The sequence below is a fragment of the Spinacia oleracea genome, chromosome 2 (genome assembly GCF_020520425.1).
Source record: "Spinacia oleracea cultivar Varoflay chromosome 2, BTI_SOV_V1, whole genome shotgun sequence".
Lineage (NCBI taxonomy): Eukaryota > Viridiplantae > Streptophyta > Magnoliopsida > Caryophyllales > Amaranthaceae > Spinacia > Spinacia oleracea.
In genome coordinates this window covers 27,787,995-27,860,083 of record NC_079488.1, presented here as the reverse complement: position 1 = coordinate 27,860,083, position 72,089 = coordinate 27,787,995, and the positions used below count along the sequence as shown (strand labels likewise).

The 72,089-nt window shown below is 38.5% G+C and overlaps 1 protein-coding gene and 1 long non-coding RNA gene across 7 annotated transcripts; one reads left to right on the top strand and one right to left on the bottom strand.

The window, feature by feature from the left end:
- Nucleotides 1-31,760: 31,760 nt before the first annotated feature.
- On the bottom strand, nt 31,761-35,869 carry LOC110779488 (uncharacterized). Of its 6 annotated transcripts, none has more exons than XR_008927631.1 (4): nt 35,660-35,869; nt 33,716-35,458; nt 33,563-33,629; nt 31,761-32,815 (listed from the first exon to the last, which is right to left on the bottom strand). It is a non-coding gene; the product is annotated as an uncharacterized lncRNA (long non-coding RNA). The 6 variants fall into 6 exon arrangements; XR_002531136.2 differs by having other exon boundaries at nt 33,716-35,050; nt 35,660-35,866; XR_008927633.1 differs by having other exon boundaries at nt 31,761-32,639; nt 32,712-32,815; nt 33,716-35,864.
- A 3,685-nt stretch (nt 35,870-39,554) lies between these two features.
- On the top strand, nt 39,555-41,901 carry LOC110779489 (uncharacterized). The gene is made up of 3 exons (XM_056835418.1): nt 39,555-40,407; nt 40,595-40,937; nt 41,037-41,901. Exons 1-3 carry the CDS (start codon nt 40,330-40,332, stop codon nt 41,357-41,359), a joined length of 744 nt encoding a protein of 247 aa, XP_056691396.1. The 5' UTR covers nt 39,555-40,329; the 3' UTR covers nt 41,360-41,901.
- Nucleotides 41,902-72,089: the final 30,188 nt, after the last annotated feature.

Sequence of the window (72,089 nt, the reverse complement as noted above, 5' to 3'; positions counted from 1 at the left end):
ATCACATGTCTGTTAACTTAATGGTCCTTCATTGCAAAATGCGTAGAACCACTAATGTAGCAAGAAAGACTAGATCACAAAATAAACATACTCAAAAGTTCTTATCATCATATCTCGAAGAACATTCGATGAAAAGGATGTTAAGATTGGCAAAGCGTGATAACTAAACCTATGCAACAAGTGAGAAGCAACACTCACATTGTAGCACTGGAAATCAAGCATAGCTTTGAAATTCCATGAACTGTTTTAGAAGATGGGTTTGAGGCCCATGGTTGTAAAACATTGGGGTTGAACATTTATCATATATGAAATGTATTTTCATATTCCATTTAATCTTGGTTTAGTATTAAATGATGAGTCCCTTCAAATTTGACGATATATTCAAGATAGACTGTCAGGACCAGTCCTGTGACTAAGAAATGTCTATCAAGTGAACTTGAATGTCAAAGGTTGAAAATGGTCCCTAGTCGGAGTTTTCTATAAAATTGGACGCATAGAAAACGTTAGACGATTAGAATGCAAGATGACTAGTAGTTCTGTTTCTTGAACTATGTGGACATGGCAATGTCATAATCATTTGCATAGATACTTACTTTGGGAAGACTAGTATCGGAAAAGACCTATGAAACTTTACTGTAAGAGATGAAAATCTGTCATAAGTAAATTTCATTAAAATTATTAGACACTAAATCCTCAATACCTGAGTGATTTGAGATTACTTGTTTGAGAACTGGTTGCTTTGACGTTGACCAACCGTCGCACCGTAAAAGGAGGCTATAAAGGCAACGCTCAGGTAATCACCTATCAAACGAAGTCTAATCTCAAGATCGCAAGATTGGGATTGTCCTCCCATAAATCGGGATGAGATGCTTAAAAGTTGTACAAGGCCACTCGGAGAGCTAGAAACTGTGAAATGCATGGCCGTGCTCGGATGAATCATAGGCTATGATTATCTGTTTATTTGATCAGTTGAACTCTGAAACCGAGAAACACCTCTGGACATAATAAGGATGACAACTCTTACCTTATGTTCAAGAGCAAGCATCGAGCGACAAAGGAATTAGGAAATGCACACTTGTCCCTAAGGACAAGTGGGAGACTGAAGGAAATAATGCCCTTGGTCCAAGTATGCATTCAATGTTAAGTCTAATAAATGCGGTTCAGTATTAATTAACAAGTTAATAATTCAGTGAGATCAAGTGAGCTGAATGCCTAGCTAGAGGCCGCTTCAGTTCAAGTGGAATTAATGATATTAATCCACAGCTTACTCTTGACTGAACCCGTAGGGTCACACAAATAGTACGTAAACGGATCAAGTATTTAATGGCATTAAATACTCCATCTATGGATATTCGGAATCGACGGATCTTGGTTTCAGTGGGGAGCTGAGATCGTCACAGGCAAGAAATGAATACTCCGGAAACGATGATATTGCCGGAAACGGAAATATGGATCGTATCGGAAATATAAATATTATCAAAGTCGTAGATGTTGCCGGAAACGGAAACATGGTACGTATCGGAAAATATTATCGGAAATGGAAATATTGCCGGAATCGGAAATATTGCCGGAAACGGAAATATTGTCAGAATCGGAAATATTATCGGAATCGAAAAATAATTCCGGAAACGGAAATATTTAATATTTGTTCGAAACGGAAATTGATTCCGGAATCGGAAATATTGAATATTGTTCGTATCGGAAATGAATTCCGGAATCGGGAAATTAATCGGAAGCGTATCGTACGAATTAGCATCGGACGAGGCCTGCCAGACGAAGGCCCAGCACGAAGCCGGGCCATCGCCCAGCAAGCCAGCGCGCCACAAACGCACCAGCCAAGGCTGCGCCAGGCCCACCGCAAGGCAGGCCCAGCGCGAGCCAAGGCTACGGCAGCGTGTGGGCTTGCGGCAGTGGGCTGCGAGCTCGCGGGCTGCGCGCGCGCGCATGGCGCCCCTCGTGGGCTGATGTGCGTGCGTGTGTGTTTGTGTGCTACTCGAATCCTAAAGCTACCGGGATTTGTCATATGATTAAATCTAATCCTAAAAGATTTAGTTTATTTAATTAGAGTCCTAGTAGGATTATAATTAAATAAATTAGTATCCTAATAGGATTCCAAATCCTTTTCCATAACTCTATAAATAGGTGCCTAGGGTCACATATTTACATCGAGCATTCAAGTATTCAAAGTGAGTTTTTGAGAGCAAAATCCAGTCATACAATTGCCTATAAAGTGCCGAAAATTCTAAGTACCTTAAGGGCGATTCTAGTTGGTCAATCTTAAGGCGGATCCGGACGTGCTGTGGACTATCTACGGAGGGACGACACTTGGAGTCCTAAAGACTTGTTCTTGTTCGGTTCGGGCGCAGCTAGGGAGGGCACGCAACAAAGAGTATGCATCTACACTATGCTAAATGATTATGTGTAAATAATATGTTTTCCTGGCTTTATGGTTTTTCCGCATGATTTATGAATTGTCATATGTATCATAACCTAACACTGCGTACTATCAAATAGTTGTAATTAGTTTATTTATAGCATATCCTATTTGAAGAAAATGACGCCTCCCATGGTGAAATTCAAGACGGAGTTTCCAATCCATTTTCAAGACGGAGTTTGAAGTTGAAGCTTCACGATGAAGTCGGACCATACTAGATCACATTTAAATTTTATGCATGCTTTAAGATATTTATTGCTTTAAATATGTCTTGATATTATGCACGAGATTGTGGCTTGATTATGTTGCATGATTAAGGATTTTGGTTCACTTAAAATCTAACCAGCATAGTAAGAGCCCTAAGTTCCAAACTTTAAAATTGAGTTAAGAGGTGTCATTCCAAAATAACGCTTACTTGGATAACCTTTACATCAATTTAGTAATAGTTTTCCGCCATAACGAGGTGTTACTTATTGATTCTAAAGGGGTAAGGTACACATTAGTTGTGAGTACATGTTAGTTTGGGTAAAACTCAATGATATAAGTAAGGAGTCCTTTTATGTCGTGGCGAATGGGATAAGTTTACCTAATAAGTTCTTAGAGGTACCTATCAACCAAGAGTAGTTTCTAGACTATTAGCAATTGATTTTCTTACCTAAAGTATTTTAGAATTGTGTCAAAATACATAATGTGCTTAATTCTTCAATGATTTTAAGGATCTTGGATTCATTTTATTCACACCAGTCGGGACACAAAAACTCGAATAAAATGCTTAATAAATTTTGAATTATGCATGTATGCTAGAATTTAAGTATATTAAGATTATGTATGTGTTAGGTTATGAATAATACAATAATATAATTCATGCGGAAAAACCATAAAGCTAGAATCCAAATTAATTGCCACATAGTCAATTAGCATAATTTAGGTTACATACAATGTGATATGTGTCTTCCCTAGCTACTCTCGAACCGAACAAGAACAAGTCTTTTGAGCTCCAAACGTTGCCCCTCGGTAGAAAGTCCGCAGCACGTTCGGATTCGCCTTATGTTTAACCAACTAGGATTTTACTTAAGGTTTTATGTATTCGGTTAGGCTTGTATTATGTTCTCCCTTGAACATAATGGGAATAAATAATATGATTTCAATTCAATTGATGTATTTAATTATGAGAGCCTAGTCTCATATTTATAGTGTAGGAAATAAGGAATTTGAGTCTTGCTAGGAATAGAATTACCAACCCTACTAGGATTTAAATTATCTTTCAATTAGAATTGCAACATTAATTAAACTCTTAATTATTTGAATTCTAGTAAGACTAGGAATACTTAATCCAAGGTTACTTGGGAATTAAGCAATCGGATATTTCTTGGAGCCAAAGACGAAACAACCCAACGCAGCCACAAGCTCGCTTGCCGGCTTGTCGCTCGTCGAGCTTCCGACTCGTTTTCCGATTCCGGAATTCATTTCCGTTTCGAACAAATATTTACGTTTCCGTTAATATTTTCGACTTCCGGAAATATTTCCGGTTCCGGAAATAATTTCCTTTTCCGACAATATTTCCGATTCCGGAAATAATTTCGTTTTCCGACAAAATTTCCGATTCCGGTAATATTTCCGTTTCCGATAATATTTTCCGATACGAGCCATGTTTCCGTTTTCGGCAACATCTACGACTTGGATAATATTTATATTTCCGTCATGAACCATATTTCCGTTTCCGGCAATATCATCATTTCCGGAGTATTCTTTATTTTTCCTTTTGACGATTTCACCTCCCACTGGAACCGAGATCCGTCGTTTCCGAATTTTCATAAATGGAGTACTTAATGAATAATACATTCACTTAAATACTTGATTCGTTCACGTACTATTTGTGTGACCCTACGGGTTCAGTCAAGAGTAAGTTGTGGATTAATATTATTAAATCCACTTGAATTTAAGCGGCCTCTATCTAGGCATTCAGTTCACTTGATCTCACTGAATTATTAACTTGTTAATTAATATTGAACCGCATTTATTAGTGTAGGGGATTTTTTTGTACTTTTCCTCTTTTGGATTTCCCCCTACGAGGCTTTGTATGTTTTTGGATTTCGAAGGAGTCGCCACCAAACAATTTTAAGGGTCCCGTTTGGAAAGACCAAAGTTCACTCTTTATTGGATAAGGCATTGAATCTTAGAAACGGATGGGTGAGATCCTGGCAAGGGAACGAGGTGTTTATTCCGCGAGCTTTAAAAATTGTATTCGAGCACATGATAAGAAGCATTTTCGAATAACCCTAGTCATGACACTGTGTGGGTTTGAACTTTGAATTTAGAACATATAATTTCTATTTGTATTGTGACCACTTCGCTTTAAAGTTAATTTGAAGGAACCTAAGGCCGGTTTGTCCAAGAAATTATCTTTGTTAAGCGTGATGTAACTTTGCATTTTGTTGGATTTAGCATGTGAGGTGATGAAAGTAATAAACAAGTAGAGCAACATCACAATGAATAAATGAATTATTGAAAGTGCGTACAAAACCACATCACCTTAAAAAAGGTGAGTAAAGAGTGCGGAATTGAAATAGCAATAGTAAAGGTACGACATTGAAATGCGATATTGAAATGCGTTATTGAAAGATGCGATATTGAAATGCGTTATTGAAAGATGTGATATTGAAATTGCGGCATTGAAAGGTGCAATATTGAAATTGCGGTATTGAAATAGAACTATTGTATTTGAGATCCAAACGCCAAACGACTACTTAATAATAAGTGCGCCCGACACGGATTCAAGTCTAAAAATCTCAACTTTAGGACAAGTTGCTCATCCAAAAGTGTCTTAGATTTTGGTTATTGAAATTGAACTTTGAATATTGAATCTTGAATATTGAATCTTGAATATTGAACTTGAATATTGAACTTAGGAGTCTTGAATCTCAAATATTAGACCTTTTAATGTTAAAAAGGTTTCACCTTTGATATGCTCCATAACATGAAATTGATTCTACGGATTTTTCATGAAATACCCCTGAATTTTCACGAAATTCACCAAATGCCCCTTGACTTTCAGAAATTCACCAAATGCCCCTCACTCTCACTAAAATACCCAAACTACCCTTACACTTAACGGACGTTAAGTCGCCGTTAGCTGCACTTTACTGTTTTGCCCTTATTCGTCTTTTGGGCGCCATTAGCCCTCTAACCCCACTTTCTTCTTCATTACAGTTCAAAAAAAACCCGATTCTCAAACTGCCTCTCTCTCTCTCTCCCATGTTCTTCAACATTCAACCACCATAACTGCATTAACAATCACTCAAAAAGCTTCAAAATTTTGCTGCGCGTTGTGTTGCTGAAGTTGTGTCCTGGGGTTTCAACCCCAATTGATTTCTCAGAAAGGGGTTTTTTGCTAATTGCACTAGGAAGTTGAAGAGGTGCAAGTCGAATTCAGAATTTCGTGTTCGTAGTTAACTCGCGCATCGTTTAAGGTATGTATTCACAGTCGCACTTCATTTATTTTCGATTTTTCAAAGTTCTGTTGCGCAAATTTTAGGGTTTAGGGTTTCTGAAATTTTGATGTTGGAGATGAGTTTTATGTTTGTGTTTTGATGAAAATAAGTAGGAATTAGTTGTGTGATGTTATGCATGTCAATTTTTTGATGAAAATTTATGTTTTTTTCTTGATGATTTTGTGTGTGGTAGGATGTTTGCTACCTGATTGTTGTTGCATTATAAATGGCATGACTTTGATGTGAGGGGTGGACACTGAAAAATGTCAATTGATTGACATATTTCTGGATATTTTTTAGGAGTCAAGTAAGCAAAACGTGTTTTTTCCTGAAAAGTTTAGGTTGTACACTGACTCACCCACTGGGAGGGTAGAATTGGTTGATGATAGTGTTATGATTAGAATGTGGGTGTGGAATATGGGCAAGGACACAGTAGAATTATGGATAGAGGATTCAGACACTCTAGGGGTAGCTTTTAGGTCTGTTGTAGCTCTGCTTGAGAGGCAAAGGAAGGAGGAGAAAAAAAAGTTAAGGGAGAGACAGGAAGAGCTCTTGAGGATGCAAAGAGAGGATGAAGAACAGAGGAGGCTAGAAGAGGAAAAGGAGAGGGTTAGGTTGGAACTTGAGGAACAGAAGAAGTATACAGTGGCTATGGAGGTCCCATTGGTGGATGTTGAGAATGATGGGGTTGAGTATGTAAGGATTATTACCTCAGATGATGCTGATGAAGTGTTTCATGGCCTATCTCAACCACAACCACAAACACAAGACTCCCCCCCTCCTAAGCAACCTACAAAGTCTAAACCTAGGAAGAAGTTGACTCCTAAAAAGAAGAAGACACCAAAAAATGCTCCCCCAAAACCAACTGAAACCACCACCACCCCAGAATCAACAACACAAACACCTCCACCCCCTCCCGAGTCAAGACAACACACACCTCCACCCCCTCCTGAGTCAAGACAACACACACCTCCACCCCCTCCTCAGTCAAGACAACACACACCTCCACCCTCTCCTCGGTCAACACAACAAACACCTCCACCCTCTCCTCAGTCAACACAACAAGAACCTACACAAACTGAAAATGCAACACCAACTGAGCCACAGGCAAACATACCTGAACCTGGTGTTCCATCCAAACCAAAAAAGACAGGGAGAGCTAGACCTAAGGGGTTTAGGGTGGGAAAACCAACGCTGGTGAAACTAGGAACATATGTTCCTAAAACCAATGCTAGTAAGGTTAAGAGAGGGGCTGGAAGGGCATGTAAAGGAAAGGGTGTTGTTGTGTTATCTGATATTGAGGATGATGAGGACAGTGAGGATGATGATTTTGAGGGGGCTGTGAGTGATGATGACAGTGAGGAAGAGGAGGACATAGGGGATTTCATTATTGATGAGGAAGGGTTAGAGGACCTGCATGATGATATCTCTGAGAAAAAATTTGAGGATTGTCTTGATGGTAGTTCTAGGATGGACAGGAATTACAAAAATGGCAAGGTTTATGTTGAGCAACCATATGGTTCTGTTAGGCTAGAGCCATGGCTAATATTTAAAGATAGGGAGTCCTTTATGAATGTCCTTGTGGACTACTGCTTTCAAGAGGGGTTTGGCTTGAGTGTGGAGAAGTCAGACAACTTGAGATACACTGATGTTTGTGCAATTGAGGGTTGTGATTGGAGGATTCATGCCTCAAAGATGGTAGATAACACTACAAGAAAATTTAGATACAGAGGCAACACCTTGAGGCAATTCAATTTTCATGGCCTCTAAAAGTGCCTTTTAGCATTAGTTAATTATGGTAGCCTCTAAAAGTTACTTTTAGGGTCGGTGAAATTTAGCCTGCCCCTAAAAGTACTTTTTAGCATTAATAAAATAATGGTTGCCCCTAAAAAGTTGGTGTGTGTTCCTTCCTTCCAGTTTGAGGTGAGCTGTTGTGTTGGTGTGCTGTTGTAATTATCCTATTTTTAGTAATAAAACTCCTTATTTTCCTTTTTTTTTTTTTGCATTGTTTCCTCGAAAACCCATTGATATATAGCTGAAGTAGGAGACTCCTCATGTTACAACATCTACATATAGTTGTATCACCTTCATCAACCATATTTATGCTCATTTACTTGATGTAGCTAGATAAAAGAGAGGGTTTAGATACTTCTCTAGCTATTCTACTCTTTTAGAACATATAGTTTTGTCCCTAAAAAGAAAAGAACACATAGTTTTGTTATGTCGGAATCCCCTTTTCTGTTAAAGTTTGTTAAGACCATCATATCGCTTCTTTATGATTTTTTTTTTATAAATTTAATTGTATAGGTTGAAACAAGTTGATGTAATACTCAAACAAGTTGATACCCTTTTCTATATGAATTTAATGCTAGATTTTCTTTTAGTGCCTACTTTGTATTTGCTTTTATATTTGTGTTTGGTATCAAATGGAAATTGCAAACAAATCAAGCTTACAAAGAAACTGGTTTTTCCTCTGATCACATGAGTACATATTAGGCCACAAATAATTAAAAAGTGTAACGCAAATCTTGTGGCATAGGCAACGAACTACAATAATTTGACGCTCAAAATTGGCGACAAAATAGAAGAAGTGTTGCACAAATTATTAACATAACGCCCAAAGTCAAAACTATGTGCGGTAAAAAAATAAAAGTGTCGACCATACTATGGGCGGCGGCTAGAGGGCGACACTTCTTGTGTCACTTTTTTAATTGCCGCCCTTAGTTTAGGCGATACTTTTTGATGTATGGGCGACGAACAGTTTTGTGGCCCAATGTTGTTTTTAGGCGACACATGTGGACTACCTACGGAGGGGCGATACTTGGAGCTTTAAAGAGTTGTTCTTGTTCAGTTCGGGAGCAGCTAGAGAAGGCACGCATCACATTGTATGAATCATAAATTATGCTAATTGACAATGTGACAATTAATTTAGATTCCTGGCTTTATGGTTTTTCCGCATGAATTATATTGTTTATATTGTTCATAACCTAACAATGGTATCACAAGTCTCTAATTAATTCCATAAATCAATTATAGTTAACATGGATTAAATTTTATAAATTTGCAATGAATTAAAGGGGTGATTAATTTTGTGATTGTAATTGATTGCAAATTCGTGCGATTATTTGATTATATGTTCGCAGGATTTTCAGCAGTTTTGTCAATAATGGTCGAAATCTTATGTTTTTATAGTGAATTTCGCATGTAAACGACGTTTGGAAATTTTGACAAAAATCAAAGATTTGATGCCGAACCCAAAATTCCCAAATTTGAAGCCTAACTATGACTTTTCGGAGGTTTTAGTTTTTCGAATGCAAAATTTGTAATTTTTTTAATGTTAAATTAAATATTTGCGAATCTTGTATGTAAATCTTGAATTTATGATTGTATATATGTTTAACGATTTTAAGGTCTAATTTTCTTAATTATACAACCTAATTCCTAATAATAATTAATTTGTTGAATTTCAAATAATTTAGAATTTGTTTTAATTTTCATAATTAATTGATAATTTAATTAGGATCCTATGATTAAAAACCACCATGAAATTTGTTAAAGTTGAAAATTTTTAAAATTTTATGACCTAGATTTTAATCCCTAAGAAAAAATGTAATCGGAAATTAATTTGATTAATGAACTTTGATTTTTCGCCTAAATTTAGTGAAATTAATATGGATTATTAATTTGTCGTTAAATTTAATTATAAAAGTTTTGATTTTTATGAATTGTTCACAATCTTGCACGCACGAAGCAATGAAAGCTAAGTGTTACCCTTAAGGGGTGTTGCATGGTGCGGGCATGCGACGCTCGTCCCCCATGCGGTACTAGGCAACGAGCAAGGCACGAGCATGCGCGCGCGAGCACAGGGCATGTGCTGTGCGTTCTGAAGGAAATAATGCCCTTGGTCCAACTATGCATTTAATATTAAGTCTAATAAATGCAGTTCAGTATTAATTGACAAGTTAATAAATTCAGTGAGATCAAGTGAGCTGAATGCCAAGCTAGAGGCCGCTTCAGTTCAAGTGGAATTAATGATATTAATCCACAGCTTACTCTTGACTGAACCCGTAGGGTCACGCAAATAGTACGTAAACGGATCAAGTATTTAATGGCATTAAATACTCCATCTATGAATATTCGGAATCGACGGATCTTGGTTTCAGTGGGAGCTGAGATCGTCAAAGGCAAGAAATGAATACTCCAGAAACGATCATATTGCCGGAAACGGAAATATGGATCGTATCGGAAATATAAATATTATCAAAGTCGTAGATGTTGCCGGAAACGGAAACATGGTACGTATCGGAAAATATTATCGGAAATGGAAATATTACCGGAATCGGAAATATTGCCGGAAACGGAAATATTGTCAGAATCGGAAATATTATCGGAATCGGAAAATCATTCTGGAAACGGAAATATTAAATATTTGTTAGAAACGGAAATTAATTCCGGAATCGGAAATGTTAAATATTGTTCGTATCGGAAATGAATTCCGGAATCGGGAATTTAATCGGAAAGCGTATCGTACGAATTAGCATCAGACGAGGCTTGCTAGACGAAGGCCTAGCACGAAGCCAGGCCAACACCCAGCAACCCACACGCATCCAACACGCCAAGTGCTCGACCAGGCCCAGCGCAAGGCCAGGCCCATCCAAGCCTTGGCGCGCGCGACAAGCTCAGCGATGGGCTGCGAGCATGGGCCTCAGTGCTGTGCGCTCAGCGTGGGCCGCAAGTCTTGCGTGCGGGCGTGCGGTGCTTGTGCGCTGCTCGTGTGTGCGTGACGAATCCTAATGCTACCGGAATTCGTGCATTTGATTAAATCCTAATCCTAAAAGATTAAATTTATGATTTAGAGATCTAATAGGATTCTAATTAATAAATTAGTATTCTAACAGGATTCAAATTCCGTTTCCATAGTCCTATAAATATATGCCTAGGGTCATAATTTTAGACACGAGTTTTTCAACAAGTATTCATACAATAAAACAGTGATTTTTGAGCAGAAAAATCTGTCACATTCTTGCCCATAATTAGCCGAAAATTATAGTACCTTAAGGGCGATTCTAGTTGGTCAATCTTAAGGCGGATCCGGACGTGCTGTGGACTATCTACGGAGGGACGACACTTGGAGTCCTAAAGACTTGTTCTTGTGCGGTTAGGGCGCAGCTAGGAAGGGCACGCTACAAAGTTTATGCATCTAAATTATGCTAAATGATTATGTGTAAATAATATGTTTCCTGGCATTAAGGTTTTCCGCATGATTTATGTTTTGTCATATGTATAATAACCTAACATGTTCTGTGCGAGTGATCGTGCATGGCGACGAGCATCAAGCGCAAGGCAAGAGGCAGGGAAAGCAACACGCTGAGAAAGGGAGCTTGCGTGCCACTGCGCCTAGCCCACTGCCCAAGAAGCAATGAAACATGGTTGTTTAAGTTAAAGAGTTCTTCACTGAACTTGGGTGGATCACATGTCTGCTAACTTGATGGTTCTTCATTGCAAAATGCGTAGAACCACTATCAAAGTAAGAAAGACTAGATCTCATAATAAACAAACTCAAAAGATCTTATCATCATATCTCGAAGAACATTCGATGAAAAGGATATTAAGATTGGCAAAACATGATAACTAAACCTATGCAACAAGTGAGAAACAACACTCACATTGTGGCACTGGAAATCAAAGCATAGTTTTGAATTCCACTAGTTGTTTTAAAGATGGGTTTGAGGCCCATGGTTGTAAAACAATGGGGTTGAACATTTATCATATATGAAAGGTATTTTCATATTCCATTTAATCTTGGTTTAGTATTAAATGATGAGTCCCTTCAATTTGACGATATATTCAAGATAGACTGTCAGGACCAATCGTGTGACTAAGAAATGTCTATCAAGTGAACTCGAATGTCAAAAGTTGAAAATGGTCCCTGGTCGGAGTTTTCTATAAAGATGGACGCATAGAAAACGTTAGACGACTAGAATGCAAGATGACTAGTAGTTCTGTTTCTTGAACTATGTGGACATGGCAATGTCGTAATCATTTGCATAGATACTTACTTTGGGAAGACTAGTATCGGACAGACCTATGAAACTTTACTGTAAGAGATGAAAATCTGTCATAAGTAAATTTCATTAAATTATTAGACACTAATCTTCAATACCTGAGTGATTTGAGATTACTTGTTTGAGAACTGCTTACTTTGACGTTGACCAACCGTCGCACCGTAAAAGGAGGCCATAAAGGCAACGCTCAGGTAATCACCTATCAAACAAAGTCTAATCTCAAGATCGCAAGATTGGGATTGTCCTCACATAAATCGGGATGAGATGCTTAAAAGTTGTACAAGGCCACTCGGAGAGCTAGAAACTGTAAAATGCATGGCCGTGCTCAGATGAATCATAGGCTATGTTTATCTGTTTATTTGATCAGTTGAACTCTGAAACCGAGAAATACCTCTGGACGTAATAAGGATGACAACTCTTACCTTATGTTCAAGAGCAAGCATCGAGCGACCAAGGAATTAGGAAATGCACACTTGTCCCTAAGGACAAGTGGGAGACTAAAGGAAATAATGCCCTTGGTCCAAGTATGCATTCAATGTTAAGTCTAATAAATGCGGTTCAGTATTAATTGACAAGTTAATAAATTCAGTGACATCAAGTGAGCTGAATGCCTAGCTAGAGGCCGCTTCAGTTCAAGTGGAATTAATGATATTAATCCACAGCTTACTCTTGACTGAACCCGTAGGGTCACACAAATAGTACGTAAACGGATCAAGTATTTAATGGCATTAAATACTCCATCTATGAATATTCAGAATCGACGGATCTTGGTTTCAGTGGGAGCTGAGATCGTCAAAGGCAAGAAATGAATACTCCGGAAACGATGATATTGCCAGAAACGGAAATATGGATCGTATCGGAAATATAAATATTATCCAAGTCGTAGATGTTGCCAGAAACGGAAACATGGTACGTATCGGAAAATATTATCGGAAATGGAAATATTACAGGAATCGGAAATATTGCCGGAAACGGAAATATTGTCAGAATCGGAAATATTACCGGAAACGGAAATATTAAATATTTGTTCGAAACGGAAATTAATTCCGGAATCGGAAATGTTAAATATTGTTCGTATTGGAAATGAATTCCGGAATCGGGAATTTAATCGGAAAGCGTATCATACGAATTAGCATCGGACGAGGCTTGCTAGACGAAGGCCCAGCACGAAGCCAGGCCGACGCCCAGCAAGCCACACGCATCCAACACGCCAAGTGCTCGACCAGGCCCAGCGCAAGGCCAGGCCCAGCAAAGCCTTGGCGCGCGTGACAAGCTCAGCGATGGGCTGCGAGCTTAGGCCTCAGCACTGTGCACTCGGCATGGGCCGCAATGCTTGCGTGCGGGCGTGCGGTGCTTGTGCGCTGCTCGTGTGCGTGACGAATCCTAATGCTATCGGAATTCGTGCATTTGATTAAATCCTAATCCTAAAAGATTAAATTTATTATTTAGAGATCTAATAGGATTCTAATTAATAAATTAGTATTCTAACAGGATTCGAATTCCTTTTCCATAGTCCTATAAATTTATGCCTAGGGTCATAATTTTAGACACGAGTTTTTCAACAAGTATTCATACAATAAAATAGTGATTTTTGAGCAGAAAAATCTGTCACATTCTTGCCGATAATTAGCCGAAAATTATAGCACCTTAAGGGAGATTCTAGTTGGTCAATCTTAAGGCGGGTCCGGACGTGTTGTGGACTATCTACGGAGGGACGACACTTGGAGTCCTAAAGACTTGTTCTTGTTCGGTTCGGGCGCAGCTAGGAAGGGCACGCTACAAAGTGTATGCATCTAAATTATGCTAAATGATTATGTGTAAATAATATGTTTCCTGGCATTAAGGTTTTCCGCATGATTTATGTTTTGTCATATGTATCATAACCTAACATGTTATGTGCGAGTGATCGAGCATGGCGACGAGCATCAAGCGCAAGGCAAGATGCAGGGCAAGAAGCACATTGAGCAAGGGAGCTCGCGTGCCACTGCGCCTAGCCCACTGCCCAGGGCACATGGGGCAAGCACATCGTTGGCTGCTGCGTTGCTCGCTGCGATGCACCACACGACCATCGACAGGGCAGGCCATGGGCGCTGCACTCGTGCACGCGTCCCATGAGCGTTGTTGCTGTACGGCTTCGGTGAGGCATGGGCTTTGGCCTACGGCCTTGCCTTAGTTTGTTGGGACGTTTCGTTTTAATTTTTCCGTTGAACAACGATTTTAATTAATTTAATTTCGTAGTTTTAACTTTTCTCAGAATTTAATTTTGTTAATTTAATTATTATAATTTGTTTTATACTAATTATTTTAATAAAATTAAAACCTTGGTAAATTTATAATTAATTAATTTTAATCAACTGGAAAATAATTCAGGGATTTAAAAATATTTTATGTGAGCTTTAAATTTAATTAAATTTGTAAGTTTCCGGTTGGACTAGGAAATACAATTTTATGTTTAAAATTAGTAAAGCATGTAAATTCTTGGTTTTAGTGGGAGCTTTTAGTCATTAAAATCTTGATTAGGTCTTTATTCCTTTAAGGTTAAAACAACTCGATTATGACTAATAAGGTTGAATAATTTGTAGATTATTGGAACCTTTAATTAGTTGCTGCAAATGTTTATGTGATGCATATTTTTCGACTAACTTGTTAAGTGGGCCATTCATTGATAAATGAATGGATGAATGGTATATTGTAAATGTATTGTTTTGCAGGTTGCAAAAATGATTAGTATGGCCCAAATAGGATAGTAAATATGGTCTGCGTACCATTAATTTGAATGTAAAATTGATCTAATGCACCAATACTTTTATTTAAATATGGTCTGCGTACTATCAAATAGTTGTAATTAGTTTATTTATAGCATATCCTATTTGAAGAAACTGACGCCTCCCATGGTGAAATTCAAGATGGAGTTTCCAATCCATTTTCAAGACGGAGTTTGAAGTTGAAGCTTCAAGATGAAGTCGGACCATACTAGATCACATTTAAATTTTATGCATGCTTTAAGATATTTATTGCTTTAAATATGTCTTGATATTATGCACGAGATTGTGGCTTGATTATGTTGCATGATTAAGGATTTTGGTTCACTTAAAATCTAACCAGCATAGTAAGAGCCCTAAGTTCCAAACTTTAAAATTGAGTTAAGAGGTGCCATTCCAAAATAACGCTTACTTGGATAACCTTTACATCAATCTAGTAATAGTTTTCCGCCATAGCGAGGTGTTACTTATTGATTCTAAAGGGGTAAGGTACACATTAGTTGTGAGTACATGTTAGTTTGGGTAAAACTCAACGATATAAGTAAGGAGTCCTTTTATGTCGTGGCAAATGGGATAAGTTTACCTAATAAGTTCTTAGAGGTACCTATCAACCAAGAGTAGTTTCTAGACTATTAGCAATTGATTTTCTTACCTAAAGTATTTTAGAATTGTGTCAAAATACATAATGTGCTTAATTCTTCAATGATTTTAAGGATCTTGGATTCATTTTATTTACACCAGTTGGGACACAAAAACTCGAATAAAATGCTTAATAAATTTTGAATTATGCATGTATGCTAGAATTTAAGTTTATTAAGATTATGTATGTGTTTGGTTATGAATAATACAATAATATAATTCATGCGGAAAAACCATAAAAACATAATCCAAACTAATTGCCACATAGTCAATTAGATTAATTTAGGTTACATACAATGTGATGTGTGTCTTCCCTAGCTACTCTCGAACCGAACAAGAACAAGTATTTTGAGCTCCAAACGTTGCCCCTCCGTAGAAAGTCCGCAGCACGTTCGGATTCCGGTAATATTTCCGTTTCCGATAATATTTTCCGATACGAGCCATGTTTCCGTTTTCGGCAACATCCACGACTTGGATAATATTTATATTTCCGTCATGAACCTGAAGGAAATAATGCCCTTGGTCCAAGTATGCATTCTATGTTAAGTCTAATAAATGCGGTTCAGTATTAATTAACAAGTTAATAATTCAGTGAGATCAAGTGAGCTGAATGCCTAGCTAGAGGCCGCTTCAGTTCAAGTGGAATTAATGATATTAATCCACAGCTTACTCTTGACTGAACCCGTAGGGTCACACAAATAGTACGTAAACGGATCAAGTATTTAATGGCATTAAATACTCCATCTATGAATATTCGGAACCGACGGATCTTGGTTTCAGTGGGAGCTAAGATCGTCACAGGCAAGAAATGAATACTCCGGAAACGATGATATTGCCGGAAACGGAAATATGGATCGTATCGGAAATATAAATATTATCCAAGTCGTAGATGTTGCCGGAAACGGAAACATGGTACGTATCGGAAAATATTATCGGAAATGGAAATATTGCCAGAATCGGAAATATTGCCGGAAACGGAAATATTGTCAGAATCGGAAATATTACCGGAATCGGAAAATAATTCCGGAAACGGAAATATTAAATATTTGTTCGAAACGGAAATTAATTTCGGAATCGGAAATATTAAATATTGTTCGTATCGGAAATGAATTCCGGAATCGGAAAATTTAATCGGAAGCGCATCGTACGAATAAGCATCGGACGACGCCTGCCGGACGAGGCCCAGCACGAAGCCAGGCCATCGCCCAGCAAGCCAAGCGCGCCGCACAAACAGCCACGCCAGGCCCAGCGCAAGGCCAGGCCCAGCAGGCTGCGCAGCGCGCACAGCGCGCACAGCACGCGCAGCGCGCAGCGCGCGCGGGCGCTGCGTGGGCTGCTGCTCGCGCGCACGCATGGGGCCCATCGTGGCATCCGTGCGTGTGTGTGCAAGTGTTTGTGTTCGTGCACGTTTTCTAAAACATGCAGAGTTCGGTTAATGATTAAATTCCTAATTCTATTTGATAAATTAATTAAATTAGAGTTCTTGTAGGATTCTAGGTTTAATTAATTTGTATCTGAATAGGATTTCGATTCCCTTTCCATACCCCTATAAATATGAGGCTAGGGCTCACAATTTATAACGAGTTTAAAAGTATTCAAAGTGAGTTTTTGAGAGAAAAATTCAGTCACACATTTGCCTATAAAGTGCCGAAAATAATAGTACCTTAAGGGCGATTCTAGTTGGTCAGTCTTAAGGCGGATCCGGACGTGCTGTGGACTATCTACGGAGGGACGACACTTGGAGTCCTAAAGACTTGTTTTTGTTCGGTTCGGGCGCAGCTAGGGAAGGCACGCAACAAAGAGTATGCATCTAAACTATGCTAAATGATTATGTGTAAATAATATGTTTTCCTGGCTTTATGGTTTTTCCGCATGATTTATGAATTGTCATATGTATCATAACCTAAAAGTGGTATCACGAGCCCCTTATTATTTTCATAATCTAAATTGCATGAACATGGTTAAATATTACAAATTTGCAAGAATTAAAAGGGGTGATTAATTTTCGTAATTGTTAATTAATTGCAAATTGCGTTTATTTAATTATACGTACGCAGTTTTTCGGCAGTTTCTTCGTTACTCATCCGAATTGAGTGATTTTTGTGTCAATTCCGCATGTAAAAGGCATTCTAAAATTTTGACAAAACTAATATTTTTCTGCCGAACCCAGAATTCTCAAATTCGAAGCTTAACTATGACTTTTCGGAGGTTTTAGTTTTTCGAATGCAAAATTTCGTAAATTTAAGATGTTAAATTAAATATTTGCGATTCTTGTTGATAAATCTTGAATTTTTTATTGACCTACTGTATATGTTTAACAAGTTTGAATGCCTAGCCTTGTTAATTATGCAATCTAATTTGTAATTATGATTAATTTGTTGAAAATTAGAATAATTTAGAATTAATTTGATTTTCATAATTAATTGTAATTTAATTAGAAACCTATGATTAAAAACCACCATAAAAATTGTAAATTTATGATAAATTTTAAATTTTTATGACCTAGACTTGAATCCATAACAATCGGAAATCAATTGGATAATAAATTTTCGATTTTTCGCCCTAAAATTATGAAATTAATAATATTTATTAATTTGTCATTAATTTTATAAATTTTAAATTTTTATGCGATTCGTTCATAAAACTTGCACGCACAAAGCAATGGACGCTTCGTGTTACCCTTAAGGGGTGTTGTATAATGCGGGCATGCGACGACGAGCAAGGGAGCTCGTCGCCCGTGCGGCACGAATGCAATGAGCAAGGGCGTAGTGCACGAGCACAAGGCAGCAGCCCTGCCTTGTGTCGTGTGCCACGAGCAATGGACGAATGGGCATGGGCGAAGGGCGAGCCAAGGCAGTCGCGTGTGGGCAGCAAGCGAGCTGCGCCACAACGCGCGCTGCCTCGCACAAGAGCGCGCAGCCTCGCGCGCAGCGAGCGCAAGCTCGCGTGCCACGAGCGCTGCGCCCAGCATTGCTCGCGCGCACAGCGAGCAATGTCGCCCGCCCAGCGAGCGATGTCGCGCGCCCAGCGAGCGATGGCTCGCGCGCCCAGCGAGCGATGTCGCCCGCCCAGCGAGCGATGTCGCGCGCCCAGCGAGCGATGTCGCGCGCGCACTGCGAGCGATAGCTCGCGTGCGATGAGCGCTGGCGCGCGCAGCGAGCACCAATGCGTGCGGAGGCTTGCGATGGGGATGCAGCAGCTATGCGACGAGCGCATGGGCTGCGCGCACATGGCCAGCAATGGCTGTGTGCGTGCGGCCCATGGGCGTGCAACGCGTAGGGTGTTTGCGTTACGATTAAAGATCGTTTTGAATGTTTAATTTGAAAATTCCAGTTCACGTAATTTTAATTAATTTTAAAATTAATAATTTAAATTATTTTCTTGGATTTTAATTTTGAATATTGTAATTATAATAAATTTTATTTATTCTAATTATTTTACTAAAATTAAAATCATGAATTAATTTAAATACGACTGAAATTAAATTAAACTTTTTGGATTCAATTATAAGTTTATATGAGCTTTAAATTTTAATTAAATTTGTATGTTTCCGGTTAGACTAGAAATACATTTTTATGTTTAAAATTAGTAAAGCATATGAATTTATTGGTTTAAGTGGGAGCGTATTTTAGTCATAAACTCTTGATTAGGTCTACAAATCCTTAAGGTTAAAACAACTTGATTAGAATTAATAAGGACTGAATAATTGGTAGATTATTGGTGCCCTTGATTAATTGCTGCAAATGTTTACGTGATGCATAATGTGTTTTACTAACCAGCTATGTGGGCCATTCATGATAATGAATGGATGAATGGTATATATTGTATATGTACTGTTTTGCAGGTTATGAAGTGACTAGTATGGCCCAAATAGGATAGAAAATATGGTCTGCGTACCATTAATTTGAATGTAATTGGTCTAAAGTACCAAAGTTATTTTTCAATTCAAATATGGTCTGCGAACCATCAAATAGTTGTAATTAGTTATAGCTTATCCTATTTGAAGAAAATGGTGCCTCCCACGGAGATTTTCAAGACGGACTTTGAAGTCAAAGCTTCAAGATGAAGTCGGGCCATACTAGATCACATTTATCTTATGCATGCTTTAAGTTATTTATTGTTTTAAATATGTCTTAAAATGCATGAGATCAAAAGCTTGATTATGTTGCATGATTAAGGATTTTAGTTCACTTAAAATCTAACCAACATAGTAAGAGCCTTAAGTTCCAAACTTAAAAAAAATTGAGTTAAAAGGTGTCATGCCAAAATATACACTTGCTTGGATATCCTTTACATCAATCTAGTAATAGTTTTCGCTCAGCGAGGTGTTACTTATTGGTCCTAAAGGGGCAAGGTACACAAATAATTGTGAGTACATGTTAGTTTTGGTGAAACTCAACGATATAAGTAAGGAGTCCTTTTATGTCGTGGCAAATTCGATAGGTTTACCTAATAAGTTCTTAGACGTACCTATCAACCAAGAATAGTTTCTAGACTATTAGCAAAAGGCTTTTGCTTACCTAAGATGTTCTAGGATTAAGTCGACAAACTGTGCTTAGTTCTTCAATGATTTTAGGATCTTGGAATCATTTTATTCACACCTGCCGGAACACATAATTTGAATAAAATGCTTAATAAACATTGAATTATGCATGTATGCTAGAATTTAAGTTTATTAAGAGAAACTGTGAATGGTTATTTATTTGTTTATTCTTTTCAATTGTAGTTTTAATATGGCAAACAACAATCAAAACATCATCATGGGTTCTGAGCTTATGGTCAAGCTGAACCTGACAAATTTTCTTGAATGGGAAGCTAAGCTAGTTGAAATAGTCAAACTCAATGGACTTGAGTATGTACTGTCACATCCCATGCCAAGCTACTATGCCAGAGACATGACCCCTGAGAGATTTTACGCCTGGGATGCGGATCTCAAAAAGGTTATGAGTCTCATGCTGAACAATATCCCTGATGATTGGGCTAAAAGGTTTGTAGCCTATGAACCTTTTACGCTCATCAAGAATCTGAGGGATATCTGTCGTGGAAGTACGGAGGACAGGGACCTGAACGTCCATGAGTTGATTGAATCAATGTCTGGTCTAAAGGTTAGTTCTCCCAACAGGTGTTATAGGATGGAGGTCCAAGAAACACATGTTCAGCTCCTTCGCACTAAACAGAGGGTAGGCGTCCCACTGAGGTTCCATGTGGATCTTATGTGTTCATACTTTGATCGCCTAAGTCTACTAGGAACACCAATAAGCGAAAGGATGGCAGTCTCTGTCTTGCTCAATTCACTACACAGTGGGTTTGGTCGCTTCAAGCAACTATACCTAAGTGAACCAAGAGAAGAAACAGTTGCAGAATTTGTTCACCTTGTCAGAAAGGCTGAAATAATACTGGACTGTGAAGCCAAAGATTTACTCAAGGCTAGAAAGAGACCGTTCAAGAAAGGTGGAAAGTCCAAGGGCAATGCTAAATCAAAGCAGGACAAGTCCACATCAAGCTGTCTTTATTGTGATGGAATAGGCCATTACAAAAGAGAATGTCCAAAGCTAAAGGAAGATCAGAAGAACGGAACAGTCGTTCCATCTTCAGGTATTTTCGTTATAGACTGTATACTTGCTAATTCAACTTCTTGGGTATTAGATACAGGTTGTGGCTCACACTTATGTTCCAATCCACAGGGACTAAGAAGAAGTAGAAAGTTAAGCAAGGGTGAAGTCGACCTACGAGTGGGAAATGGAGCACGGATTGCTGCATTAGCCGTAGGAACTTACTATTTGTCGTTGCCCTCCGGGCTAGTTTTGGAACTGGAAGAATGTTTCCATGTTCCAAGTCTTACTAAAAACATCATTTCAGTTTCTTGCTTAGATGCTAAGGGATTTTCCTTTTTAATAAAAGACAATAGTTGTTCGTTTTATTTTAAAGAGATGTTTTATGGATCTGCTAGATTAGTCAATGGACTTTATTTATTAGATCGCGACAAACAAGTATATAACATAAATACCAAAAAGGCCAAAAAGGATGATTCAGATCTCACCTATCTGTGGCACTGTCGATTAGGCCATATAAACTTGAAACGCTTAGAAAGACTTCAAAGGGAAGGAATTCTAGAACCATTTGACTTAGAGGATTATGGTAAATGCGAATCATGTTTACTTGGCAAAATGACAAAGCAACCTTTCTCTAAAGTTGGAGAAAGAGCAAACGAACTATTGGGTTTAATCCATACAGATGTATGTGGACCAATGAGTACAAATGCTAGAGGTGGTTTCAGCTACTTTATCACTTTCACTGATGACTTCAGTAGGTATGGTTATGTCTACCTAATGAAGCATAAGTCTGAATCCTTTGACAAATTCAAGGAATTTCAGAGTGAAGTAGAGAATCAATTAGGCAAGAAGATTAAGGCACTGCGGTCTGATAGAGGCGGTGAATATCTGAGCTATGAATTTGATGACCATCTGAAAGAATGTGGAATTCTATCAGAATTGACTCCTCCTGGAACACCACAATGGAACGGTGTGTCGGAACGGAGGAACAGAACCTTGCTAGACATGGTCAGGTCAATGATGGGTCAGGCCGAACTTCCATTAGAATTTTGGGGACATGCACTAAATACAGCTGCACTCACTATAAATAGAGCTCCGTCTAAAGCTGTCGAAAAGACTCCATACGAATTATGGTTTGGAAAGCCTCCAAATGTGTCTTTTCTTAAGATTTGGGGATGTGAAGTATACGTCAAACGATTAATTTCAGACAAACTTCATCCAAAATCTGACAAATGTATCCTTGTGGGCTATCCAAAGGAAACAAAGGGGTATTACTTCTACAATACATCTGAGAACAAAGTGTTTGTTGCTCGAGATGGTGTCTTTTTGGAGAAGGATCACATTTCCAAAATGACAAGTGGGAGAAAAGTAGACCTCGAAGAAATTCGAGTCGAACAACAAACTCTAGAGAATGCTCAAGATAACATTCAGGATGAAACTCAGAGATCTTTAGAAGAATCTGGTGAGAATCATGGTCAATCTAGAAATGTTACCCCGCGTAGATCGCAAAGATATAGATCTCAACCGGAAAGATACTTAGGTATTTTGACGAACGAGAGCTATGACGTTCTATTACTTGAAAGTGATGAACCTGCGACTTACAAGCAAGCTATGACGAGCCCTAGCTCCAAGCAGTGGCAAGAAGCCATGCAATCTGAATTAGACTCCATGTCTGAAAACCAAGTATGGGATTTGGTCGATTTGCCAGATGGCTACCAAGCCATTGGAAGCAAATGGGTTTTCAAACTGAAAAAGGACAAGGATGGGAAACTTGAAGTTTTCAAAGCTAGATTGGTCGCAAAAGGTTACAGGCAAGTCCACGGTGTGGATTACGATGAAACCTTTTCACCAGTTGCAATGCTAAAGTCTATTCGGATAATGTTAGCAATCGCTGCATATTACGATTACGAAATATGGCAGATGGATGTCAAAACTGCTTTCTTAAACGGCGTTTTAACAGAAACTGTGTTTATGACACAGCCTGAAGGTTTTGAGGATCCAAAGAATGCTAAAAAGGTATGCAAGCTAAAGAAGTCAATCTACGGATTGAAGCAGGCATCCAGGAGCTGGAATATACGTTTTGATGAAGCAGTCAGTGACTTTGGTTTCATCAAGAACGCGGACGAATCTTGTGTATACAAGAAGGTCAGTGGGAGCAAAATTGCTTTCCTAGTATTATATGTCGACGACATATTGCTTATCGGAAATGACATTCCTATGTTGAACTCTGTCAAGATTTGGCTTGGGAAATGTTTTTCGATGAAGGATCTAGGAGAAGCACAGTACATATTGGGCATCAAGATTTACAGATATAGATCTAAAAAGATGATTGGACTTAGTCAAAGCACTTATATCAATAAGGTGCTTGATAGGTTCAAGATGGCAGACTCCAAGCGAGGCTACCTACCCATGTCTCATGGAATGACTCTAAGCAAGACTCAGTGCCCAAAAACACTTGATGAGCGTAGACGAATGAATGGGATTCCATATGCATCATTGATTGGTTCAATAATGTATGCTATGATATGTACACGCCCGGATGTTGCGTACGCACTCAGTGCTACGAGCAGATACCAGTCAGACCCAGGAGAGGCGCATTGGACTGCTGCCAAGAACATTCTGAAGTACCTGAAAAGGCACAAAGATGACTTCCTGGTCTATGGTGGAGATGATGAATTAATTGTTAAAGGCTATACGGACGCAAGTTTCCAAACCGACAAAGATGATTTTAGATCACAGTCTGGGTTTGTCTTCTGCCTCAACGGAGGAGCAGTAAGCTGGAAAAGTGCTAAGCAAAGCACCATTGCGGATTCTACAACTGAAGCGGAGTACATTGCTGCACATGAAGCAGCAAAGGAAGCTATATGGCTAAGGAAGTTCATAGGAGAACTTGGTGTAGTCCCCTCCATTAAAGGACCAATAGCCCTGTATTGTGATAATAACGGAGCTATTGCACAGGCAAAAGAGCCTAGACACCACCAGAGAGTCAAGCATGTACTTCGTAGATTTCACCTTCTACGAGAGTTCGTTGAAAGAAAAGAAGTCGAGATAAGCAAAATTGGAACTGATGACAACATATCAGATCCATTAACTAAACCTCTGCCGCAGGCGAAGCACAACTCGCACACTGCAGCTATGGGAATCAAGCATATTGGAGAATGGCTTTGATGTCTCTGTTTAATGTTTTAAAGTTTTAGAGTTTAAATCTTTGTAAAACATTATTGGTTAATCATTCACAATAAATGAAATGAATTCATTTTTCCATTTAATTTATGGTTTATTAAATGATGAGTCCCTTCAATTTGACGATATATTCAAGATAGACTGTCAGGACCAGTCCTGTGACTAAGAAATGTCTATCAAGTGAACTTGAATGTCAAAGGTTGAAAATGGTCCCTAATCGGAGTTTTCTATAAAATTGGACGCATAGAAAACGTTAGACGATTAGAATGCAAGATGACTAGTAGTTCTGTTTCTTGAACTATGTGGACATGGCAATGTCATAATCATTTGCATAGATACTTACTTTGGGAAGACTAGTATCGGACAAGACCTATGAAACTTTACTGTAAGAGATGAAAATCTGTCATAAGTAAATTTCATTAAATTATTAGACACTAAATCCTCAATACCTGAGTGATTTGAGATTACTTGTTTGAGAACTGGTTGCTTTGACGTTGACCAACCGTCGCACCGTAAAAGGAGGCTATAAAGGCAACGCTCAGGTAATCACCTATCAAACGAAGTCTAATCTCAAGATCGCAAGATTGGGATTGTCCTCCCATAAATCGGGATGAGATGCTTAAAAGTTGTACAAGGCCACTCGGAGAGCTAGAAACTGTGAAATGCATGGCCGTGCTCGGATGAATCATAGGCTATGATTATCTGTTTATTTGATCAGTTGAACTCTGAAACCGAGGAACACCTCTAGACGTAATAAGGATGACAACTCTTACCTTATGTTCAAGAGCAAGCATCGAGCGACAAAGGAATTAGGAAATGCACACTTGTCCCTAAGGACAAGTGGGAGACTGAAGGAAATAATGCCCTTGGTCCAAGTATGCATTCTATGTTAAGTCTAATAAATGCGGTTCAGTATTAATTAACAAGTTAATAATTCAGTGAGATCAAGTGAGCTGAATGCCTAGCTAGAGGCCGCTTCAGTTCAAGTGGAATTAATGATATTAATCCACAGCTTACTCTTGACTGAACCCGTAGGGTCACACAAATAGTACGTAAACGGATCAAGTATTTAATGGCATTAAATACTCCATCTATGAATATTCGGAACCGACGGATCTTGGTTTCAGTGGGAGCTAAGATCGTCACAGGCAAGAAATGAATACTCCGGAAACGATGATATTGCCGGAAACGGAAATATGGATCGTATCGGAAATATAAATATTATCCAAGTCGTAGATGTTGCCGGAAACGGAAACATGGTACGTATCGGAAAATATTATCGGAAATGGAAATATTGCCAGAATCGGAAATATTGCCGGAAACGGAAATATTGTCAGAATCGGAAATATTACCGGAATCGGAAAATAATTCCGGAAACGGAAATATTAAATATTTGTTCGAAACGGAAATTAATTCCGGAATCGGAAATATTAAATATTGTTCGTATCGGAAATGAATTCCGGAATCGGAAAATTTAATCGGAAGCGCATCGTACGAATAAGCATCGGACGAGGCCTGCCGGACGAGGCCTGCCGGACGAGGCCCAGCACGAAGCCAGGCCATCGCCCAGCAAGCCAAGCGCCGCACAAACAGCCACGCCAGGCCCAGCGCAAGGCCAGGCCCAGCAGGCTGCGCAGCGCGCACAGCGCGCACAGCACGCGCAGCGCGCAGCGCGCGCGGGCGCTGCGTGGGCTGCTGCTCGCGCGCACGCATGGGGCCCATCGTGGCATCCGTGCGTGTGTGTGCAAGTGTTTGTGTTCGTGCACGTTTTCTAAAACATGCAGAGTTCGGTTAATGATTAAATTCCTAATTCTATTTGATAAATTAATTAAATTAGAGTTCTTGTAGGATTCTAGGTTTAATTAATTTGTATCTGAATAGGATTTCGATTCCCTTTCCATACCCCTATAAATATGAGGCTAGGGCTCACAATTTATAACGAGTTTAAAAGTATTCAAAGTGAGTTTTTGAGAGAAAAATTCAGTCACACATTTGCCTATAAAGTGCCGAAAATAATAGTACCTTAAGGGCGATTCTAGTTGGTCAATCTTAAGGCGGATCCGGACGTGCTGTGGACTATCTACGGAGGGACGACACTTGGAGTCCTAAAGACTTGTTCTTGTTCGGTTCGGGCGCAGCTAGGGAAGGCACGCAACAAAGAGTATGCATCTAAACTATGCTAAATGATTATGTGTAAATAATATGTTTTCCTGGCTTTATGGTTTTTCCGCATGATTTATGAATTGTCATATGTATCATAACCTAAAAGAACCATATTTCCGTTTCCGGCAATATCATCATTTCCGGAGTATTATTTATTTTTCCTTTTGACGATTTCACCTCCCACTGGAACCGAGATCCGTCGTTTCCGAATGTTCATAAATGGAGTACTTAATGAATAATACATTCACTTAAATACTTGATTCGTTCACGTACTATTTGTGTGACCCTACGGGTTCAGTCAAGAGTAAGTTGTGGATTAATATTATTAATTCCACTTGAACTTAAGCGGCCTCTATCTAGGCATTCAGTTCACTTGATCTCACTGAATTATTAACTTGTTAATTAATATTGAACCGCATTTATTAGTGTAGGGGATTTTTTCGTACTTTTCCTCTTTTGGATTTCCCCCTACGAGGCTTTGTATGTTTTTGGATTTCGAAGGAGTCGCCACCAAACAATTTTAAGGGTCCCGTTTGGAAAGACCAAAGTTCACTCTTTATTGGATAAGGCATTGAATCTTAGAAACGGATGGGTGAGATCCTGGCAAGGGAACGAGGTGTTTATTCCGCGAGCTTTAAAAATTGTATTCGAGCACATGACAAGAAGCATTTTCGAATAACCCTAGTCATGACACTGTGTGGGTTTGAACTTTGAATTTAGAACATATAATTTCTATTTGTATTGTGACCACTTCGCTTTAAAGTTAATTTGAAGGAACCTAAGGCCGGTTTGTCCAAGAAATTATCTTTGTTAAGCGTGATGTAACTTTGCATTTTGTTGGATTTAGCATGTGAGGTGATGAAAGTAATAAACAAGTAGAGCAACATCACAAAGAATAAATGAATTATTGAAAGTGCGTACAAAACCACATCACCTTAAAAAAGGTGAGTAAAGAGTGCGGAATTGAAATAGCAATAGTAAAGGTACGACATTGAAATGCGATATTGAAATGCGTTATTGAAAGATGCGATATTGAAATGCGTTATTGAAAGATGTGATATTGAAATTGCGGCATTGGAAGGTGCAATATTGAAATTGCGGTATTGAAATAGAACTATTGTATTTGAGATCCAAACGCCAAACGACTACTTAATAATAAGTGCGCCCGACACGGATTCAAGTCTAAAAATCTCAACTTTAGGACAAGTTGCTCATCCAAAAGTGTCTTAGATTTTGGTTATTGAAATTGAACTTTGAATATTGAATCTTGAATATTGAATCTTGAATATTGAACTTGAATATTGAACTTAGGAGTCTTGAATCTCAAATATTAGACCTTTTAATGTTAAAAAGGTTTCACCTTTGATATGCTCCATAACATGAAATTGATTCTACGGATTTTTCATGAAATACCCCTGAATTTTCACGAAATTCACCAAATGCCCCTTGACTTTCAGAAATTCACCAAATGCCCCTCACTCTCACTAAAATACCCAAACTACCCTTACACTTAACGGACGTTAAGTCGCCGTTAGCTGCACTTTACTGTTTTGCCCTTATTCGTCTTTTGGGCGCCATTAGCCCTCTAACCCCACTTTCTTCTTCATTACAGTTCAAAAAAAACCCGATTCTCAAACTGCCTCTCTCTCTCTCTCCCCTGTTCTTCAACATTCAACCACCATAACTGCATTAACAATCACTCAAAAAGCTTCAAAATTTTGCTGCGCGTTGTGTTGCTGAAGTTGTGTCCTGGGTTTTCAACCCCAATTGATTTCTCAGAAAGGGGTTTTTTGCTAATTGCACTAGGAAGTTGAAGAGGTGCAAGTCGAATTCAGAATTTCGTGTTCGTAGTTAACTCGCGCATCGTTTAAGGTATGTATTCACAGTCGCACTTCATTTATTTTCGATTTTTCAAAGTTCTGTTGCGCAAATTTTAGGGTTTAGGGTTTCTGAAATTTTGATGTTGGAGATGAGTTTTATGTTTGTGTTTTGATGAAAATAAGTAGGAATTAGTTGTGTGATGTTATGCATGTCAATTTTTTGATGAAAATTTATGTTTTTTTCTTGATGATTTTGTGTGTGGTAGGATGTTTGCTACCTGATTGTTGTTGCATTATAAATGGCATGACTTTGATGTGAGGGGTGGACACTGAAAAATGTCAATTGATTGACATATTTCTGGATATTTTTTAGGAGTCAAGTAAGCAAAACGTGTTTTTTCCTGAAAAGTTTAGGTTGTACACTGACTCACCCACTGGGAGGGTAGAATTGGTTGATGATAGTGTTATGATTAGAATGTGGGTGTGGAATATGGGCAAGGACACAGTAGAATTATGGATAGAGGATTCAGACACTCTAGGGGTAGCTTTTAGGTCTGTTGTAGCTCTGCTTGAGAGGCAAAGGAAGGAGGAGAAAAAAAAGTTAAGGGAGAGACAGGAAGAGCTCTTGAGGATGCAAAGAGAGGATGAAGAACAGAGGAGGCTAGAAGAGGAAAAGGAGAGGGTTAGGTTGGAACTTGAGGAACAGAAGAAGTATACAGTGGCTATGGAGGTCCCATTGGTGGATGTTGAGAATGATGGGGTTGAGTATGTAAGGATTATTACCTCAGATGATGCTGATGAAGTGTTTCATGGCCTATCTCAACCACAACCACAAACACAAGACTCCCCCCCTCCTAAGCAACCTACAAAGTCTAAACCTAGGAAGAAGTTGACTCCTAAAAAGAAGAAGACACCAAAAAATGCTCCCCCAAAACCAACTGAAACCACCACCACCCCAGAATCAACAACACAAACACCTCCACCCCCTCCCGAGTCAAGACAACACACACCTCCACCCCCTCCTGAGTCAAGACAACACACACCTCCACCCCCTCCTCAGTCAAGACAACACACACCTCCACCCTCTCCTCGGTCAACACAACAAACACCTCCACCCTCTCCTCAGTCAACACAACAAGAACCTACACAAACTGAAAATGCAACACCAACTGAGCCACAGGCAAACATACCTGAACCTGGTGTTCCATCCAAACCAAAAAAGACAGGGAGAGCTAGACCTAAGGGGTTTAGGGTGGGAAAACCAACGCTGGTGAAACTAGGAACATATGTTCCTAAAACCAATGCTAGTAAGGTTAAGAGAGGGGCTGGAAGGGCATGTAAAGGAAAGGGTGTTGTTGTGTTATCTGATATTGAGGATGATGAGGACAGTGAGGATGATGATTTTGAGGGGGCTGTGAGTGATGATGACAGTGAGGAAGAGGAGGACATAGGGGATTTCATTATTGATGAGGAAGGGTTAGAGGACCTGCATGATGATATCTCCGAGAAAAAATTTGAGGATTGTCTTGATGGTAGTTCTAGGATGGACAGGAATTACAAAAATGGCAAGGTTTATGTTGAGCAACCATATGGTTCTGTTAGGCTAGAGCCATGGCTAATATTTAAAGATAGGGAGTCCTTTATGAATGTCCTTATGGACTACTGCTTTCAAGAGGGGTTTGGCTTGAGTGTGGAGAAGTCAGACAACTTGAGATACACTGATGTTTGTGCAATTGAGGGTTGTGATTGGAGGATTCATGCCTCAAAGATGGTAGATAACACTACAAGAAAATTTAGATACAGAGGCAACACCTTGAGGCAATTCAATTTTCATGGCCTCTAAAAGTGCCTTTTAGCATTAGTTAATTATGGTAGCCTCTAAAAGTTACTTTTAGGGTCGGTGAAATTTAGCCTGCCCCTAAAAGTACTTTTTAGCATTAATAAAATAATGGTTGCCCCTAAAAAGTTTATTTAGCATCAAAAAAAAAAAAAGTTGCCCCTAAAAAGTACCTTTTAGCATTAATGAAATAACAGTTGCCTCTAAAACTATTTTTTAGCGTCAATGAAATTTACGTTGCCCCTAAAAAGTACTTTTTAGCATTAATGAAATAATGGTTGCCCCTAAAACATACTCTTAACATCAGAAAATAATGGTTTCCTCTATAAAATATTTTTTAGCATCAGTTAAACTTTAGTTGCCCCTAAAAAGTACTTTTTAGCATTAATGAAATAATGATTGCCTCTAAAATATTTTTTTAGCGTCAGAAAATAAGGGTTGTCTCTATAACATTTTTTAGCATCAGTTAAATTGTAGTTGCCCCTAAAAAGTACTTTTTAGCATTATTAAATAATGTCTGCCTCAAAAAACTTCTTGTTAGCATCAATGAAATCTAGGTTGTCCCTAAAAGTAATTTTTCAGCATTACTGAAATAATGGTTGCCTTTAAAAGCTTCTTTTTAGCACTAGTAAATTTTGTGTTGCCCCTAAACGTTTCTTTTTAGTCCGGTAAAATTATGATTGCCTCTAAAAGTTCTTTTTAGCATTACTATGATTGATGTTGCATTGTTGCCCCTAAAAGTATTGTTAGCATTAATAATAGTATAGTTGCCTCTAAGATTGATTTAGCATTACAAAAATTTAGATTGCCCCAAAATGTTATTTTTTTGCATTAGTGAAGTTTAGGTAGCCTCTAAAAGTCTTTTCAACAATTATTGAAATTTAGATTGTCCTAAAAGTTGTTTTTAGCACTAGTAAAATATAAATTACCATACTAACTATCTTCTAAATATATGTTGAAAAAGTCTATATAGAAAATCAAGACATGATACTGTTTGGTTCCTTACGTTTTAGCTTTACAACAAGTAACAAAACTATATCAAGCTCAACATCCTATTAAATATCGTTAAATTATATAAGAGGGTAAGTATAAATATATATCAAGTTGTGACCTCATGTGACCCGTTATACTCGAACCATTTACAACCATTAAAACGTGACCAATTTAAACAGATCCATTTTCAATCGCAACTCATTTAACCCAACCTGAATCGGTTGTAAATTTATTCAAATATTTTATCTCTGCTAAACTCAAACACAAAAGCCTAATCACAATTTAGAACCAATTTTTCCTTTGAATAAAATATGCGATTTATAGCTTGGTTATTTTTTCCTTTTTTTGGTATATAAGCAATTTTATTAATCAAAAACCAAAGTAAAGTTTATACAAGCTCAACCAAACTTAGTCACACAACAAACTGAAGTCTTAATGAAATAAAGTTAGCCTGCCAAAGCTAAAAGAAGAAAATTACAAAACAAAAAAAACCAAAAACTAGCAATGTCAACTATGGTCAAATTTGGTCTAAACTAGTTTTTACAAACTGAAAATTTCACGCTTCTACTATATATGCTTCAACCATCCTTTGCAGCACTTTTATTCCTCGCCAGTAGGTATTTGTGAAGTCAACCCACGTCACAGCCCATCAGCAGCACCATTGTGCAGAAGGAAGTAGATATATAGAACTGAATCAGCAGGTGTGCAAGGACTAGCCGGCACCCCATCATCAGCACAATTATGCAGACATGAATGGCTAATGTTTTGCAAAACAGTATGCAATAGCTCAGATCAAGAAAGCAAATCAGCATAACATAAAATGGGCAAATATAATAGGTTCATAACCAATGGAACCAAAATAATAATATCACCTTTCCTTGAAATGAAGAAGGAATGGCAATCTTACAAACTGTGGACAATCTTTTGAGTGCCAAAGTTGAAAATGGTGAAAGTGGATTGGACAGCAAGTGACAATTTCAACACCGACATGCATTAGAACAATTAAAACAATAAGCTGCTTCTTCGGTGCTGGCTCAATTTTGTTGACAGCTTTAATTTCAAAGAAATCGATAGAAAAGAGAGTTGTGATCAAACAAACTATGATGACAGAAGGTTACAAGGTTGTCCTTGCGTTGGCAATAGCAATCTTCATTCCTAGAAAACCAGAGATGACAGAGGGAACATCACTGAGCACGAAAGGCACAATGGTAAAGAGAGCGGTAGACAATGCAGGCTTGCACTTCTTGAAAGGGTTGTACGTGCATGCTTGGATTTTGTTAGTGTAATTCCTGCTATTGGGAGTTCTGCATTAAAGTAGAAGCCATCACGATCACAAGGAGAGGTTCACCATGATGGGGGGTACTTTATTTTCCCTCGCCATGGCCCAAACGAAAGTAAAAAGACCCAAAGACTCCCATGCCTTTCTTGGTCGGACCAACCCAACCGGTTGGTGGCAAAAGGATACAACCAAAAAATACTATTACTGTGTCCCTATTACCCAAGACGCATCGGCTACTCTGATCGATCCGGTCGATCTGCTACGTTCCCCTTTCTTCTGTCGTGTCAATATTAGGTGTAAGTTGATAGGGTGCTCTTAGAGTTCGAGAATCCAAGCGCAATCAAGTCCAGATTTATTTGGGTTCACAGAAATGGGTTTATTCGGCCCCCTTCCCCTTATGTTTAGGAGCGGGATCCCCCAACTAAAATAGAAAAGGCTGTATCACATCGAGATGTCGATTGACAAAGAGTGGAGAAATCAGAGAGTTGCTTACTCTAAAGCCTTCCACTGATCCCAAAAAGAGGAAAATGAGGACAGCAAATTCAACCATGAACACCTCAACATACTGGTATTCTATGTATTGAAAAGTCGTTGCTCCTGATAACAAAACCAATAATACAAGTCAATAAATAGCTGAGAGGAAGACATACAAAAAAAGACAGTTAAAAAGACTATGGAGGTACAATCCGTACAATAGACGTAAATTCTAGGTGACCATGACATGACTACAGTTGAAGAGGAAATAGGAAGTTCACCCCAAAAAAAAAAAATCATATACAAGAATTAGTTCACCCAGAAAAGGAAATCATATACAGAACAAGGGAAACAACCTATGGGACAGACAGTGGTCTACTACTTTACTCTTCCCTTAACATTCTTCACTAACCATAAAAGTACTACGTCAAGGCAATAGAGGAATAGGGTCATTCTAGATGCAACAAGACATTGAAAGAACTTCGAACTCTACATGACAGATCACAAAAAATGCAACGACAGATTGACTAATTTTTCAATCTACATGCTGATGTTTTTGAATCCAGATGGATGCAATCATGCATTATGATAATCTGCCAAATTTCAGCAGACCATCATTTGTTTCATGATTTTCCTCTTAGCATGATGATCATATATATATATATATATATGATAATCATGAGTTTTGAAAGTTCCAATAATTTCTTTCTTTTCTATCCAAGCATTAGCAGTCTTTGGAAACCAATAATCAAGGATACTCCAAGTTCGAAATTCAGTTCAGCATTGCCACAATCAACTGTTTAGCGTAGGTATGTATAAAAAAACATGAGAAATCAAATGACATGATACAAAGAAGCCAATTTTTCTTACCCTCGCTTGCTGTGAAAATGGAAAGTGGGAAACTTTCAGAACACCATACGAATGGTAGATTTTCCGGCTGCAAACCATTAAAAAATGAGAACAAATATTAGAGGGTGCAGAAGCAACCAAACCCAAAAACAATGACATATTTTCAATATCTACCTGTTTCAAGAAAGAGTACGTTCTTCCCTGCTTCGTTTTCCCTTAATCAAGATTTGGTGCGTTTCAAGTGAGAAAAATCTCCTTTTACAAGTTTGGTTCCAAAATCAATTTAAGTTCGATCGAATTTTTGTCGCTCTCAAGATGTGAAACTTTGTGTTAGATTTAGTTGTCATCTTTCCAACACCGTGAAATTCATGAAGAAATCATAAGAAAAACCTTCAGAAGTTTGAAAAAGTCGACCAGATAAGTCAGTTACTTCAGAGTTTCAGATTCAAGTTGAGCCTTCAAAAACAGTGAACTTCTGCTAGATTTAATTACCGTCTATCCGGAACACTGAATTTCATGAAGAAATCATAAGCAAAAATCTATAGTTTAAATCAGTAAAGAACTTCAAATCTTGGTTGAACCTTTAACTGTAGTGAACTTTTAACAGATTTAATCGCCGTTTCCGACACACTTGTAATTCATGAATAATAAGCAAAACCCTAAATAATTGAAATTCAAGTCGACTAGATCTGTTAATTGCAATAGATACTAGTAGAACCTTCAAAATTGGTGAACTTTTCCGTATTCCTGACAGCATTTTAGATCTAAAATCAAGCAAAATCCTATAAAGTTTGAAATTCAAGTCCGCCAGATCAATAAATTGCTTCAGATTCTAACTAAACCTTCAAAATTAGAAAAACTAGAAACAATTGAAGAATGAAACTGTTCAACTTCAGAAAAAACTCAACAACTTAATTTGCTCAAGGAGCCATAATAGATATTTCTCAATCTAAAACAAAAATCAAACTTCAGGAATTGGAAATCCACTCACCTGCTCGTCGAATAACAACTTAAGTATAGTTATTTGAAATAGAAATCCACTCACCTCACCTTTGAGGGCAGCGGCCTATGGATTAACCTTCTGAATAACAACTGTAGTCCTCCACAGCTCCACTACACTTTGAGTGAAGTGGCAATTTTCATTTTAACACTACTCTGAGTCTTTGATGTTTCTTTAGTTTTAGCACACTTTCAAACAGGTTCCCTCAAGCTATCACAAAACATATAACAACATGGAAGACAATATAATGCCAAACATTTTGGATTTAATTTTTCTTTGTAAACGACAATAGTTATATACAAGTCATAAATTGGTAAGAGTTATAGTTGGTGATATTGAATTATCTTATATTTTGGATGAAATTACTTATTTTTCATGTGTACCTGCCATGACCAATTTCTGAAGCAACAAGCAAAGCATGCCTCTTCGCTGCTCAGTGCTCACTAAGAATGAACTAGAACACTCAAGAAAATCCATGAAACTCGAATCGACAACTACATGCCATCAAACTAAGAATTTGAGGATAATGATCAGGTAATTGTTCAAATCAAGTTATACCATTAAATAAGAACTCAAATTTACTCGAAGACAAACAACACTAAAATCTACAATCAAATAAGCCCAAAAACTTAAAAGAAGCAGGAACGTCAATTAAAATGACAAAATGAAGTAAATACAATCAACACTTGAATCGACAACTACATGCCATCAAACTAAGAACTTGAGGAAAATGATAAGGTAATTGTTCAAATCAAGTTATACCATTAAATAAATTAACCAAAAATAATTGACCTGAAACTGAAAAGGCATTGAACTTGTGTAAAATCATTCCTTGTCAAGTTTCTAATTCAGAGGCTAAAAGATGTAAAGAGAAGAGAAGTGAATCTGATTGGAATCGAGGAATATCAGCTTTGTCCCTATGCCATCCCAATGAAACAAGGAAAAGGGATCATTTTAGTAATCAAAATCGCAATTAAAAACAATGAAACAAAGAATATTTGAAACCCTAACTTCAACAATTGAAATTCGTTGAACAAGTTGAACAAATTTTGATCCCTAAATGTAGCAATCAAAATAGCGAAAATTGAAACAAAATATCATATTAATTACATACGTACCTAGCAAATTGAAATAGGAGTAACCGCAATGAAGGTGAAAACATATGCAGGAACACCGAAAATCAACCGATTTGAAGAAGATGAGTCGCACTAGAGAGGAATTGTAAGAGCGGAGGGGAAAGTGAATGAAATTAAAGAGAAAACTTTGTGAGAGTAGGTATTGTGAGAGGTTACAGCGGGATAATGAAATTAGGAAAGGTAGAATAGCGGGTTCCTGAATTTTTTTTATTTTTACGGAAGTGGGCTCCTAAAATGGAATTACCGCCAAATTGAATTATTGTATCCCGCTATTTAGAGGGAATATTTTTAAAAATTTTATGATTTCTTGAATTTTGAGGGAAATCTAATATATATATATATATATATATATATATATATATATATATATATATATAAGGGCGCCGCGTCTGGACGAGCGGGCAGAATGGATGTTCACGATTGTCACTGACTTATACATTCTCTGTGGAGTCTCCCAGATTTATCATGCAGACTCAATGTCTTGGTTGGTGCATAAATTGACTGATCTATTCTGTTAAAGATAGTCCTTCGCTTTGAATAGGTAAATAAACCATTTGTCCCTAATTGTACGACTTTGGTATGATGTCCTTCTAACGTGGATTCGTTATTAATGGAATTCCTTGTCGGCTCTCTGTGAAATATCCATTCAAGGGTGTCAAATATCCCAAAGAATTAATTAAAAAAGAGCACGTGGCTACGAACCACGGTGTCGGGGGTTCAATCCGTGGGCAAAGAGGAACCCGAAAGCTCAGTCTCGTCTCCGGCGGTGGAAGAACATGGTAAGCCTATCTTTCTCCATATGGAAGTGCTGCGGTATCATGATAGAAATTTGGATTCAGGAAAATAATCCAGGATGAACGACGAGTAAGGGACGGGGAGTTTCGGGAACAACCGGATTTGAAAGTTCCGTTTAGTTCTGTTCTTCTCCTAGTTTTATAGCACGACTGAGCCCGTTGATCATATAACTGGGAGGGAACGTGTCATATTAGGCCCGCCTTTGAGACTGAGATGAGTGCCAAAGAGTAGTCAACAGAGAAGGGGAATAAATGTATACTTCCCGACCCCTGACTTGCCCCTTCCTTTATCGTCCGTATGGCAACAGAGAATACGCCTATGAATGTCTTCGCGGTGGACTTGATTTTACCAAAGATGCCCCCAAATGACCAGCACAACCAGACCTGCTCAAAACATCGTATATATATATATATATATATATATATATATATATATATATATATATATATATATATATATATATATATATATATATATATATATATGTAAATGAGGTATATTTGTCAAATTATTAGAGCGGCACGTAAGATTACTAATGGTTTTAGTCAATGAAAATTAAGATTTCTAATTTATTTTTGAATTATAAAAATCGATTGTCATGTAGATAATTAATTAGGTGTCACGTAGATATTTTAATTAATTAATTACTAATATATACAACTCCATTTTAAATCAAACACTCTAATAATTAAAAAATAAATCTAAAATAAAATTCATCCAAAATCAAACACTAATCTAAAATAAAATAAATAAATTTCAATTTAAAATCAAACATTAATCCAATAGGCATATTTGCTTAATTATTAGAGCACCACGTAGGATTACTAATGGTTTCGGCAAATAAAAATAAGATTTCTAATTTATTTTTGAATTAAAAAAATTGATTGCCACGTAGATAATTAGTTAGGTGTCACGTAGATATTTTAATTAATTAATTACTAATATCTACAACTCCATCTAAAATCAAACACTCTAATAATTAAAAAATATATCTGAAATAAAATTCATCCAAAATCAAACACTAATCTAAAATAAAATAAATAAAATTCAACTTAATCAAACATTAATATATTATGATAGATTCTTACTATAATACACATGAAATCGTAACTATATTTTAAAATATTTTTTATTTTAAATTTTCTTTTAAAAAAAAAATCTAAGGTTACACCAGGAGATGACATATGTCAATTTGGACTTATTTTACAACTTCTAATGTTTCTTCAACTCCATTTTCCTTATTCAACATAAAGTTATTAATAGTGTACTATACTTATTAGTCTCTTCCACTCCACCCCTTTAACATCCAATATTTATTCAACATTATAGTTTTTTCCAACCTTCAAATACATCTATTTAGTTCATCCGTTACCAATAATCACAAGTACTCACTAATTAAAACTTCAAAAGACATCTGAACAACCACTATACAAACCGCCCGTTCTTTGAACGGGCTCAAAAACTAGTTAACTCAAAAGTAAATAACCAAAATGTTAAAATTCTTATACTTATTTTTCAACTTTCAAGGAAGATAACATATTAATAACCATAAACTATCAATATCGACAACTAACATTTCAATCTTTTTTATTAAAATGTCATTTTGGATGATTTACGTAAATGAAATTAGTTAAAAGTAAATGAACTTTCATTTAAAGTTAAGAGTGGCAACCATATTGAAAAGTTGCATATTTACGAAAATTCCATTAATGTCGTGGGAATCATTTGGATCATCCGATATTCATGATCCAATGGTTCAAATTGGTTCTTAGTTCTCATTTTAAGGGATGGTTTACACCATATCCTACAATATAGGTATGTATAGAATCTGGATCCGGTGGGAACCCCACCTTAAAATGAGAACAAAGTACCAAACTGGGTCGATCACCAATATCGAATGATCCAAATGATTCTCGTGTCATTAATAACATTTTCATAATTATGCAAGTTTTCAAACTGGTTCCCAATATTATTACTTTTAAAATGAATTTTTTTTACTTTTTTTTACAATTCATTTACTTAGTTTTTCATTTACTTTTAATATTAAATTAACATACACCTAACCAATATATATTTTAATAAAATAGATAGACATGTAAGATGTGAAAGATGATGTTTTATGGATATTACTTCATTTTCTACCTTAAAAGTTAAAGATGATGTTTGCAGGTTTCTATGGTTTCAAGGCTAAAACATGAAAGTTTCGTTAAATTGCTTGTTCTGATGTCCTGCTACGCTGTTGTTTTGCTGTTTTGTTTTACTCGGTCTATTCCTGCTGATTTGCACCTTTTTGTTGTGTGATATGCTATCTTTTCTGCGCAATGTTGGTGCTTTTTTTGAAGACTGAAGGTGGCTGCAAATCTAAAGAGGAGTTACATGTAGCACACATTGTTGTCAGTTTGTATCAAAACTAAATTAGAGCAATGTTAACTTGGTTTGCCTTTGGTAATTTTTTTTTTTTATTTGTGTGGTTTATTGTAGTTTTTGGTTTGTAGGTACTGCAAGGCCTAGGGTGTTTTATTTGGTTGATCTTGTACAAATATTGTTTTGTTTTGGATAATTATATTACTTATTAAATCTTCAATTTCCATCAAAAATTGCTAGTTTACTGTTATTATTTTATCATGTTACTTCTGATAAGTGATCTTGCTTGAAAATATATGAAATAATGGTAGTTATTTTCGGTTTCTCTAAAAACCCTTTCATGACATTCTCAAATTGCATCTAAATTAATTTTTATATTTAGAAGCAAAATTATAAGGTTGTCGCTAAATATGTGGTGTTTAGAATCAACTTTTTATATTGCCTCTAAATATATTTCGAGGCTAAATGATATGGTTGCCCCTAAATAGATGTGGTTTTCAGAAGCAACTTTTTATATTGCCTCGAAATATATTTTGAGGCTAATTATATGGTTGCCCCTAAATAGATGTGATTTTTAGAAGCAACTTTTTGTATTGCCTCTAATTATATTTTGAGGCAAAGATATATGGTTGCCTCTAATTATATTTTGAGGCAAGTATAAATGGATGCCCCTAATCATATTTTGAGGCAATAATATTGGGTTGCCTCTAATTATATTTTGAGGCAAGGATATATGGTTGCCTCTAAATGTATGGGATTTTAGAAGCTAAGCAACACATTGTGTTGCCTCAAAAAGGGGCCTTTAGAGGCAAACAATAATTAGCGACGGACTTATTAGAGGCATCCACTTTTTTGCTTCAGAAACCCATTAGAGGCTAAATCCCCATTTTTAGAGGCAATTATGACTTGCCCCTGTATCCGATTTTTCTAGTAGTGTAAGTGCAGTTGGGAAATCAAGTGTATGAGTGGGGAGCACAAACTTAGTGGTAGACTTCAGGTCAACCCAATAGTGACCACCAATTGGTTGGTGAGGAAGTTGTTGCCAGACATTGAGGCAAACTTAGAAATACTTGTGGTCACACTTCAGAGGTATGCTCAGGAGAGGTTCCGAATTGAGGTGAAGAAGAGGCTTTTCTATCAGGTGAAAGCATAAGGAGATTATCCATGGTAGTTTTAGTGAGTCATATGCACTCTTACCTAGGTATGCAGAGATGATTAAGGAGACTAACCCTGGAAGTTATGCACTGATCACATGGCATAGTGATTATGGGGATGTGCAACCAAGGTTCAAGGCCTGTTTTTTCTCATTTGCTGCATAGTTCAGGGGATTTCTTAAGGGGTGTAGGCCCATAATTGGAATTTATGGCTCTCACCTAAGTGGGTATTTCAAGGGGATTCTTCTGGCTGCTTTGGGGATTGATGGAAACAATGAGATATTCCTGCTAGCTTATGGGGTGGTGGACACTGAAATTCAAGAGAGATGGAACCACTTCATGAGGAACCTAAGGGCAGTGTTTCAGCAAGAAGGCTGCAACAGGGATGACTGGACCTTCACCAGTGACAGAATGAGGGTAAGTTATTTCACCAAATACCCTCTTGCATATTTAGTTTTCACCAAATACCCTCATAACAAAATTTAATTTCACCAAATACCCTCATAACATAATTTAATTTCACCAAATACCCCTACACTTAGTATGTTAATTTCACCAAATACCCTTTTATTTCACTGACTTTGTTGTTTCATTCACTGATTAGGGGGTGGATTTAGCTGTGCATGAGAACTTCCCAAGGGCCACTAGAACTTCCCAACATCTTTACATGAACTGCAAAAATGATGGTCGGAGTGGAGAACTTTTCCATAAGTTGTTCTGGATAGCTGCAAATGCCTTCAACCCCTATGTTTTCAACAAGGCAATAGAGAAGATAACTGAATTTGATCCAAATGCAACAAAGTACTTGGTCACATGTACTGAGCAGTGGTCCAGACATCAGTTTGACCCAGAAGTTTGTTGTGATCATAACACAACTAACTTTGTGGAATCATTCAATGCTCTGACCAAGCCATACAGGGATTTACCAGTTTTGACCATGTTTGAAGGTAAAGCCTATGTTTCTATTCTACTTTCCTTCTTCTGTCTGATTATTACATGTTCTCTGCATCTTATGTTTCCCTGGTCGTTTCCTGTTTGATTTACAGCAATAAGACAATGGGCCATGCAGAGAATTGGGGTCAGATTTGACAAAGCTGCCAACATGGAACCTCACCAGTTAACTGAGTATGCCAGTGAGGAACTTGAGCTCAGAGGTGCAGAGTCCAGGTTTTGCTACTCTACTGCTTGTGGAGGTGGGGAGTATGAGGTGAGGGATGGAAATGTGCACTTCCCAGTGAAGATTGACACCAGGAAATGTGGATGTGGGGTATGGAAGGTCTCTAGAATCCCTTGCAAACATGGTTTGAGGGTGATTTACAACTATAGACTTACTTTTTGTGTCTGGCTATTTCAAGGGTGCTGCCTATAAACAGACATATGCACCCAATTCCTGACCCCACTCAATGGCCTGAGTACTGCCTTCCCACCATTAATCCCCCTGGGATCAAGAGGAGTGCTAGAAGACCCCCTAAACATAGAAAGAGGAATGCCATGGAAGCTAAGAAGGGGAAGAGGCATAGCTCAGTCAAGTGTGGAAAGTGCAAGGAAATGGGCCACAATGCAAGGACCTGTAAGAATGGTGCTGGCAGTTCCAAGGCTCCACCAAAGCAGAGAGCTCCTACAAAGAAGAGGAAGGCATCATATGATGGTGCAAGTACATCCAAGGCACCACCCAAGGGGAAAAGGTCAAAGCAAGCATGAGTCAGTGTGACTAGCTAGAATGACTTTTTGATTTGGATTAAAATAGAAAACAACGCACATGTAAATGGTGCACATATTTTTTGTAAAGTAAGCTAAAACAGGAATGCTTCCCAAATATGGGTTTTTTGTGCATATGTATTTATGCAAAAACAAGTAGTTGCTCTTAGATTGTTTCACTTCATGATTACAAAAATTAAGATTACAAACATCAATATTCCCATTTCACTAGTAGAAAATACCCTTGTTGCAGCCCCCTTGTTGCAGCGTACATGTGTTAATACGCTTCAACAAGCAGTAGGTCAACGCGGGTCAAACACTTTAAAGAGTTGTTGCAGCGTACAAATTAATTTCCCCCTGCAAAAGAGTTTTTTGCAGCGTACGTATTAAAAGCCCCCTGCAATAGCTATATACTGTTGCAGCGTACATGACATTGTACCCTGCAACAGTTTCGTATAACAAAATTTATTTGCTGTAATACTCCGTACTATTATTGTTGAATAATTAATTCATTTTACAAAATATCTATCTCAAAATTTTAGAGTTCCCTGCGCTCAACTCCAAGCTTCTTCCTCGGTTTACAATTCCCTGCGTCGTCGTCGAACTCATAGACTGCTCTGCCCTGCGTCGCCGTCGAACTCAGATTGCTCGGCTCTGCCGTCACTCTCCTCGCCGGTGAGTGTCTTTTCTCGCCCCTGTCGCGTCCTGTACATTCTCCGCGCTGAACCACGACTTCTCCTAGTCGCTGAAAACTCAGCTAGCTCGACCGGTGGTTCCAAGAAAGAACGACCTGTTCTCCGGTGCTTGCTTGGCCGTCACTGTCCTCGCCGCAACAAGTAATTATCTTCCTGTCCCCTCTTGATTTTCGTTTTCAGAATTAGGGTTTTACAATTCTGTTTTTTTTTTCCTGTTTTTTTACCTAGTTGTTCAAGTCGTTCTTTGCACTTAATTTGTGAAGATGAGTAGATACGCATATCGTTGAAGAAAGGGGCAATGATCGTACTGCCTGCAGGAATCTATCATCGTACTTGTCTGGATTTCAACAACTGCATTTAGGTATTGATATATCTAATTATATTTTTTGGACATTTGGTGAATTTTATTTGTGTTTGATTAATGGGTTTGTTTTAGTTCTTTTTATTAGTTTTTTTTACAGAAAGATTTCAGCTTTTGCAATTTTTTGGAGTTGGTTGATGACATGCTTCATATGCTTCTTTTAGTTTTGATTTGAGATGTTTCTGTACAACTTCCATCCCGGATTAGTTGTCGTATCACTAGTTTAAATTACACTGTCAACGTGGCTATTAATTCTGCACAGAAAATTGAATTCTAGCTTCTAATATATTCTGTAACTGGTTGGCACTTCAACTCTTGAAGTTTCAATTTTTATGTCAACCCGAATTATTTGAATTTAGGATATATGATTGGCCCTTGGTGAAGAAGAAATATTGTGTAAGACATATGTTGTGTTTTTTTTGGGTAAATTTGGCTAGGTACCTAGTAGGATTTACATGTATTGTGTTCCATGATCATGTAAGTGATGAGGACTTGATGTACTTCATTGTTAGTTGGACATATAGTGGTTCTAGAAAGATTATGAGCTAACAGTGTGTTTGGATAGATTGATAGAAGGGAAAGGAAGGGGAGAGAAACGGGAGGGGGAAGGTCAGCTCCATTTTTCCCCTCAAAATCTCTCCGGTTTTGGAGGGATGGTGTTTATTAAAATAGAGAGGTTCTTATGTAGACATTTTTTTCGTTTGCTGCTGTAATTTTCCCTACCATCTTCCTTCTTACAGACTTGTTTTTGAAAAGTACATAGTCTGGGTATTCTGTAACATGGATGTTTAGCTGAGCTTACTTGTTTTCGGTTTAAAATGCTACTAACAGGTAACTGTTGCATACAACGAAGACCCAAGTTCTGTAAAGTTGTATCTGAAGGAAATAATGCCCTTGGTCCAAGTATGCATTCTATGTTAAGTCTAATAAATGCGGTTCAGTATTAAATAACAAGTTAATAATTCAGTGAGATCAAGTGAGCTGAATGCCTAGCTAGAGGCCGCTTCAGTTCAAGTGGAATTAATGATATTAATCCACAGCTTACTCTTGACTGAACCCGTAGGGTCACACAAATAGTACGTAAACGGATCAAGTATTTAATGGCATTAGATACTCCATCTATGGATATTCGGAATCGACGGATCTTGGTTTCAGTGGGAGCTGAGATCGTCACAAGCAAGAAATGAATACTCCGGAAACGATGATATTGCCGGAAACGGAAATATGGATCGTATCGGAAATATAAATATTATCCAAGTCGTAGATGTTGCCGGAAACGGAAACATGGTACGTATCGGAAAATATTATCGGAAATGGAAATATTGCCAGAATCGGAAATATTGCCGGAAACGGAAATATTGTCAGAATCGGAAATATTATCGGAATCGGAAAATAATTCCGGAAACGGAAATATTAAATATTTGTTCGAAACGGAAATTAATTCCGGAATCGGAAATGTTAAATATTGTTCGTATCGGAAATGAATTCCGGAATCGGAAATTTAATCGGAAGCGTATCGTACGAATAAGCATCGGACGAGGCCTGCCGGACGAGGGCCCAGCACGAAGCCAGGCCATCGCCCAGCAAGCCAAGCGCGCCACACGAACAGCCAAGGCCACGCCAGGCCCAGCGCAAGGCCAGGCCCAGCAGGCCGTGGCAGCGCGCACAGCGCGCGCAGCGCGCGCAGGTGCTTGCGTGGGCTTGTAGCTCGCGTAGGCCTCGCTGCGTGGGCTGCTGCTCGCACGCACGCGCATGGGCGGCCCATCGTGGCTGCCGTGTGTGTGTGCGTAAGTGTTTGTGTTCATGCACGATTCCTAAAACGTGCAGAGTTCGGTTAATGATTAAATTCCTAATTCTATTTGATAAATTAATTAATTAGAGTTCTTGTAGGATTCTAAGTTTAATTAATTCGTATCCTAATAGGATTCCAATTCTCTTTCCATACCCCTATAAATATGTGGCCTGGGTTCACAATTTATAACGAGTTTTAAAGTATTCAAAGTGAGTTTTTGAGAGAAAAATTCAGTCACACATCTTGCTCAAAAGTGCCGAAAATTCTAGTACCTTAAGGGCTATTCTAGTTGGTCAATCTTAAGGCGGATCCGGACGTACTGTGGACTATCTACGGAGGGACGACACTTGGAGTCCTAAAGACTTGTTCTTGTTCGGTTCGGGCGCAGCTAGGGAGGGCACGCAACAAAGAGTATGCATCTAAATTATGCTCTATGATTATGTGTAAATAATATGTATTCCTGGGTTAATGGTTGTTTCCGCATGATTTATGTAATATCATATGTATCATAACCTAACAGTGGTATCACGAGCCCCTTATTATTTTCATAATCTAATTTGCATGAACATGGTTAAATATTACAAATTTGCAAGAATTAAAAGGGGTGATTAATTTTCGTAATTGTTAATTAATTGCAAATTGCGTTTATTTAATTATACGTACGCAGTTTTTCGGCAGTTTCTTTGTTACTCATCCAAATCGAGTGATTTTTGTGTCAATTTCGCATGTAAAAGGCATTCTAAAATTTTGACAAAAATAGTGATTTTCTGTCGAACCCAGAATTCTCAAATTCGAAGCCTAACTATGACTTTTCGAAGGTTTTAGTTTTTCGAATGCAAAATTTCGTAAATTTAAGATGTTAAATTAAATATTTGCGATTCTTGTTGATAAATCTTGAATTTTTGATTGACCTACTGTATATGTTTAACAAGTTTGAATGCCTAGCCTTGTTAATTATGCAATCTAATTTGTAATTATGATTAATTTGTTGAAAATTAGAATAATTTAGAATTAATTTGATTTTCATAATTAATTATAATTTAATTAGAAACCTATGATTAAAAACCACCATAAAAATTATAAATTTATGATAAATTTTAAATTTTTATGACCTAGACTTGAATCCATGTAAATCGGAAATCAATTCAATAATAAATTTTCGATTTTTCGCCCTAAAATTATGAAATTAATATTATTTATTAATTTGTCATTAATTTTAAATATAAATTTTAAATTTTTATGCGATTCGTTCATATAACTTGCACGCACAAAGCAATGGACGCTTCGTGTTACCCTTAAGGGGTGTTGTATAGTGCGGGCATGCGACGACGAGCAAGGGAGCTCGTCGCCCATGCGGCACCAATGCAATGAGCAAGGCATGGTGCACGAGCACAAGGCAGCAGCCCTGCCTTGTGTTGTGGGCCACGAGCTATGAACAAATGGGCATGGGCGAAAGGCAAGCCAAGGCAGTCGCGTGTGGGCAGCAAGCGAGCTGCGCCACAACGCGCACTGCCTCGCGCAAGAGCGCGCAGCCTCGCGCGCAGCGAGCGCAAGCTCGCGTGCCACGAGCGCTGCGCCCAGCGTTGCTCGCGCGCACAGCGAGCGATGTCGCGCGCACAGCGAGCGATGGCTCACGCGCACAGCGAGCGATGGCTCGCGCGCACAGAGAGCGATGGCTCGCGCGCACAGCGAGCACTGGCGAGCGCGCACTGCGAGCACTGGCGAGCGCGCACTGCGAGCGATGGCACGCGTGCGACGAGCGCTGGCGCGCGCGCAGCGAGCACCACAGCGTGCGATGGCTTGCGATGGAGATGCAGCAGCTATGCGACGAGCGCATGGGCTGCGCGCACATGGCCAGCAATGGCTGTGTGCGTGCGGCCCATGGGCGTGCAATGCGTAGGGTGTTTGCGTTACGATTAGATCGTTTTGAATGTTTAATTTGAAAATTTCAGTTCACGTAATTTTAATTAATTTTAAAATTAATAATTTAAATTATTTTCTTGGATTTTAATTTTGAATATTGTAATTATAATAAATGTTATTTATTCTAATTATTTTACTAAAATTAAAATCATGAATTAATTTAAATAACGACTGAAATTAAATTAAACTTTTTGGATTCAATTATAAATTTATATGAGCTTTAAATTTTAATTAAATTTGTATGTTTCCGGTTAGACTAGAAATACATTTTTATGTTTAAAATTAGTAAAGCATATGAATTTATTGGTTTAAGTGGGAGCGCTTTTTAGTCATAAACTCTTGATTAGGTTTACAAATCCTTAAGGTTAAAACAACTTGATTAGAATTAATAAGGACTGAATAATTGGTAGATTATTGGTGCCCTTGATTAATTGCTGCAAATGTTTACGTGATGCATAATGTGTTTTACTAACCAGCTATGTGGGCCATTCATGATAATGAATGGGTGAATGGTATATATATTGTATATGTACTGTTTTGCAGGTTATGAAGTGACTAGTATGGCCCAAATAGGATAGAAAATATGGTCTGCGTACCATTAATTTGAATGTAATTGGTCTAAAGTACCAAAGTTGTTTTTCAATTCAAATATGGTCTGCGTACCATCAAATAGTTGTAATTAGTTTTAATTATAGCTTATCCTATTTGAAGAAAATGGTGCCTCCCACGGAGATTTTCAAGACGGACTTTGAAGTCAAAGCTTCAAGATGAAGTCGGGCCATACTAGATCACCTTTATCTTATGCATGCTTTAAGTTATTTATTGCTTTAAATATGTCTTAATTATGCATAAGATTGTGGCTTGATTATGTTGCATGATTAAGGATTTTAGTTCACTTAAAATCTAACCAACATAGTAAGAGCCTTAAGTTCCAAACTTAAAAATTGAGTTAAAAGGTGCCATGCCAAAATATACACTTGCTTGGATATCCTTTACATCAATCTAGTAATAGTTTTCGCTCAGCGAGGTGTTACTTATTGGTCCTAAAGGGGCAAGGTACACAAATAATTGTGAGTACATGTTAGTTTTGGTGAAACTCAACGATATAAGTAAGGAGTCCTTTTATGTCGTGGCAAAATCGATAGGTTTACCTAATAAGTTCTTAGACGTACCTATCAACCAAGAGTAGTTTCTAGACTATTAGCAAAAGGCTTTTGCTTACCTAAAATGTTTTAGAATTGAGTCGACAAACTGTGCTTAATTCTTCAATGGTTTTAGGGTCTTGGAATCATTTTATTCACACCCGCCGGAACAATAAAATCGAATAAAATGCTAATAACTTGTTTGAATTGCATGGTTGCTTTAATTTCAAGTTATTATTCATGATAAATGTTTAGACTTTGCATGCTTCAATGTATGTTTTAATTATTGTTTATAATTAAATATCTTGCACTGCAATAAATCCTTTTAGAAAGGTAACAGTAAATTTCCTCGATTGGTAGTGAATCCAAGAACGATTCACGGAAATGAGAGAAAATGAGCAATTTAAAATGTACGTTTCTTATATCGACTTTTATGGTTGTTTTCGAGTATCAAAGTCGAATGGCAAACCGATTGGTGCTTGTGAATTCAAAATACAATGTAGTTTTGAGATCATAAAGCATTGAGTTTAAACGCTCAGCTTTACCAATGGTTAACAACCTAAAATCCTTTTTCCATTTAATTCTCGAATGAGTCTAGTTCCTAGACATTCGAATAGATCGATGCTTAGAGAACTTTAGAAGCTTCTGGTAAGATCATCTAGTTGAAACTTAATATTCAACATAAATTAAATGGTAAGAACCTTGTTGGGGTGACATTGGACATGTCTAACAAAGTATAAAAGTCAACACTAAAGAATTCAATTCTTAAGACTATAAGAAAGGGTACAAGAAATAGGAAAACGAGGAACAAATGAAAGGAATTTACGATTCCGTTTCTACCTATAAGTTTATGTTTAAAGAGAAGTGACCTAGCAATCAAACTTCCTTGGTATCATATACCGCTTGAGGTTCTTACTTCGGTAATAACTCAAATAATGTAAGCTAGGATACACTAATGACCTACAAGTGGGAAATGAAGCATGGCAATGCTACATTAGTTGTAGGGTCATCTAGTTTGTTTTAAGTCCTTTCAAAGGCTGGAACTAAATGGCTATTTTGTTCCATAATCAGCATACCTAAATTTCTGCTTCAAACACAGAAAGACTCACATTCAGAAGAACAAAAACAATGCTTGTTTGTTTGTTTATTTGAATGAAATGGTCAATTACAGGTTGAGTCAATATGCTTGATTAAAACAAACAACTCTTTAAAGAACTTTACTAGGTTCAAATCAAACCCTTGATTTGAGTTCCACTAATCTTTGGCATTGTTGCTTAGACCATATCAACAAATTAACATTCAAAAGCTCTATTTTGATGGACTTTTGAAAGTACATTGATTTCTAGATCAATTTAAGACGACTAGTCTTACTTGTTGAAAGTAACAAAAGATATGAACTATTGTTAGAACGCCTAGACAATAGAGTTCAAAGCTAAAGAAAGATTTTATGACTTTATTATTTCACACAGATTTGAGTGAATATAGGTTTATTTACTCAATGTGATATAAGTTTGAATCTGTTTGGCTAGTTCAAAGATTCAGAAGTATAAATCCACTTGGCAAGAAATCATAAAGATCTAGGTTAGATCATGTTGATGATTACTTGAGACCAAATATGATCATCAATGATTGTGTGGTGTAATTTCACAATCTAGGTCCATAAGATATGGCATATCTTAGTTGGAATAATCGAAGTCAATTAGTACTTGATTCGATTAATGATGAATCATAAAGACTTTTCCTATAATTTCTAAAACAAAATGCTCAACTACCACCACACTAAACCAAATTCGTCAAAGCTTTTGAAAAGTAATTTCAGAATAACTTTTCATAAAATATCTAGAGAGTTGCAAAACTCAGTGGGAGCTTAGTGTTTGTCATTCGACAAACTAAGGCCCAAGTATAGATATATGTTTCATTGTGATTTATTCAAATGAGACACAAGGGTATTGTTTCTACCACGAATTTTTGAGAACATTATGTTTGTTTGCTCGAAATAATGTCCTTTTGGAGATTCGTTTCCAAAATGACAAGTGGGAGAAAATAGACCTCGAAAGTCTTCGAGGCGAACAACAAACATAAACGGACATTCCGGAGGCCTTTCGAAGTGCTTCAGAAAAACCGAACTTATTCTTTAAGGACTTTAGAAGTGGCTTTTAAAGAATAGACATCTCTTAGAAGACTTTACAAGTGCTTCAAGGAGAACAGAATATTCAAAGGACTTTCAAGTGGCTATTGATATTCTATTTGTTTGATGTTCTATACCCAAGTAGGCATAGAATTCAAGTCACTGAAACTATGAGATTCTTCTATTAGATAGTAAAGAAACATAGAGATCAGGTCAATGAAACTATGAGATTCTTCTATTAAATAGTAAAGAAACCTACAACTTGCAGTCAAACTAAAAGAAGTGACTTGTAAGAAAGCTATGACGAAACCCAGATTCCCTAAAATGGTTAGAGGCCATATATAGACTATATGTTTAATTGGTTAAAGGCCACAAAACATACTCAATGTTTTGATGACAAAATTGAAATTTTGTTGATTTGCAAGAATAGTTTCACACCTATTGGTTGCAAGTTTGTTTTAAGGATAAAAACCATCAAACATGGAATTGTGTTCACACACAAAGCTAGATTAGTTGCTAAAGGTTAAAAGCAAATTCATGGCATGGATTGTGTTGAAACCTCATGCAAAATCGTAATGCTTAAGTCTATAATTCAAGCAATGATTGCATATTGGTACATATGGCAATTGGATGACAAAACGTATTCCTCAATAAAATGTTGGAATATAATATGTACATGGTATGTCATAGAATTTGTGGATCCAAATAAATGCTTGAAAAGGAAAGCTAGCTTATAAAATCTAAGTACAGATTTAAGCAAGCAATTGGGAATTGGAACTGTATTTTAAGTGAAGCTAATAAGCATTTTAGTTTCATAAAATATACATGATTCTTATAGATATATAAGAAGTTTAGTGGGAGTACATAAAACTTAATTGGTCCTATGTGTATCACACACATATCTCTCTATTGTGAAATAACATTCAAATGCTAATAACTTATTCATCAATGTTGGACCAAGGCGAAACTTAGTGCATACTGGGTATTAAGATCTATTTACAAAGATCTTATATTAATGTTTTGGATTAAGTAATGGCATTTACTAAATCAAACACGAAAGTCTCCATTGGAGACATTTGACCCATATGAATAAATCTAAGTAAAGAATGTTTGAACTATGTATAAGCATTTACTAAAGTTAAACATCAAAGGATCTAAGTAAGATTCTTAACCTATATTATATGTCAAAGAATTTAGCTAAGTTTAGTATCTACTGAAACTAGATAAGCTAAAGTTACATGAATAGAATTCAATTGGGAATTATTCTGCAAAAGAATTTATCATGTATGATATAATATGAGGATCGCCAAAAACGTATCGTATGACTTTAGGCATGACAAACATATACCAATCTCTATTGATCTAAGTAAAGATCAACTAGATTGAGATCAAGAATACTTATGGTACTTGAAAAGGTACATAGGAATAGTTCTTGATTCAAGGAAATAAAGATATGCTAAATATTGATGCTACACGCATAAACACTGGCAAAGGATCAAGCAAGACCCTTTGGAGTTAACCATTGATAAGGACGAGCTATAGAGCATCGTGTTTTGAAAATGGCAACATGGGTTGGAGACCATGAGTTCTTGCGTGGGAAATTAAAATAATAATTTCTATGTTCTAAGATATAGTTGGAGAATCTTCCACATATCTATGAACTGCCTGGATAGGTAAATCCAAACAAAGCATCACTAGCAACCTATACAGTTGAAGTAAAAGTAATTATTGCCTAAGAAGCAATAAAACAGGGTTGTTTAAAGTTCTTCACTGAACTTGGGTAGATCACCTATCTGCTGGCTTGATGGTTCTTCATTGAAAAATGCGTAGAACCACTCTTGAAGCAAGAAAAACGTCTGCTAACTTGATGGTTCTTCATTGCAAAATGAGTAAAACCACCATCGAAGTAAGAAAGACTAGATCACATAATAAACAAACTCGAAAAGATCTTATCATCATATCTCGAAGAACATTCGATGAAAAGGATATTAAGATTGGCAAAGCATGATAACTAAACCTATGCAACAAGTGAGAAGCAACACTCACATTGTAGCACTGGAAATCAAGCATAGCTTTGAATTCCATGAACTGTTTTAGAAGATGGGTTTGAGGCCCATGGTTGTAAAACATTGGGGTTGAACATTTATCATATATGAAATGTATTTTCATATTCCATTTAATCTTGGTTTAGTATTAAATGATGAGTCCCTTCAATTTGACGATATATTCAAGATAGACTGTCAGGACCAGTCCTGTGACTAAGAAATGTCTATCAAGTGAACTTGAATGTCAAAGGTTGAAAATGGTCCCTAGTCGGAGTTTTCTATAAAATTGGACGCATAGAAAACGTTAGACGATTAGAATGCAAGATGACTAGTAGTTCTGTTTCTTGAACTATGTGGACATGGCAATGTCATAATCATTTGCATAGATACTTACTTTGGGAAGATTAGTATCGGACAAGACCTATGAAACTTTACTGTAAGAGATGAAAATCTGTCATAAGTAAATTTCATTAAATTATTAGACACTAAATCCTCAATACCTGAGTGATTTGAGATTACTTGTTTGAGAACTGGTTGCTTTGACGTTGACCAACCGTCGCACCGTAAAAGGAGGCTATAAAGGCAACGCTCAGGTAATCACCTATCAGACGAAGTCTAATCTCAAGATCGCAAGATTGGGATTGTCCTCCCATAAATCGGGATGAGATGCTTAAAAGTTGTACAAGGCCACTCGGAGAGCTAGAAACTGTGAAATGCATGGCCGTGCTCGGATGAATCATAGGCTATGATTATCTGTTTATTTGATCAGTTGAACTCTGAAACCGAGGAACACCTCTGGACATAATAAGGATGACAACTCTTACCTTATGTTCAAGAGCAAGCATCGAGCGACAAAGGAATTAGGAAATGCACACTTGTCCCTAAGGACAAGTGGGAGACTGAAGGAAATAATTCCCTTGGTCCAAGTATGCATTCTATGTTAAGTCTAATAAATGCGGTTCAGTATTAATTAACAAGTTAATAATTCAGTGAGATCAAGTGAGCTGAATGCCTAGCTAGAGGCCGCTTCAGTTCAAGTGGAATTAATGATATTAATCCACAGCTTACTCTTGACTGAACCCGTAGGGTCACACAAATAGTACGTAAACGGATCAAGTATTTAATGGCATTAGATACTCCATCTATGGATATTCGGAATCGACGGATCTTGGTTTCAGTGGGAGCTGAGATCGTCACAAGCAAGAAATGAATACTCCGGAAATGATGATATTGCCGGAAACGGAAATATGGATCGTATCGGAAATATAAATATTATCCAAGTCGTAGATGTTGCCGGAAACGGAAACATGGTACGTATCGGAAAATATTATCGGAAATGGAAATATTGCCAGAATCGGAAATATTGCCGGAAACGGAAATATTGTCAGAATCGGAAATATTATCGGAATCGGAAAATAATTCCGGAAACGGAAATATTAAATATTTGTTCGAAACGAAATTAATTCCGGAATCGGAAATGTTAAATATTGTTCGTATCGGAAATGAATTCCGGAATCGGAAATTTAATCGGAAGCGTATCGTACGAATAAGCATCGGACGAGGCCTGCCGGACGAGGGCCCAGCACGAAGCCAGGCCATCGCCCAACAAGCCAAGCGCGCCACACGAACAGCCAAGGCCACGCCAGGCCCAGCGCAAGGCCAGGCCCAGCAGGCCGTGGCAGCGCGCACAGCGCGCGCAGCGCGCGCAGGTGCTTGCGTGGGCTTGTAGCTCGCGTAGGCCTCGCTGCGTGGGCTGCTGCTCGCACGCACGCGCATGGGCGGCCCATCGTGGCTGCCGTGTGTGTGTGCGTAAGTGTTTGTGTTCATGCACGATTCCTAAAACGTGTAGAGTTCGGTTAATGATTAAATTCCTAATTCTATTTGATAAATTAATTAATTAGAGTTCTTGTAGGATTCTAAGTTTAATTAATTCGTATCCTAATAGGATTCCAATTCTCTTTCCATACCCCTATAAATATGTGGCCTGGGTTCACAATTTATAACGAGTTTTAAAGTATTCAAAGTGAGTTTTTGAGAGAAAAATTCAGTCACACATCTTGCTCAAAAGTGCCGAAAATTCTAGTACCTTAAGGGCGATTCTAGTTGGTCAATCTTAAGGCGGATCCGGACGTACTGTGGACTATCTACGGAGGGACGACACTTGGAGTCCTAAAGACTTGTTCTTGTTCGGTTCGGGCGCAGCTAGGGAGGGAACGCAACAAAGAGTATGCATCTAAATTATGCTATATGATTATGTGTAAATAATATGTATTCCTGGGTTAATGGTTGTTTCCGCATGATTTATGTAATATCATATGTATCATAACCTAACAGTATCGAGGTGTCGGTGCTTATCGAACTGAGGTACATATTTCTCTCATATTCATTTGATCATGAGTTTGTGAGCTGGCGGTATTCAAGATATTTCACATCTCAGGTTTAAGGGTAGTTCTTGTTCTCCATGACCAGAGTTTTCTATATCCTAACTTCACAATAGCTTCTTAAAATAGATTCTGGTAAATGCGCACCAAATACTACCATTTGCATTAAGATTATGCTCCTTGAAAATTTGATCAAAGTGATTGAAACAAATAGATGGCCGGTTCTTCTTACTCAGAGAAGCTAGTTTTCCATACAGTTAATGTTGATAAGTTTTTAGGTTATAAATTACTGACTTGTGTTAATGATTTAATAGCTTTTCCTTCTTATTTCAGGAAGGTAAACCTCTGGTTTTAAATGTAGTGAGACGAGCTGAGCATCAACTTATTAATGATAGGCAAGTCTTTTAGGTGGTGTAACCGTGTAAGTATAAGTTGAATCTCTATCTAGATAAGGAAAAGGAAATTTTGGTATTTACTACCTTAAAAATACACTACTTTTGCATTTACTACCTTATGAAATTTTTATTTTAAATTACTACCTTAAATTTCCAATTTTTTTTTAGTTACTACCACTTTGCAGTTTTCTCATTTTAAAATTAAGATATCTCTTTCGTTTCTTAATCGTTTAATGTGATTCAAAGATCATTATTCTCCTTTCTCTATAGGGATTTCATTGAGAATGACATTTCAAAACAATTCGTTTGATAATTCATATATATTTTAAACTTTTACAAATAATATTTAATTCGTTTTATCTTTTACAAAATTTTAAAAGCAAGATCCCTATGGAATCCTTACATATAAATGAGAAGAATGGGCTTTAAATCACATAAAATGATTAAGAAACAAAAGAGATATCTCAATTTTAAAATGAGAAAATTGTAAAGTGGTAGTAAATAAAAATAAATTGGAACTTTAAGGTAGTAATTTAAAATAATTTTTTCATAAGGTAGTAAATACAAAAGTGGTGTATTTTCAAGGTAGTAAATACCAAAAAATCCTAAGGAAAATGATCGATATATGTTCTTTTGTGTAGGTCTCGAGTTAAAGAATACCTCCCAATCAATGGGCTTGCAGAATTAAATAAACTGAGTGCTAAATTGATGTTTGGTGAAGACAGGTAATTACCATGACTCCTTGAGCATTTAATGGATAATTTAATGCCAAACACGACTGTACCGCTGTACGTATGATCATGATGCATATATGCTACTCAACTAATGGTCACTTGAATTGATAAAAATCTGTTGAACCCATAAATCCATAATCATGATTCTCTCTTCTAAGTTCTAAGTTGTGATAAATATACTCTCTGAAAAACCTAATAGATGAACTGCTGTTTTTCCCTACCCAATTTGTGCACTTGTACGTAAGTACGTAACTGTCGAAATGTCAATGGACACCAGGCCTCTTAGAAGACCTTGGTTCAGCTCCATCAGGATTCAGGAGCTATTTTGCTGCTTCATGCGTGTGCTCACAATCCAACTGGACCCAAAGATTCAAAACTGGGAAAATATCAGGAAATTGATGAGATCAAAAGGATTGCTACCCTTTTTTAACAGTGCTTATCAGGTACATCGGTTAAGGTTGGACTCATTTATTAATGATCAATAATTGGTGGCAGTGCAATATGGTTGTTTGAATTCTAAATGTTTCATAATAGGGATTTGCTAGTGGAAGCTTTATTATCTTTTGGGCCTTTTTTGTTCTGGGGTTGGGTTGCATCAGTTACATCTTCCGTTACTTAAAATTTGACTCATAACAGGAAGACACTAGAAAGAATTTGGTCTTCTCTGACAACAGAGTTCGCCAGCGTGAGGCTCAAGTATTAGTCGAACAACAGTCTTCTGCTCTCAAAACAACAGTATGTATTTTTGTGCTATATCCAACTTCATTTGTCAATATAATGCTAATTGCTGATGACATTTTCTTTTCCATAGCTGACTAGTTTCCCTTTTGCACTTCTTATTTAGCGAATGGAAGAACTTGAAAGTGAAACGAGAAGAATGAGGAAAGATCTTGACAAAAAAAAGGTACAAGGGGAAACTTCTTTTTATCTCCTTTTCTTTCTCTTCCTATTTTCTCCTTCTACAAGAAGAATTTGTTGATTGTAGTCTAAAGCAGGGATAAGAAATTCTGTGTAAATGTGTAATTGTCCAAGAAAGAAAGTAACCTTTTTGTGGTTTGCTTGTTGCGCCAGAAGGCATCTATAGCTGAACTGAAAACACAGCTAGATGAAGAGCGTGACCAAAGAAGAGAAGAGCGAGAAAATACTGCTGCAGATCTGAAAGCTTCACTACAAAGGGTTCAGTCCGAGGCTGAAGAAGAATTAAAACGAGCATCAGATGCTGCTTCGAGGCGAGCAAGAGAACAACAAGAAGTTATCAGTAAACTTTAGGTACCAATCATTACTTTATTATAACCTCTATTTCATCTGTAGATTCAATGTAGATGATGAATTTGTTTTGTTTTTATTATCAGGAATCAGAAACATCGATATAGAGTATAAGACTATATGGATTTCTATACCATTTATGGTGTTAATGTGCTATTGTTTTCACGGATTTCACCCCATTTTGGATTGCTGCATTGATATAGAGTATTATTAGCAAGTTGGTTGGATTACGCGGTATGATTAGCAAACCAAATTAAGGGTCACTTATTTAAGATGAAATAAAAGGGAATGCAAGTTGTTTATTTAAGATGTAACGAATTTGAAATTGATTGAAGAAAAGTCTTATCAATTCATATAATATTAAATATTGCATAAATTTATCAATGTGATTAGTATATGAACTGATGGAATGGAAATGAGCTAGCAATATTTGTTTGTGATGTCTTAATTGACATGTGTATTTGGAATTAATGATTGGCACGTACTGTACAACTTTGTACCTTATTGCACAATGTTTTGCAACATAATTGTTGATATATTAATGTTAGTTATATTAGTATAACTTGTATTTGGTAAGATTTAGTACATTTTGATATGTTGTAATTTAATTATATAGGGCTGCTCCTCCCAAATTTAAAATCTAACATCGGAAATTCAGAAAATTTATATATATATATAAACTAATGGAATACTACGTAAATTGTTAGGCACTAACTTAATTGACTTAAATGACATTTCCGCTCCCAACTTTGAACTAAAAACCTAAGGACTCATTTGATTCTTATTACATGACTAATATGCATAGTTTTAACTTTCTAAAACTCATTCGAATCTATTTATTCACATTTAAGGGTCATTGGGTCGTTATAGGTCATATTTAGGCTAAAATGACATTTCTGCTCCCAACTTTGAACTAAAGAACCTAAGGACTCATTTGATTCTTATTAAATGACTAATATACATAGTTTTAACTTTCTATAACTCATTCGAATCTATTTATGCACATTTAAGGGTCATTGGGTCGTTACAGGTCATATTTAGAGCTAAAATGACATTTCCGCTCCCAACTTTGAACTAAAGAACATAAGGACTCATTTGATTCTTATTACATGATTAATATGCATAGTTTTAACTTTCTAAAACTTATTCGAATCTATTTATGCACATTTCAAGATCATTGGGTCGTTATAGGTCATATTTAGGCTAAAATGACATTTCCGCTACCAACTTTGAACTAAAGAACCTAAGAAATCGTTTGATTCTTATTACATGACTAATATGCATAGTTTTAACTTTCTAAAACTAATTCGAATCTATTTATGCACATTTAAGGGTCATTGGGTCGTTATAGGTCATATTTAGAGCTAAAATGACATTTCCGCTCCCAACTTTGAACTAAAGAACATAAGGACTCATTTGATTCTTATTACATGATTAATATGCATAGTTTTAACTCTCTAAAACTCATTGCAATCTATTTATGCACATTTAAGACTCACTGGATCGTTATAGGTCATATTTAGAGCTAAAATGATATTTCCGCTCCCAACTTTGAACTAAAGAACCTAAGGATACATTTGATTCTTATTACATGACTAAAATGCATAGATTTAACTTTCTAAAACTCATTTGAATCTATTTATGCACATTTAAGGCTCATTGGGTCGTTATAGGTCATATTTAGGCTAAAATGACATTTATGCTCCCAACTTTGAACTAAAGAACCTAAGGATACATTTGATTCTTATTACATGACTAATATGCATAGTTTTAACTTTCTAAAACTCATTCGAACCTATTTATGCACATTTAAGGCTCGTTGGGTCGTTATAGGTCATATTTAGAGCTAAAATGACATTTCCGCTCCCAACTTTGGGTCGTTATAGGTAATCAATTAATTTTTCTTACTCTTAATTGATTCGTATTCTAGACTATTAGTACATTGTCATTAGTTGCTTGAATGTTAAAATGTGACATTTCATTTGCATTTAATCGATCTAATGATCCCATCAAAATTTTGTTTTTGTAAAGGTCTATTCTCCGAAGACTGCGCCTTATGCTAGTGAGGAAAATGATGTGGTTCGTGAGCAATGGGCTAAGTTTTATACCAGCATGTATTTATTATTGATCTGAGGGCGCTTGAACGAGTTGGTTTAGATGTTATAGAACAATTTTTTATGTTGAAATGTATGCTTACGTTGAAATTGGAACGTACATATATTTATTTAAATGTATATATATGGTACGTGCACTTTGGTTTTGGGATATATATACAAAACACCAGTTATTGTTTTTATATTTGTTATACAGGTTGCGATATTCTATTATTGTTGTGACAGGTTTCTATATTTGGTGCAAGGCACTCTAGGTATCCCTAAACAAAACTAAAATAAAACTAAAATTTTCCCGCCAAAAGTGCTTTGTTGCAGCGTACATATATATATGTACGCTGCAACAAGGGTGAAAAATTTTGCAAAATTTCAGACTTGTTGCAGCGTACAAATAGATGTACCCTGCAACAAGTGGGGTCTTTTGCAGCGTACATGAATTTGTACGCTGCAAAAGACCCATATTTTTGCCACAATTTTGCGACTTGTTGCAGCGTACATGCAAATGTACGCTGCAAAAAAGTACTTTTCGCAGCGTACATTGTACGCTGCAACAAGTCAATACTTGTTGCAGGCCCCCCAGTTGCAGCATACGATGTACGCTGCAACAGGGGTCTAAAAGCCCGCTGCAACAAGGGTTTTTTCTACTAGTGTTTGAATTACAACATTAACTACTTTCTGTTGTTGTTTTAGCATCTTCTTCATTTGCTTCAATTCTTCTTGCATCTTACCTTTTCCCCGATTTTTGACACTTTCTCCTTCATCAAAGCTTCCCCTATTTTCTTGCTCAGCTAAACCCTTACACCATCTCAGATTGTTGCATGGATCACACTTGTAGTATAGCCTTTGTGGGTTGAGTGTTGTATCGGAGCTCCGGATTGTAAATTTCCTCCCAAAATAACAAAATTGGTCAGGAAGTCTAATATATGTGGACTCATTGTGTGTGGATGAAGATTTTGAATGAAAACTCATGACTTAAATGAGATGAAACTACAACAAACACTCAGATCAGGCTTATTTATAACCAAACAACAAGCAACAGCTACTTTTCAAACCCCAAAACTAGCCGTTGGACTTTAAAAACTTATTTTTCAGTTTTGGATATTTGATGAATTAAGTTACAAAATAAGGGTATTTGGTGAATTAAATTAAAATTTAGGGGCATCTGGTGAATTAGAAAGTAGGCTAACGGAGGACTAATGGCGCGTCAGTAGTAAGGGTAGTTTGGGTATTTTAGTGAGAGTGAGGGGCATTTGGTGAATTTCTGAAAGTCGGGAGGCATTTGGTGAATTTCGTAAAAATTCAGGGGTATTTCATGAAAAATCCGTTGATTCTAGTTTAAGGAAGTGATTAAAAACAACCTTAAACATCATAAAATCTTGAAGAGGAAACTTGTACTTGAACATTGAAATGAGGAGTCTTGAATCTCAAAGATTAGACCTTTTAATGTTAAAAATGCCTCACCTTTAATTTGCTCCATAACTTGAAAATGATTCTAGTTTAAGGAAGTGATTACAAACAACCTTAAACATCATGGAATCCATAACTTGTACTTGAATCATAAAGAGTGTTGATTTTGTAAAAATATGTGATTGTTGTAACACTTTTGAGAGCAAAAGTGTCAACTTTACTAATCATTTATGAAGAAAAATCGAATCTTGCATGGCATAATTGAAATGGTGTTTTTGGACAATCATTTGGAGAGGGTTTCAAGTATGAAACCTCCCCAAAGATGACACCTTTGTATGGCTTTCCTAGTTACCCAAAGGCATGAACACTAAATGGTAACATCATTGGATTTTGTATTAGAAATGTAGAAGAATAGAATACATGGTAGATTTAGGTAGGGATTCGGAATTACCTAGTTAGGGTTAGGTTGGATTTCTGATTACAACTCCCAATTTCTTGAACACTTGAAATTGTATAGGAATTTGAGGATTGAAAATTGATTTTTGTATTTTGATTTTGAGATTGAATTTCAAAATTACGAATTTATGTTTCTGATTTGGTGCCCTAAAATGCTTGGAAATCAGGGTTTAAATAGAAAATTAGATGGCTAAATGCCAAAAGCCAGCTGCACCCAGCGCAGGGCCCTGCGTTTGGCGCCGCTGACGTGGCTCAGGAAACGCAAAGCAAGGACGATGACACCGTCCTTGCATTTGTCTTTTGTAAACGTACCTTTGTACGAAATGCACGAACTTTGCACGTAGTGAATACTTAATGATTAAGGCTTTGATTTTGCGACTAAAAACTAGCCGTTATCGGGTTTTTGAATTCAGTTTTACGGGACGGGGCCCGGCTTGCTCGGTTTTGTGGGTCGGCGCCCGAATTTGGATTGCTTAGTGTCATTTTGACTGGAAAAGGCCTTGTAAAGCCAATGGAAAGGTCCATTGGGTGAAATTGTGTTTGGATTCGAGTTCCGTAATGGGAACGGGCTCGAAATTGGACTTTGGATCTTGGACTTTGGAATATATTTTAGCAATCGGGACGGAGTTGTACCAACCACCTAATAAGGATAATAATAGGGAGACACGATTTAGGTGTCTACAATTAGACTTAGAATTAAATGAATACTTGGACCAAGGGCATTATTTCCTTCAGTATGAATGGTTATTTATTTGTTTATTCTTTTCAATTGTATTTTCAATTATGGAAAACAACAATTCATTCAACATTCGATCAATTCTCGAAAAGGAGAAGTTGAGCGGGAAAAAATTCCTTGACTGGAAAAGGAACTTGCAAATAGTTCTTATGCAGGAAGAAAAGGAGTATGTCTTGGAATAGGGGATGCCCAAAGCCGCGGGCGACGGGGTCACTCAGGTAGCCCTCAATCGTTGGATTGATGCCAACAAGGATGTTAAATGTCTAATGCTTGCAACCATGAGTTCAAATCTACAGAAAACGTTCATTAACTCAGATGCTTTCACGATCATCAGTGAGTTGAAGAACATGTTCCAAGGTCTGGCTCGAGTCGAAAGATACGAGACTCATAGGCAAATCCTTAGCTCAAGAAGGGCGAGCCCGTAAGTCCACATGTTCTCAAGATGATTGGATTAATTGAGAATATGAGTCGGCTAGATTAGAAGATCTCTCAAGAAATGGCTGTAGACACCATCCTCCACTCTCTTCATAGCGGGTATGATCAGTTCAAACTGAATTACATCATGAATAGTCAGGATAAAACGCTCACTGAGCTTCACGGCAAGCTGAAGACTGCTGAAAAGACGCTCAAAAGTTATAAGCATAATGTGCTTATGGTGCGTGGTGGAAAGTTCAAGAAATCTGGCAAGAAGAGGAATGCTAAGAAGGGTGGCAAGAAAGCCAGCCCACCTAAGCAAACTGGCGGCACCAAATCTGAAAAGAAGAAGGTGAGCCAACCCACTTCTGAATCTGAATGCTTGTACTGTAAGAAGAAGGGGCATTGGAAGAGAGATAACTTGTAGCTAAAGGAAGATCAGAAGAACGGAACTATCGTTCCATCTTCAGGTATTTTTGTTATAGACTGTATACTTGCTAATTCAACTTCTTGGGTATTAGATACAGGTTGTGGCTCACACTTATGTTCCAATCCACAGGGATTAAGAAGAAGTAGAAGGTTAAGCAATGGTGAAGTCGACCTACGAGTGGGAAATGGAGCAAGGATTGCTGCATTGGCTGTGTAGACACCTACTTTTGTCCCCATTCCCGCAAGGGAAAGGTTCGATGATGAAAGCATAAAAACTCCACTTGACAACGCATCTCCTATAAAATAAACGAATCTCGATTCCCCATTTCATTTCACCCGAAACCTGCTATTTATGGAAACCTGCTAAAAATAGTAATTGCCGTAAAAGGTAGCTTCTAAAAGTGGCAAAATCATAAAAGATAGAAACCTGTCAGAATTAGGTGTTGCATTCCAACATAAATCCTAAATGAGGTAGAAAACCGCGAGAATCCTATTCCTAATAGGGTTCGGAAATAAGAGTTACGTATTAATTTAAATCCTAACGAACCTATAGTTCATAACGGGCCCAGACGCATTCCGTCACAAATTGATACGCGCTAAAAGACTCAAGTTAATCTCAAACTCTACAATCCGAATCTGACTAAACAAAAACTGCCCAGACCCTATTTTCAACGCCTGGCTCTGGGCGCCGAAATCTTCGGCGCCCAGGCCTGGGCGCTGAAAATACCTGGGTACGTCTATTTTCCTAATTCATTATGGATTAGAACTCTGCAATTCTATCTTTCCACGAACTCTTCCCTATAAATAGACCCCTAGTTTCGACGTGAAACAACACAACAACACATAATATATTCCGAGTATTGACTCTAAACCCCTTAGTCTAAGCCTCTCGCTGCGAAACTGTTCACGCGTTCTGTCGCAATCGATCCATAAATCGAACAGAACGTATCCTGTCCCATAATCGAGATTCGTTAAATAAAAAGGAGAAATAGCAAAGTCAAAGTGGTTAGTTTTCTGAGAACCCTGACGCACCTCTCAAGGGTGCGTCGTAATGTGTCCCTTTTCGATGATTTAACTGCTTTCCTCACCCTTTTTATGAACTGTTAAACTAACCTAATATGATTGTTCTATCACGCCTAATAAATATAATATTTTTGGGAAATCGGATTATCATGCTAGGTCCCTTAATGCTATTTAAATCAGATAATCACGATCGAATTAGTATTATATGCTGCATATTGCTAAAATCAATTCAGATTAGTTTAATAGTTAACGCATGTCCCTTCAATTATTTATGCTGAGCTAGTAAGGATATCCTGCCTCTGGAGTTATCGATGAGCGAATTACTCCTCTCGGTAGTTACAGTCCCCCGAACCCTCAATCTCTACCTTGCGGGTGTATGTTGAGAGATCCCCACACCAGGGATCACAAGGGAACCTACGGCCGTCGTGGTCAAACATAATTGCACTCCCTTTATGTCACGATAACCGGGTTTTGTCAGTTTTTCTCATTGTCGTTAAAAACTGAATGGCGACTCCTATATTACTAGTCAATTGGGTGTATACTCACAGGAAATCCAATTACACTTGATTGAATAAAAAGAATCGTCATACCCACGAGGGACCGGTCACGCATTAGCCTCGTGCTTTTTCGACCCCCTCACAGTGGCGACTCCACTGGGGATAGTGAAGGAAATACTCGTGCTTGTAGGTAATCAAAATAGCCGAAGGATGAAACGATCCTACCCCGCGTTTATTTCCCCATCAAGTTGGGACGACCTGAAAATCAGCATATTAATGTGAACGGGCAGAACATCATAACGAATCTCGGCTCCCTCGGGAGTTGGGACTAAGGATACCTTTTTCGCCAATAGGGGGGTGCATACGCCGCGCATGTTTCCCACTCGGTACTTGTGCAGGTAATACACCTATCCCGAACCCAATCGCTCGCTCATTAGGTCCCTCTCGCCTGCATGCCCCCTTGGCTTGCACTTGCGGGTTGGCCTCTTGAGCGAAATTCGTCTGTTGAAGACACTACCTCGACCGGGGCATGTGTTGGATCTACGATAGAAGCGGTACCAAGCCAGACGCTAATAAACTACCCATAGAGGCCTATCATAAACTACGTGGCATATTTAATTTTCAAATCCATGTTTGTAATGTAGTTATGTGTAGCGAAATATGTGATTGTGTGTGACAAACTATCTTAGAAAACCAATGACCTTAAAAATTGCCCAAACATTCATAAACTAACTTGCCAAAGAGTTATACCGAAACACGTGTTCCGCAAACCCGAATGATCGCCACAAAATAAGCGACGCTCGGGATGGCCTGTAACGAATCCCACAAACGCTGTCACGCGTAAAGGACGTTATTAGGCAAGCACGCAAATCGAAGTCGCATAAACAGAAAACAGAAAACGAGAACCAGCCAGGGACGCATTTTCAACGCCCTTGGCTGGGCGCCAAAATTTCTCACGCCCACTGCTGGGCGCTGAAGTTGCTGCTTGACTTTCTGGTCAGGCGCAGCAGCCTCGGTGCCCAAGCAAAAAAAAAGAAAATACGTAGCAAAAAATATCCATAAAAAAGGAATTGCTACGAGGGCGTAAGAAAAGCACTCGATTTCAAAAGCGACTCGCGAAAAATTAATAACTCCTTGCGTCGTTGTTAGGCCTCCTACGACGGCAATGCTCGACACTAAAAGTCGACCATGCAAGTAATCATGAATGTCACACGGGCAGAGATTTTCAAAAACATAAAGAGTTAAAAGTGCACACATAACAGTACAAATATACTAGTCCGACTTAAGGGTAGTCATAGAATGCCTAAAAAACCGACTCACGAAACAAACTAATGTGTCTCCTACTCCACAACAATAATGCAGGGCCCCTGAGTACTTGCCCGTGATAGCCATCAAGAAACACGATGGAAGAAGCATATCCCGAACATCTGTACCTAGAGGTCGCACAAACCCAAGAGATGCATGCTCTGGGACACGACCCTTTACGTTCTCAAAGGCCACTCGCCTCAAAGAACCATGCTATGCCAAAAACGCTCCCCAACTCACATGCTTTTGGGCTATTGTTTGGGTTAGAAAGGGAAAGAGCGAAGAAAGAAACAGAAATTATGGCACTAGCTCTCCAAGATGAAGTGTTCGATCCTACTAAATTGATCGCTCCATCACCCTCAAAAGTTGACCAAATCCAACGAGGGTGGCGCAAGACTTCAAATGGACTAATGCTCGTGGGATGAAGTTCAAGATATCTGCGGGAGAGGGTCCGATGTACGAAGAATTAGAGTCTGAATCCGAGTCTGACTCCGTGTCCGAACCTAGCAAAATTGTAACCCCTCCCAAAAATAGTTTAGACCCGGAAATCTCTACTCCGGGAGATCTTTTTGATGTAATGCTTCATGACTTTAATAAGATAAACAAAACTTTTGAGTATATGCCGCTTAAAAATCAGAGTAATAATGCAGAATGCCTCGCCACTAATGAGCACGAAAAAGAGCCAGAAGAGGAATATACCGAACTAATAAAAGCTGTAAATGAACAAGAACTCAAAACTCCTATAATTGAAGACACAGAATCGGTAAATATTGGAACATAAGAAAATCCTGAAACTATTAAAATTGGCCTCACCTTAACTCCCACTGAAAAGGCCGATCTAATCTCCACTTTGCGGGAATTCGAGGGTGTCTTTGCTTGGTCCTAATAGATCGAGAAATCGCTGAGCATAAAATTCCGCTAGATCCCAAAATGACGCCTGTAAAACAAAAGCTACGGCGGCTCAAACCAGAGATAGCCTTGAAAATAAAAGAAGAAGTCACTAAACAATTAGACGCCGACTTTATAAAAGTCTCCAACTACCCAGAATGGGTGGCCAATATTGTCCCCATAGCTAAAAAAGATGGACGAGTGCGAATGTGCGTAGACTTTCGAGACCTCAATAAAGCCAGTCCTAAAGACGACTTCCCTCTACCTCACATTGACATACTAGTAGACAACACCGCAGAACACGCGCTCCTCTCCTTTATGGACGGGTACGCCGGATATAACCAAATACTAATGGCAGAAGAAGACATGGAAAAAACGACTTTCATTACCCCTTGGGGAACATATTGTTACACTGTAATGCCTTTTGGTTTGAAAAACGCGGGGGCCACCTATGAAAGAACAGCCACCACGTTACTCCATGACATGATACATAAAGAAATCGAGGTCTACGTGGACGACATGATCGTCAAATCTAAAGACCGACGCGGTCACCTCCCGACACTTAAAAAGTTCTTCACTCGAATCTTGAAATGTAACATGAGACTAAATCCACAAAAATGTGTGTTCGGGGTAACCTCGGGAAAATTGCTAGGATATGTTGTTAGTACGCGAGGAATCGAGATTGACCCATCTAAGATCAAAGCCATTACCGAAATGCCCCCACCAAAAACTGAAAAACAGATAAGGGGCTTCCTAGGAAAGCTGCAATACATTAGTAGGTTCATTTCCAAGCTTACTATGACTTGTGAGCCAATATTCAAAAAATTAAGAAAAAAGGAAAAGGCCGAATGGGATGAACAATGCCAAACTGCCTTCGATAAAATCAAAGAATACCTAAGCAAGCCACCCGTCCTCTCCCCACCTTTGCCTGGAATCCCTTTACGCCTATACCTAACCGTCACGGATACTGCAGCAGGAGCTATGCTCTCACAGTGTGTACATGGATCCGAGCGAGCCATTTACTGCTTGAGCAAGAAGTTCATACAGTACGAGACGAGATACACAGAACTTGAGAAAACCTGTCTCGCCCTCGTCTGGGCATCCAAAAAACTCAGACATTACCTATTGGCCCACACTGTTCATATAGTGTCACAACTAGATCCCTTAAAATGCGTGTTCGAAAAACCCGCCCTGAGTGGTCGCCTGTCCAGGTGGCTAGTCATGCTCTCAGAATTCGACCTAAAATTCATGCTGGAAAAAACAATCAAAGGAAGAGCGATAGCCGAATTCCTGGCCGAACATGCCACGAACGAGGAAACCCCGGAAGCTTACCTCCTCCCCGACGAGGAACTTCTGATGATACAAGACGACTATTGGACACTATACTTCGATGGCGCGTCCAACCAAAAAGGATGCGGCGTTGGAGTTCTCCTAGTCAGTTCTGAAGGAGCCCATATACCAATTTCCGTCAAACTTGACTTCGAGGCCACAAAAAATGCCGCCGAATACGAGGCCTGCATAGTTGGGCTAGAGGCCGCAGTTAGCCTCGGAGTCAAATACCTACAAGTCTTCGGGGATTCTTCCCTAATAATCAACCATATATCCAAAAGATGGAAGGTCCGAAGCACTAGTCTCTCAAAATAACAAGCTCACTTGGACCAAATAGTCGAGCAATTTGAAAAAATCGAGTATACGTACTTGCAAGAGACGACAACCAATTCGCGGATGCACTAGCGAAGCTAGCTTCAATGCTCAACATCCCGAATGAATGGGACGGAATGACCCTTCGGGTCGAGCGAAGGAAAGAGCCGGCTTATTGTTGTGCCATAGACTCCGAACCTGAAAACACCGAGGAAGAACCATGGTACACGGACATCCTTCGTTACAAAACAAGTGGGGAATTCCCCCCAAACACTTCCCCGCGAGCACAAAAGGCCCTGCGCCTCCTCGCTTCACAATATAGCATAATTCTGGGAGAACTGTACAAATACACGCCGAATAAAATCAAGTTACTTTGTGTCCATCAAAACCAAGCCCAAAGACTAATGGAAGAATACCATAACGACGTGTGCGGACCCCATATGAACGGAAAAATGCTATCCCGAAAAATATCCCGCTCAGGGTACTATTGGACCACTATGGAAACCGATTGCCATCACTTTGTAAAAACTTGCCCAAAATGCCAAATCTTCAGTAACCTTAACCATTTACCTCCCTCAGAACTATACACCTTCACTTCTCCATGGCCCTTTTCCACCTGGGGTATAGATATAATCAGCAAGGTAACACCAACAGGCGTAGGGGGACACGAGTACGTTTTAGTTGCAATTGATTACTTCACTAAATGGGTAGAGGCAGTCTCCTATGCAAAGTTAACAGCCAAACATGTCGCCCGATTCCTAGAAAAGAACATATTCTGTCGATACGGGGTTCCACATGAAATCATAAGTGACCAAGGTTCCCACTTCAGGGCCGAAGTCCAAGACCTGCTCAAAAAATATCATGTAAAACACCAAAATCCTCTCCCTACAGGCCGCAAATGAACGGCGCGGTAGAGGCGGCCAACAAAAATATTAAAGTCATAATCGAAAAAATGGCCGAAAATTATAAGGATTGGCCCAACAAATTACACTTCGCATTATGGGGCTATCGAACCTCAATCCGCACCTCCATTGGAGTAACACCCTACTCCTTGGTATACGGAATGGAAGCAGTCCAACCGGTCGAGTTGGAGATTCCCTCCCTCCGGATCGTCCTAGAAAGCAAGCTACCCGAAGCGGATTGGGTTCAAGCTAGGTACGACGAACTCGTCCTTTTAGACGAACGGAGGTTGAGAGCTCTACATCACGTGCAAGTGTATCAAAAGCGCATCGCAAGGCAATTCAACAAAAGAGTCAAACCTCGAAACATCAAAGAAGGCGATTTTGTATTAAAAGAAGTCCGCGCACCTACTACCGGCCCTCGAGGAAAGTTCCGGCCTAACTGGACAGGACCATATTTTGTAAAGACCATCCTACCGGGCGGAGCAGTCCAACTAGCCGACATAGATGGAGCGGAATTCGCTAACCTCACGAACTTAGACCAATTGAAAAAGTACTATATTTAATAAAATCCAGTCCGGAGTTAAGGCATCTAATAAAACACATTAAAACTCATAAGCAAACATTCTGCGCATTACTCTAAACAAACGGCATAAAACTCGATAAAGTAGAAAAAGCGAAGGACAAAACTTCAACGCCCAGGACTAGGCGCTTTTATTTCTAACGTCCAGGCCTGGGCGCCGATATTTCCTTCGCCCTAAATCGGGCGTTGTTCTCTCTTGCCACCTACCCTCCCGCTTCTACAAAGTGTTCGTACTCCTTTTTCTAACCCTCAAAAGAACCACGAACACTTGGGGGGGGGAAGCAAATGAGTAATGAACACCCTTTCAAAAAAAGTTTTTTTCAAAAAACTAGAACTACGCGCGACCTGATTCTGACAAGATACGTAGGCAATCCTTCTCAAGGATTCGGTCCAATAAAAAAATTATAAAATAATAAAGTCATGCAACACATCAAGAAGAAAAGATATCGCAAAGGGCACTCTACCCTAACCCATGCACGGGCAAGACCAAATAAAATGAAAAAGCCACAAGAGTTTCCAGGAACAAGCCCAACAAAGGAGTATGACACGAGTCGGCAAAAAAGAAAAATAGTGAACATGCATATGTAATACCCCAAGTAGTCGGTTAGTCTTATATGAACTCATTGTTTTTACGAAAGTCTTTTCCTTTTAAAAATTCGTCGTTTGTTTAGGAAGCTAATATTGCTATAGTATGTTAAAACAAAGCCCACAGAAGGCTCAAAACATTCTTGCACCAAAAATCGCAAAGAAATATATATATATACATGCGGAACACAAGAATGAATATGTATAAAACAGGAGGTAAGCCTAAGACTCGTCATCGGCTCCATGTCTCCAAGCCTCGCCGGTCCATCCACTCCACTCCCCGTGGTATGAGGGACCCCAGCCAGAGTCACCCCAAAAATGAGGGTGCGACTGCAACTCGGGGCTAAGCTCTCGGGCCACCGACACAGAACGCCGCCTACGCTCCGGCTCGGACCTCTCCCCGGAAGAACTCACCCCCGCGTCAGAACGGCGATGCCGTAGGGGCGAGTGCTGTGCTCTCTCTCTCTCGCGACGACCGTGTCCCCAGCCCGAGGGACCCGCGCCGTCGGCCCCAGCACGCCCAGTAGCCGTCTGCAAAAAGGGATAAAAAAAAAAAGAGTGAATAACCGAAAGCAAAACCAAAGGTACAGATCAAAAGAAAAAAAGAGAGGGCACATTACCCGAGTAGAGTGAGGGCTCCTGCAAGAAAGTGCAGACCGAGCTCGAACCAACGCGGACTTCAACCGGTTGATCACCCCCACCATCGCATTGGCCGTACGGGCCGGAACCTAAAACAAGAATTTCAGTAAAAGAAGAAAGAAAAAAAAATATATAAAGAAGAGTACACAAATGAAAGGTGCATACCGCCTCTACTCCCTCAGGGAGCGGAGCATGGAAAACCCGGTCTTCCGGGAAAGTCTCCACAATCTCGGATCCACTCTCTCCGGTATACGAGATCCGAGCATCAGGAAGCACCCATCCCCCCAACAAAGGGTCAGGACCCTCCCGCACAAAACACAGTAGGCATAAACACATGGGCACGAACATGAAAACACTAAAATCAATACAAAAAAAAGAGGCAACTTACAGCGCCAGGCTCCGGGAGACGAAGAGAATCCTGGATAAACTGGTAATAGCTAGCTCCCTCTATCAACAACTCTGTCCCCGGCACGCCAGTCCTCGAGTGGACCCTCCACGACTCGCCTATCGAGCGAGTAGACAGCATGGTCGCAGGCGGAGGCCTGGGCACCGAAAAAACCCCGACCGTCTGCATACGTACCCGCTCTCCCAGGTACCAGACAGGGTCCCGGCGGCCAACGAACAAGACCCGCATCTGGCTCAGGGCATAACTCTCCCTGACCGAAGCATGGGTACCCCTAAAAGGGAGCCATGGGGTCCAAACCACCTGTTTTCGTACAAAACACAGTCAGATCTCGCACATAAAAAAAAAAAAAAAACGACGAAATACGAGATAGAGGAGAAGATTCTGTACATGCTCAGGGTTCCCGTCCCGGATAAGATCCCACACGGTATCGGGCGGTGGACGCACTGTCAGCTTCTTCCTCCAACCCCAACGGCGACCGGCAGGGAACTCCAAAGGCCTCTGCCCCTTTCGGGGAGCCAGCCATGGTAAGTGCTCAAAGGCCCACAGCTGCAAAAGAAAAGGATAATAAAACGTTAAAAAAAAAGAGGCCGGGTAAAAGCGAGAAAAACAAAAGAAAGTGTAGGCACATACCTCGATCAGACGCGGCACTCCCGCTAAGGTAATCACAAAGTGACGTATACTCGTGTCCGAGACGCGCACCGACAAACTCATCTGGCCGACAAGCGTCGCATAGCCCAAATCGCCCCAGCGATAGTCACCCAGTGTAGACACGTCCTCCACCATGCCTATCCACCTCGGGTCAAAGGTGTCAGTCGGACCCGATAGAAAAGTGGAAGTAATAAAATGGAGGTAGAACAGCCGAGCCTGTCTCGAAGGCGACTCCTCCACCCCGTGCTCCAAAGCCCACATCAGGTCAGCAAAAGGTATCCCACGGGGCTGGTACGAAGGTAACCTACTACCCATCCACGAGCCCAGGAGCCTGGTACCCTCAGCAACAGTCGGCGATGGGCCGTCCGACCTCAGACGAACGGGGTTCCCTGTAAAGGTCAAACCCGTCAAAGCTGTGTAGTCCTCAGGAGTGATCGTCATCTCGCCCCAAGGAAAATGGAAGGTGTTGGTGGTATCCCACCACCACCTCATGAACGACGGCAGAAAGGACAGGGAGATGTTGAGCCGCAGTATCTCCCAGAAAGTCTCAACCACCGGAAATAGTGAGCTCGCCCTCACCAAGGCCTGGGCGTCCGAGCTCAGATAGCTAAAAAGGGTCTCACTCGTCGCGGCGCCATAGCCGCGAACCGTAGTCTGTCTCCTCGCGTGAAGGCGGGAAGTCACATAGTGCTCTAGGTCGTAGTGTAGATCACGACCATCGTAAAGCTCAGGGCCAACCCATAGGGGACCCGGGCTAGTCGACTGACGCGTCATGCCACGCACCTCGTGGCCGCCAGGAGGGGGTAACGACTCGTCAGACATGCTGATCAACAATACAACAAGGCATTATACCTTTGACAAAATCGGCAACT

Excerpts from the sequence above, each read along its gene's own strand:
- LOC110779489 (XM_056835418.1), top strand. The coding sequence starts at position 40,330 with ATGAGGAACCTAAGGGCAGTGTTTCAGCAAGAAGGCTGCAACAGGGAT. Across the intron at positions 40,408-40,594 it reads TCACCAGTGACAGAATGAGG|GGGGTGGATTTAGCTGTGCA; the intron begins GTAAGTTATTTC and ends TTCACTGATTAG. Across the intron at positions 40,938-41,036 it reads AGTTTTGACCATGTTTGAAG|CAATAAGACAATGGGCCATG; the intron begins GTAAAGCCTATG and ends TTTGATTTACAG.